Source organism: Tinamus guttatus, unplaced genomic scaffold (genome assembly GCF_059628265.1).
Source record: "Tinamus guttatus ecotype Peru unplaced genomic scaffold, ASM5962826v1 Tinamus_guttatus_pri_ptg000313l, whole genome shotgun sequence".
Classification (NCBI taxonomy): Eukaryota; Metazoa; Chordata; class Aves; order Tinamiformes; family Tinamidae; genus Tinamus; species Tinamus guttatus.
The window spans coordinates 14,931-87,019 of NW_028288847.1; positions in this window are offsets into that span (position 1 = coordinate 14,931).

Genomic DNA, 72,089 nt, shown 5'->3' on the forward strand with positions numbered 1-72,089 from the left:
GTTTCAGTGGAATAAAAAGATTTAACGTTGCATTAGAAAAATAACCCAAAACAACAACCCACAGAACCATAGAAACAGTTGAACATTTTAGCCATTGTCCAAATAGGATGTTAGAATTTGGCTATCAATTTAATCTGTTTAATATGGTTTGAGTTTATGAGGTAAGTCATGGTGGTTAATGCTTAGTGAGCTGAAACAAGAATGGAAGAAAATGATAATGGAAAAGCTTGGTTTAAAAAACAACTTTTCATAGATGGCTATAAGGGAGACGATTGGACTTGTGGTATGTATCACATATTTTGGCTAAGCTGGCCTTTGAAAGCCTTTAAGCTGAGATAAGCATGATCATCGGAGCAAAGCTTTTTAACTCAAAACACTCCTAATGTTGGACTATTGGCATGAGGTGATGACAGCTGCAGAACGCAGAGGGAGAGAAAAACTGTAGCGTTGTCTTTGTTATGGAAAACAGCAGCACAGGAGAGGCAGTATCACCTAAATTGGCCTTATGTGGTGTGGTGGGGTTAGGGGGACTCTGTGATCCTACCCTGGTGGTGACTCCATACCTTCCGCTGCCTTGCACAGGCTTGCACCCAATGCCTTCTAGCAGAAGCAGAAATTACATTTTTCCTTCTTATTCCCTTACTGCTTTAGAGCTGGGACAGCCAGGGTTTTGTTTCTACCATGCATCGATATGAGCTTTGGGCACACAAAGTGAGACAGTTAAAGTGCTATCGTGATAAGTGCAGACTGATTAACCTCAGGGCACTAATTAGTGCATGTGCAACTGTTGATCCTGGAGCTAGTTTGGTTACTCTCTGTACCGTGCTCCAAAGGGCCCATGTGTACACAGGCCCCAGAAAGCAGTGAAACGGGTTTTGTCATGCACATGGAAGTCTCTAAGAGAATTAGTCCTTATTACATTTCCCCTGGGTCCCCACAGAGGCTTTCACTCTAGTCCTAATGGAGAAATAACATGGTTTTATAGATTCTGGTACTGAGAAAAATGCCATCTGCCCCTGTGTTAAAATTGCAGAGGACAAGAAATGTGGCCAATGGTGAGAAACATGCCTGCAAACCAGACTGCGCTGGCTCTCCAAAGTCCTCATGTGCCTCCCTGTCACTGCACCAAGCATGCTGATCTCTCATCTTCAGAGATGCTTTCTCATCTTCAGATAAATGACCGATGATTTGTTCCCAGTTTCTGCCTTGAGTTTTGCTCCTGTCTCCAGGGGCTCTCCAAGGGGTCATACAGTGGGCAAGGTGCTGCACACCAAGGGTGGGAGCAACCCCAACACTGAGGCGGCTCCAGGGCCGGGTCTGAGCAGGGACAAACTCTCATCAGTTCTCAGATTCAAAAATAAGTAGGGAGAGGCTGCAAAAAAAGAGTCCTGTGCATTCAGCACACAAAAATTCAGAAGGACCAGTGAACATGAAATCCTATTTTGCCATTTCAGGTCACTTTCAGAGCAAAAGTAGCTACCAAAGAATGGTCTTTTATTCTGACCTCATCTCCATGCAGAGGCTGGTTTCTGCTGGGGGAAGGATGTCAGAGGACGACACTGATAAAATGGAAGAATGGCTTCCTCTGATCTCCAACAGTAGCACTCAGAGCACAGATTCGCTCCAAGCACAGCAGAATTCGGGTTTCTCAATTTCTGTGTTTTCAATGCTCTGGAGAAGAGTGTTATTTTTAACACAGCCAGGGCCTATTCACCACAGCCTATTCAAATGTGCTTTTTGTCTGGTGCCTGGAACACCTAATGGGGAGATGGCTGATTTTGAATAATATCCTTCGTTAGTGGCCTAATAAAGAGCCAACATGCTACACCTGAGCTAACACCTCAGGACCTGATTCTTTTTTGAGACGGAGATGCATGTTGAGTCCTGCAGGTCTATAGTCTCTTTTTAGCAAGCATTACCCTCCTCTTGGCATGGTGCAAGTATGTCCTGGCCTCTCTTCCCTAGGTTGCTATGAGGTCTGCTCCCATTTTGGAAAGCACTCAGAGAGCTGCTATTAAATATCAGTGCCCTAACCAGCAGTGAAAGGATCCAGCTCCTACCTCCTCCAATCCCCGCTCCACCTTCTCTTCCTTATTCACTCTGACAGGGTTTGACTACGTCAAAAAGCCCGAGTTTTAGCTACACAATTTTCTTTCCACTTGAATATTTCTGTACATGAAAAGCTTTGCTTTTATAAAGACATGCATTTTAGTCTTCAAGTCATTGAGGGATGTCATCAGCATCTAAAATACGGCATCATCCCCCCTCCAAGCCTGCAACACTGCGCTCAAGCAGCTGCTCGTCTGCCACGTGTCCCTTGATGTTCTGGATTCGCTCTCTCGGGGGAACCCATTACCATCCACACTGGCAGGCAGTTCTTTCTTCCCCCATTAATAATTATCTAGGGAAGGGATAATTAAAATAGGTTCTGAGGCAATGAAGGACCTCTGTCCATTCTTCCTGCTTATGGAGCCAAATGGAAACTTTAATGTAGATTTGGAGATTACTCCTGAAGGGTTTTGCACCTTTGCCATGTTCTTGTTGTCATTAACCATGATCTAATCCTCCATTTCATTTCATTAACCTGAACAGGGGGAAATTCTGAAACATGACTCCAGCATAGCACCAGTAAAATTTCCCTAGACACCCGATAAAGTTCTATCAGTATAAAATGGATAATTTCACAGGGCTGGACAGGAACTCAGGAAATTAGAATCCAGTTATCGTATATTTCCCACGTGATCTTACCCACATGTCTGAATCTCAGTATCTTACTCATGTAGAATTTTAAAGGTCAGAGGCTTTGCTACAGGCGCTGAATTAGTGAGACATTCAGAAAGGCCTTTGTATCTTCCAGTGCATGCACCTGGTGCCTAGTAAGGCCCATCCTCATGGCTGCAAACAGCCATGACAGCACCTAGAAGCACATCTCTATAACCAAGATCTCTTGATTGTCTGCTTCTAAATTCGACTCGATATCATTGCCCTGGTTTTATATTTGCAGTGGTGCTGCCGCATAGTGCCTGGAACCATGATGGGAACCATGGGGCTCATGCAATGCTGTGTGCATGACTTGGCCCCTGGGTTCGAGATCTTTCACTGTCTCCTTTAACAACTGTGGTTCAATTTGCTTTTGAAAAAAAAAAAAAAAAAAAAAAAAGAATAAATGAAGCAATGGAAAATAAATATGCCTCCAATTTTTCAAAACTTGATGTTTTTTAACTAAACCCTATATTATTCATACACCGTATATTTTATTGCTGTTAGTTTCAAAGCTGTTGGAAATCATAGATCAGTCTCTCAACCACAATGTCTTTATTATGCATACATAAATCATGCATGGAAAGGCCCTGACAGTTGACGATGTAAACTCTCAGGAAGCAAAGCCCCTAAGCCATGTAAAAAATGTATGTCACAGGCAAAGATGTATGTCATCTCTATTTCCTTTTTATGGATGTTCTTGTCTTGTCATTATCGAGGGAGATTTTTTCGCTTTTATTTCCTATTTAAAAGTAGTTAGCACAGGGGTAATTTGAAATGGTATTTCAATGAGACAAATGGAGTATACTTCCCCACATCTGCTTGCATCTTCAAGGAAGAGCATGTTGTAATTATACTGTTCCAGTTTCATTAACAGCTCTGCCATGCCCAATATGGTTCGTAAGCATTCTGGTGCAATGTAGTAGGACAAAAGTTCAGCAAATTTTCAGGAGCATTTGGGTGATCCAGGACTTATGCAAACTGCCTTGCAATGGGGTTGTTTTGAAGCCATAGGTTGGTTGTGAGAGTTGTCAAAACTTTTTTGTGTAGACTAGTCTGAAAACCAAAGATTTCTCATTGCTCCAGAGTTGAAAACAAAAATTAGCTAAAAGCTGAGAATTATTTTTCTGAGAATGATGAAATTTAAAGGTGGTGACTTTGCAGTTGACAAAACAAATTTGTTTTGATTTTCAATTCTTTGATTGTTTGTTTCTCTGGTGTGGGGAGGGGAGCAGTTCATTGAATTTGTTTCTGTGAGAAGAAACACCTTTTTGATGGAATTCTGTGTTAGTCATAAAAAGCAAATTACAGAAGATAAAAACCAACCAGGATCTTTTGGCCGGTCCTCTGGAATGAAAAAAGGAGAAAGTAAAAAATAACCATTCACATGGGAAGTTTGAGAAACCATGTCTAATACAGGCCTGCACTATGAGCTTGTTTGTATATCATGGACTAAGGGACAACTCCGTGATTTCCTTCATTGACTTCATTGACTGAAGAAATCGATTAAGAGCTTCTATAAATACATCAGCAGCAAGAGAAAGACCAGGGAAAACTTTTCTCTGCTGCTGAATGGGGAGGGTGCCTTGCTGACGGAGGATGCAGAGAAGGCAGAGCTACTAAATGCCTTCTTTGCTTCTGGCCTTACCTCTAAGGCTAGTCCCCAAGAACTACAGAGCCCAGAGACAAGAGAGAACCAGGAGAGAGGAGGACTTTCAGCTCTCTGGTCGAGGAGGATTGGGTTAGGGATTATTTAGGCAAAACAGACACACATAAATCCATGGGGCTGGTTAGGATACACCCAAGAGTGCTGAGGGAACTGGCAGAGGTCATCGCTCAGCCACTTTCCATCATCTTTGAGAGGTCATGGAGAGTGGGCGAGGTACTGGAAGACTGGAAGAAACCAATGTCACTTCAGTCTTCAAAAAAGGCTAGAGGGAGGAGCCGGGAAACTACAGGCTGATCAGCCTCACCTCCATCCCTGGAAAGGTGATAGAGCAGCTCATCCTAGAGACCATCCCTAGACATGTGAAGGAAAAGAAGGTGATCAAGCTTGGATTGATCCATAGGTGATCCATAGCTTGGATTCACCAAGTGGCGTCTGATGAACCTGATAGCCTCCTACAATGCGATGACTGTCTGGACGGACAATGGGAGAGACATGCACTTTGACTACCTTGACTTCAGCAAGACTTTCAACACCATCTCCCATAACAGCCTCATGGGGAAGCTCAGGAAGTGTGGGTTAGATGAGTGGACAGTCAGGTGGATTGAAAACTAGCTGGATGGCAGAGCTCAGAGGGTCATGAAAAATGGGGCCAATTCTGGTTGGAGGCATGTGGCCAGTGGTGTCCCTCAGGGATCAGTACGGGGCCTAGAACTGTTCAGCTTGTTCATCAGTGACTTGGATGAGGGGACAGATTGCACCCTGAGCGAGTTTACGGACAATACCAAACTGGGTGGGAGTGGCTGACACTCCAGAAGGCTGTGCTGCCATTCAGAGAGACCTAGACAGGATGGAGAGTTGGGCAGAGAGGCATCTCTTGAGGTTCAACAAGGACAAGTGCAGGATCCTGCACCCGAGGAGGAATAATCATAATCCCGGACACCAGTACAAATTAGGGGTTGACCTGCTGGAAAGTGGCTCCTCAGAGAGGGTTTTGGGAGTTCTGGCTGACAACAGGTTAACCATGAGGCACAGTGTGCCCTCATGGCCAAGAAGGCCAATGGGATCCTGGCCGGCTTATGGAGGAGTGTTGCCAGCAGGGCGAGGAAGGACTTCTACTCAACTCTGGTGAGGCCGCACCTGGAGTATTGGGTGCAGTTCTGGGCTCCCCAGGACAAGAGGGACGTGGAGCTTCTGAAGATGGTGCAGCACAGAGCGACAAAGATGGCTAAGAGCCTGGAGCATCCATCTTATGAGGAAAGACTAAGTGAGCTGGGCCTGTTTAGCCTAGAGAAGAGAAGACTGACAGGGGATCTGATCAATTTGTATAAGTACCTGAGGGGAGCATGTAGGGAGGACGGGGCCATACTCTTCTCTGTGGTGGCCAGTGACAGGACAAGGGGTAATGGGTACAACTGAAACCCAGGCAGTTCCACCTTCATGTGAGGAAGAACTTCTTTGCTGTGAGGGTGTGAGGGTGCTGGCACAGGCTGCCCAGAGAGGCTGTGGAGGCTCCTTCTCTGGAGATCTTCAAACCCGCCTGGATGCCACCCTGTGCCCCTGCTCTGGGTGTCCCTGCTGGAGCAGGGGTTGGACTGGATGATCTGTAGAGGCCCCTTCCAACCTCAGCCTTTCTGGGATTCTGGGATTCTCAGCCTGGCTGAGCAGAACATTGCTCTGTGGCTGCCACACTGGGGGCTTCATCAAAGCACATTTCTTTGAGCTTCCTTTGACATCAGCTAAGTAGGTCATTTTAGGTCTTTTAAAGTTTAGATCTTTGCTTTTGACAAAGTCCTTATCTCTCTGCAGTGGTCAGAATGGAACTGAAGACAAGTAGCTCAGCTGCACCCCACAGAAATCCCACTCCCCATGCCCACTGTGCCAAAGCTCATTGGGGAATCCTCTTCTTTTGCCTGACACAATTTGGGATACCATTAAAAAGAAACCAAGATCAGCAAGTGAGCACTGTGATGCCTGTTTCATGAGAGAAACGTACATAAAAAGGAGCCGTGCATATAATTCTGTCTGCAGGGGAAATTCAGAACCAGCTGAGAAGTTTGCTGCTTCTTTTATCCTCTTGCCTATGCAAATTAGTGGGGTTCAGATCTAAATGCAAATGTGCTAAAAGGGTACCTGAAAGTTTTCGTATGCTATTTCTGCTTCTGCTCTCTCCTCTTTTGGAAGGACACCTGTGGATACATTTTCATTAATAATTTTACCGTATCTCTTCTCTGATGTAAATTTATAAGCAAGAGGCAGGGAAAATGCCAAATCAAATGTTGGAGCCTGACTAGTAAGATAATTAGCATATGATGCATACGAAAGAAGAATCCCAAGAAGCAAAGCTCAAAGTATGTGTATCTATTCGTGACAGTATTTCTGGGAAGTTTCAATTCACTGAGGATCAGCTGTGTTTGCATTTTGTTTGCATTCCCTCACTCAGTGAATCTCCTAGGAATGCCCCCCTTTTTTTTTCCATGAGATTTCTAACTGATGAAGTAGCTGTAGGAAAGAGGGAGGAAAAGCAACTTAAAATAGATAAGCTGCTTATCTCTTTAGCAGAGTTGAATTTGCTGCTGTGTGGAGGAGGATGCTATCAAAAACAGAAGTATAGAAGTTGGCAATGCTGGAAATGTTTCTAGATGTGCATCTCTGGGACATAGCTCATGCTGCATTTTATTCCATAAATTGCTTATAAATCTCTGTTAGAGATTTGATAAACCTAGGCACATTTAATTTTGCTTTTCTAAAGTCAATCATGGTTGGTTTTTAGCCTGAGAAAACAGTGTCTGTGTGATGCTTTGTGCCTGTCCAGCCATCTGTCAGTCTCTTTCAATAACATGCAGACCCACTGATCAACTTTGACAGAAGGGTAGAGGTCTCAAAGATATTATGTTCCAATGCTTTCCATGAAAATCAGTAGCTTTTCTGCTCCGTTTTAGCTGCCAGCTGGCCTTTAAGCATACGGCTACTGGTCGCTAATCAGCACATGTATAGCTGAGAAGCAGCCACCATGAGAGCTGCTTCTGGCTAATTAGGGCTCAGAGGAAGGAGCAGAGAGTGTTGAGGAGGGCAGGAATTGCAGACAAACATGGGAAATGAGTTCTCCCGTGTGCCAAAGACGGGCACATCTCACAAAGCTCAGGTCGTCACTATGAGTGGAAGAAAAACAGGACTCAGATCCGTAAGAAACTGAACTGTATCAGATGCTCACCTAATCCAGAGACTTTTTTTTTTTTTCATAGCATTTAATTCAACACTGCTGATAGTAAAGGAAAAATACCCATTGACTCTCAAAGGCATTAGACCTGACCCAGGGCTGGGGAGAGATTTATGGAAGCAGCAAACATCACAAATTCATAAAAGAAGGGTTTTGAGAGATGTTCACTGCTGATGTTTTGATTTGGTTTATTGCACAAATAGGGAGCTATTTGGAAAAGAAGGCTGTCTTTGCATTTGAACAGAAAGCAAAATACTGCATTTGGAAACGATTCGGTAGATACCAGCTTATTGCCACAGTCAAAATTAAATAGAAAATATTGCATTTTAATGAGACATACTTTAAATAGCATGTTTGATCTGGTGGACTTTTTATTTTACTTTGGTTTTAAAAAAGAAAAATGGCCTTGAAGACAGAAGACCACTTATTATGATTTGACTGGAGACGATATCCAATACTAACCGATTGCCTTCCAAGAATGATTATATTGTTTGTATAAACAGTAACACAGTGTTAGCCCAAATTCTCCTCTTCTACTTGGCCATCTCAGTGGTTTCCTTGGAGGAATCCAATTTCTTCTGCTCTTAACAGGACATCCAGCTCCTTTCATACACTGTTGGAAGTGAACTGAACCTACCTGTCTCTTTGAGATCGTGAATCTTGAATTCTTTCCTACACTACCTTGCAGATTAGTGTTTATGGCAGTTTCCTGAGAGGTGAAAACTAGGGATTTGACATCCTCATCCAGGGAAAGTATTGGGTGTGGATATCCTGTTTTGTGTGTGCATGCTGTTACATGAAAGAAGAGCATCTATTCTCGTGTTTTAAAAAACGGCAGAAGCCAACTCTGTCCAGCAGTAATCTGAGATGGTCTATTGGCTCACACATCTCAGGGGATAAAATCAAAGTTATTACTGATTTCTGGGAAGTTATGAGGAGTGAAAAAGAACTTCAGGCATCTGGCAAAATTAAACATAAAAGCTTGAGGTGTCTTTGCAACCTACCTGTCCATGGGGCTAAATAACAGCTGAATCAGCATAGTAGCTTTGGATTCAGGCACTTAAATATCACACTTGAAGCATCTCCAGCTCTTCTCAGGCTCTGGCGTTTCCATGCTGTGACAGCAGAGGTAGCTACAGCCCATCTGGTGTGCACAGCCTATCTGGTGTGCAAGAAGCCTAGTGTGAAGGATCTCATGTGCTCTAACATCTGCTCCCAGGTTTGCTGTGTGTTACCTCCCCTGTGCAAAAGGTGTTTGACCAGAGACAGTTCCTGTGCAGGTTCCCAAACCCTCACACTGCTCCATTATTATCTTTGTCCCAGGTCTGGACTCTGGCTTTTATCTGAGCACCGTTCATCACTGTGTTTTGATTCATGGATCTTAGAGTTAGAAGACGCCAGCAGGATCACCTAGTTTGACCTACCATATAATGCAAGCCATACATTTCACCCAGGAATTCCTGCATCTAGCTTAACAAATCAAGGCTAAGAATCCGTGCAATATTTATTGCATGGGAAGGGTGTCAGATTGATTGTCTTGGCTGTTGAAAATCTCTTCTTGGCCACTCAGCAGGTATATCACAATGGAGAAAGTTTTCTCTAGCACTTCCTCTCATTCCAGTTATCTCAGATATTTAGTTGCTGTCATCTTGATCTGTCTTCAAAACAAAAGGTTTTGTCATCCCCTCATTAATCACCTAAGCCATAAATTTCTCATCTAGTCATTATTTTATTTTTACATTTTGTGCCATTTGTGGTGGGCTAGAGGTTATTGTTGGCAAATCCACGCTTTAAAATAATATCAGCACTGCTTCTCTCATGCCAACTTTACTTGCTCATATTGAAATTTCAGAAATATTTTGGTTCTTTAAATTATGATTACTCCTTTCAAGACAATGAACTTACTTCTCAAGATATGCTCAAATGTGTTTTTCTCTCTTTATAATTTAAATACTCCAGTTCTCCAATACAGTTTGAATCTTATCCTAAAATATTTTCATGTCTCTCTGTTGAAATTCTGTCTTTAAAGAATCCTTGTTCTCACTACTCTGCAGAGGGACTAGATTTTCCACAATATGTGTATTTTTAACCTATCGGTGCAGACTCATATGCTGTTGGGTTAGAGCCCACAGTTGGTGCACCCTTGTGAGTTTAGGATTGCTCCAGACCACTGTAACTAGCATAACTTAGAAAATCTTGTGGTTTTTATGTTTGAAAGAATTCTCATTAAGTTCAAGGAAGCAGCCATTCTGCTACCATCACCTTTGCTGATCCTTCATAAATATCTCTCCCACCTGTGGCTGATGCTTCCCTGGTCCATACAAATCATTTTTGACTTAGGAAAGATAACCACTGTATGTAAATGGGAGCCAAAAGGTCCCAAAGGTGCCACCTTTACTAGACTTTCTGCCTAGCAGAATCAAATGCATATAGTCATTCCTATAATTTTTATATCAGGCAGTAGACATGCTGGTCCCACCCCTTATTTCCTGCAACGAAGCATCTTTGTCTCATCTGTGTGTTTTTGTGCTCTTGCACAAACTCCGTGCTATGGGAGATGTCAGTCCTGTTCTGACCTCAAAACCCTGCCCACCTCTGCAAAGCTCTTGCAAGCAGTGACCAGCAGACTGGGCAGACAATTTGCTGCTCCCTGGGAGGGTTTTCTGGGTGCAGAATCACCAGGCAAGAAATTTTGGGTGCTGCTGGGAGCTTTTTCCAGCTCTTGAGCAGATGAGTCAGTATCGAGCAGCCTCCTACAATGCTGTAACTGTATTGCATGTAAGTGGGATGTATTTTTTACAGTAAGCTTGCAGGCCTGGGCTGGGCCACCTGGCAATTGGATATTTGCCAGTGAGCCACATTCCCCAAGGGCCAGCACTGCTCTGCTTAGTCCTGTGTATGTGTTTCCAGAGAGCATCCTTTGCACTGTGAGCTCCCCACAGACCGTCACTGTTCCCAGGGGAGTGAGCAGAAACTGGCAGGGAGAGGAGAAAAGGGCAGAAAAAAAGCAGCAGGAGAGGAAATAAAGGAGGGGGAAAAAAAAGAAAAGTTATAAAGAAATCAGAACTGCACTGGATGCAGAAATAGAACAAAAGGATACAAATACGGAGGCGGGAGGGGGGAAAAGCAAGAAGAGGTGGCAAATAGAGCAAAGAGAAAACTGGAGGAACATAAAACAAATGGGGAAAAAAAAGAAGGAAAGACAAACACAGCTGGGTGGGGTTTTTATGGTTTCATAGCAAAACTGTGCAAACAAAGCCACAAAACTGCTGCCGTGTTATTTAAATCCCAAATGGTGGCAGCTGCAGGAAGGACTCAGGTGCTCGCCTGGAATGACGGTGCAATGCAGCTTTGCACCCCTCGAGGAACACGTCACCTATAGAAACTCAACATACACAGCGGTATTAGCTTGAGCAGGTGAGGTATTTTCAGACCCGATTCCTATGTTTCTGCCTAGCTGAGCAGCAGTCAAAACAGCTCCAAAAACTGACCTGAAAAAAATATCCTGCAAGGCGAAAGAGCCCAAGCCAGAGCTCAGTCCTGCAGCTTGGAGAGACCCTGTATTTAACAAGCAGCTGTCTGCCCTTAACTTGTGAGGGGCACAGCCCTAGGGTAGTTTTGATTTTGGCGAAATGTAGGAAAAATTGAGAAGGAGACCCAGAATTTCACACTGGAAATTTTGGAATTTTCATTCTATTTTTGGAATGAAAAAAAAAAAAAAAGTGCCCTGGTTTGGATACTAAAGGATCTGCTTGGACTTCTTCATCTTGTTGCAAATGAAATTCAGAGTATTGTGGGTAGACAAGGTTTTTTTCAGTACTGATAAAACACACATGAACACACACACACGCACATATATACATACACATATGTATGTGTGTGTGTTTGTGAACATATATATATATTCATATATATATATATATATACACATATGTGTGTGTGCATGTGCTTCTGTGAGTATATATATGCATATACTTATATATATACACACATGTGTGTGAATTAGTGGATTTCTCTTTTTTTTAACCAACTCCTTTTTCCTTCCACCATCTGTCTTTCCTTCTACTCTTTGGAAATAGCTTATCTGGAAAAATAAATTCAGATTTACTTGTGAAACTAGAATTCTTTGCATGAGATTTTCTAGATTTTTATAGTTCACTCTGAAACTGCCACCTCTTCACATCAGATCTCAAAAGCGAAGAAGTTAACTGCATATTTCTTGGACATTCTAGTGCAATATGTCTGTCCTCTCTTCAGCAACTTCCGCAATAAACCAATTCTGAACTGTGCAGTGGAGAATTGTACTCTGCTTTGGGGTAATGTACCATTCTCCACTAGTTTTGACAGATCTCAAGGTGACCAAGATTGAAGCTTGATGCTGCAAAGTCTGTTTCAGGAGCAGCTGATGGGGATGTTGCTCGATGAAATGTTGCTCATCTACCTGCACAGTCTTCCTGCAGTACCGCTTGTTAACGGGAAGGAAATTGCAATCATTACTTTTTCAATGCTACCTTGGGGATTTTATCAGCTTTGAACCCTGAAACCAGAAGCATATAGCAAGTTACCAGCACAATTGCAAGCGTAGTGTTGCCCCTGGTGAAGGCACCATTTCCGACTGTGTTTGCTTGAGGTGGCTAGCACCACCCCTGCATCTAGGGCCTAATTTAATGGATGTTGAGCAGCACTTTTGCAAAATATATGACAATTTGCTATGCTACTGCATAGCAACTATGTTGTAGGCAACATCTTTCCAGATTCAGTGGGCCTTTCTTGGCACAAGGAGGCATGCAAGCACTGCCAAAATATAGAGCACCTCTGCCCTTTCTTAAAGTAAAAGCCAATGTATTTGGAGGACTGCCACTGATTTAACTAGACTCTCTGATTGCATCATTAATTGCAATTTACGGTATTCATTTATAGCCAGGAGACAGAGGCAATAAGCTCTCACATTTGGTCTGTAGTACACTATCACCCCAATCTGTAACTCTAAGTAAAAAGTGTCTCCAGAGAAGAGAGTAATAGTCTATCCTGTGCTTAACAAAGAAAAGGAAGCTTAAAGAGGCATGGGAACTGAACAGGAAACTACTGCTTCTGTAATGTAGTAGGGATTTCAACCATTATGCCAGTGTTTTGGTCTTGAAAAATGTCATCTTCCCGAGGTTCAGGGAATGAGCCCTTGATGACCACACCATGCTGAGCAGGCACCCATCAGAGCTCCCCAGCTACGTCTGGATAAACCTTGCTCATTTGTAGGTGGCAGATGCTGGTACTGGTGATTCAGTCACTGGATCTCTTCTATCTGACTCGGTATTGAACCCGTGTCCAAGCAAACATTGCTGGAGGTGTCATCCTCCTATAGGGCAGCAGAAAGCCTAGTGTGCTAAGGCCTCGGAGCTGTCAGAGGTTTCCTAGGCTTTTTTTTCTTCCTTTTTTTTTTTTTAGCATCTTTAGAGGTGTTTATGGGTATCTGTGCAAAGTATAAGCTGGTCATGGTGTGCTTTCTTTAAATAGAGATCACAGGATGATGCTGGTTCTGAAGCCAGGACAAGGAATTCAGCTCTGAGAGGACTCAAAGCTCAGAGAAGCAAAAAGTCTGTTTTGTTCCAAGCTTTCCTAATCACATCCTAAGTGAATTCCGCCTCCACAATACGCACTGCCCACAGGATTGCAGAGTGCAACCTATAGCCCACACCAGCCTCTGCTCCACACCTGGATTTATTCTTGATTTGCTTTAAACAGGAGCAACCAGCGCTGGGGCCAGAAAATCACTCTGAACAACATTTTAAAGGTCGTGAGTCTTGCTGCAGCTTGGATTTTGTGTTAGCTCGTACCCAACCAGCGGAATTACTGACAACAACTAGGTTGTGGTGGTTCGGGAGCAGAGTGGTGGCAAAATGACGCGCTGGTATCTCAACCTCCTCCTTTCAAGGTTATTTCTTTGTTAGGTGACTCAGCGGTTAGCAGTGTTTTTATGGCTAGGGTCACGATGTGATTACCATGCTACCTGGCAGCCTGGCTATGCATTAAGCTGATTTTTAATCAAACTCCTAACACAACTCAGCTCTGCTCTTTCCAACAGGCCAGATATCTCTTGGAGGAAGACAGTGTCTCAAGTGCTAATTTTATGACTTCAGGTGTAATATTTATGAGTTGCACTGAGAAAGGGAAGAGAGTGTTTAGGCTAAAATTTAGCTGGAATCTTTTCTCTCTCTCACCAAGGCTCTAAAACAGTTTGTCTACTTACCTGGAACTGCAGATGTATTTAAAGGGTGCTTTAGGGCTCAGGCTTAGCCCTGGGCTAGTGTGATAAGGCAGTCCCCAGACTCTAGCAAGTTCCTGCCCTGACAGTCTCTGAACTGAACCTTTTTTCAGATCTGGGGTAGCACATGAAGGAGACTTCAGTCTGTCTGCATGCCTTGAGATTCTCCATGGAAATTTCCCTCCTATGTACCCTAGGTACACAGTTCTTTCTTTCATTGTTCTCCTTTGTGCTTTTCTTCCTTTCTTTCTGCTGATATCACTTGTGCTGGGCAAAGAATTGATTCTTCAGGCAAAGAATTGATTCTTCAGTTCAGCTGACAAAGCAGAAAACACAGACTAAGAGAAGCAGCAAAGCTATACTCAAAGTTGTTGACTTTTTCTCAACAAAACAAAAAAATCCCCCAAAGATGCCATTTCAACCGAACTTTGTTTTCAGAGAAAAGTGCCAAACTCACAAAAAAGCATCAGCATCTGCTCCTGGTTCCCTTCCTCCCCAGCAGCCATCACATGAGAGATATAAATTTAGTTCCTTTCTTTCTCCAGAGATCTTCGGGCACTTACTTGGAGACATCCTATCTCAGATCCCTTCTGTCTATCTAACAGGAGAGATTTGGATTAAAAATTTTCATCCTTTCATGACAGGTTTCTCACCAGCAGCTGTGCAGCATTCGGGGGCATGAGGAAAATGGGGAGATGGCAGAAAGGTTGTCACCGTGTCTGGCTGGCAGTTGAGAATAGATTCTGCTGCATTGACAACTAGACTTTGTCTTATATCTATTTCTGGATTTTGTATATGCCACAGAAACTGCCTCTGTAATATTACTATTCAAATAGGGATTAACGTGTCCTGCCTGCTAGGGATTGTCCTGCTTCTCCCTGGATTAATCCCAAAGTGAATACCTAATTTTCTGGAAAAAAAAGAAAACACATTCTTCTTACAAAAATAGGAGGGTTTCTTTTGAGAGTGTTCTTAAAGCTTATGGCGTGGATATTACAGAAGCTGTAGGGCAATTTCTAAACTTGACTACAGTATGCTTATCCATCTCTAATTGTTATTTTAAAAAAATTAGGGTCCGTGACAAGTTAATAAAACATACCAAGAACATGTCCTACTAGCTATTTACCAGATTTTGTAGATAAGCTGGTGGCCAATACAGACTGCCCATTTCAGGGACATCTTGGGATGTCAAAGCTTTTGCTAATTTGATAATGAAGCCTTCAGGGTTCCTGGCTAGATTTTGAGCTGCCTGGAAGAAGGCAGCTTGTCCCACAGGTTGTAAAGCTATGTTAATAGCTGAATTGAGACTGAGTGTATTCTTTTGCATTGCTTTTGACTACTGCAATCATATAGCGTTCTTTTTACCTAATAAAGCATGAAGCAGCATGGACTCAGAGTTACATTACTGCATCTTAAATTCCTTTGGGATGTGTTCATCTTACTAATTTTAGACATCAGTAATAGAGATGCCTACATCTGTATTAGTTCTCCATGCTCCTCAAAAGAAGGGTTGGAAAGAGAAATAGCACATTTAGGATGTGAGTCATCTTATCTATGTTGGGCACCTAAAGCATGTCAGATGAATTCTGCCTTACAAGTGTCTATACGTATGTACTATAGAAGGACTAAAGAGCTACTTCTGTGTAGGGGTGTGTTGTAAATGGCAGCAAGAGGTGAGATATCAGCCTTCCCCACCTGGGATGGGGCAACTCACCCAGGTGTGTGCACATAGCCCCAGCCAAACAGGAAGAGTCGTTTTAAGCCTCAGTGAACTTCACATACATTGAGATCTTCACTATAACTAGAAGGTGGGCTAGGTTGCTGCAGTCAGTGCAAGGTAAACATGGTAACAGACATTACTTTACACCTCAAGTACCCATCAGAAAGCCTTTCACGACCAGTGAAGAGAATATCCAGCAGAGATGGCAGCGTAAACTGTGGCAAAGCAACGCCCTCCTTTCTCTCCTAGTTCCATCTGAAAAACACATGCATTTAACACTTCTAAGAATCGCAGCTCACCCTGCTGTGTTTCATGTGGCATGTTCAAATCAGGAAACACTTTCCTTGTGGATTAATCCTTGCTGAAAGTTATTTTTTTCTCTTAAGACATTTAGATATATTTAAAGTTGACTTTACTGTCGCTCATTTGAGCAAGCTTACACAAAGAAGATTGGATGACCATATTTAAGACAGCTCACACCCACTAGGGTTGACAACTAACTCTTAAATATTGTCTTGCTACAGCATGAAGCACTTTCAGGAAATAGGTGAAAAATACCATCCCAGTTTCATATCTGGAGCTTCTCCTATGGCCTTCCCAATGAGAGGGCTTCAATTACCAAAATAATCACTGGAAGGTCCATGCAGCAAAAAGCTGTTCACCCCTGGAGGTCTATATGAGTATGTCAGCTAGTGCCAACTCTTTCATATGCCTTTATGGGAAAAAGCAGCTTTTTGGCAGCTTTTTGAGAGACCCATTAGAAGTCTTCTCCCCAAAATGTACTCAGGGTAGTTCATTGGTTGAATGATCCTGCTTCATATTATTTGCCAAAGAATTTAAAATCCAGCATGTTTCACGTTTTCAGGTAGTTATTATAGATGGATTTGCACAACTGGATCTCTGCTACTCTGTAGCCCAGTAGCTTTTCACCTTGTTTTTGGCATTCTCTGATAACGCCACGCCGCATTACTGCTAGCTGACATTTCACAAAACCATTCTTCACACTTTGGATTCAGCTCCCCTCTGTGATCAGCTAGTGTTCAGAGATGTTCATCTGCTGTTTGGCAATGCAGTACAATATACAAAATCTGCCCTGATCCTTTGTTGAGTCTTACATTGATTTAACCTTGCTCTTAAAAAAGACACTGAGGCGGTTATTCTAATATAAAATGGAGTGCTCTTTTATTCTCCTAATATGCTCTCAGTTGAATTGCATTTCTGTACAACAAAAAGAGAAAGGCAATTTTTTTCTTGACTGAAGGGTAAAAGCTGAGGAAACGGTTTTAAATCTACTGTTGAGAGGCGGACGCGTGGTCCTTCCCAAGGAGAGGCTGTAGCAGAGCAACCTAAATAGTTTCCGAAAGACTATCCTTACATATTCCTACTATTTGTGATCAAAAGGCAACACTTCTGAGTGGGGCATGAAAAGGCCAACAGGAATCTGGGCCCCAGTGAGGAAATATCCAAGAGTGTATCATAACTGGCTTAAGGGTTTCATCTGCATGCTTGTACACAGGGTTAATATCAGAGGACCTTTTGTCAATCAGTCAAACATTCTCCTTCTGAAATGCTGCCAAATAGAGATATCTACTGGATGGACTGGCAGATTGTCAGGCATTTTGTGCACAATCACACTAGCTGAAATCTCTAGGAAGGGTTGCCAGTTACCTGTGAGCAGACTTCAATAGGAGGCTTCAATAACCTGATTATCAGGTAGTCTCTTTCTTTCTTTTTTTTTTTTTTTTTTTTTTTTTTTGTGCTCAATTCTGCTCTAGTTTAGGCACAAAGCAGCTGTTTTTTCCTTCACCACTACAAAATAAGTTGTTAGAAACTCCACTGACATATCATGTCACGTTGCATCAACATCACCATGTAATCAGGGGATTACACAGTCTGAGAGAAAAACCTGGTGAGACCAGCTAGGAAATTTGGAAATGGTTTTCCACGCAGAGCTCAGCCATACTAATTGCAGAGGGGAAGGCTCTGTGATCTTTAAGCAGGCGGATCTGGAACTGTTTTCAAGTCATGGCTTTTCAGTCAAGGGCTCCAAAAAGGTTAGGCAAACTTACTGAATTCTTATAATCAGAGTTGGAAAGGAATTTTTGGAACAAAATATTTTGTTCATCAGAAAATGTTACTTTCATAGGAATGAAATTGTTCAGAGGAGAACATATGTTTTAGATTTTTTCTTGAAAGGAGTTTCCAAGCAGTGTGACAGTCAAAGAAAAGAAAATTCTTCACAAGCACCTAAAAGCCCCATTCCTGGGCTTTGAAATGCTGGGAGTCCCACATTTTATCCTAGGAGCTGGGTAGACGGCTGTGCTGAGCTTAGGTCCTTTTCCCATGAACTTTTCCAAAGATCCCCATTTGGAGTGTAGTGAGATTCTTTTCTAATATCAATTTCTTAGCTGCGGAGAAAAATGCTTCCCACACAACTCTGGTTATATCATCCCAACCAACAGGATTCTCCCATGCCAAGGAGAGACATTTGTGTCATGGGAGGGCTAGACACTTCAGAGGAAGGGACAAAAATATAGCCCACCACTGTAGTGCCCTCTGCACCCTGTCTGCCTGTCTGTCTGCTATATCATCTGAAAAGCAAGGGAGGGTTAGAAATCCCATTGCAGCAGCAGGTTCAAGTCCAGAGCATCCTGGGAAAAAAAAATCTCCTTTTTCAGTAGACAGTTTAAAACAGATTTTGATCTTCACCTGGCATAAATCAGTTCAGCTGCATTGACCTCATCAGACCTATGCTAATGTACACTGATTGTGGATCACAAGAGTATCCCAGTATCCCATGATCAACTATAATCCTCGGGTTTTAGTGAAAGAGCTGCTGTTAATCTCATACCATGCAGGTATTCTCCATTTAGGAAGCACTCAGAAAAGTTAAAAAACCCGAAGGCAATGTGAATCTCGTGCCTGAGCTGCAGCCCTCCAGCATGTAGGGACTCCAGCATGTTGTTTCCAAGCTGTCATTCGAGACAGGTTGCACATGCATTTCACTGGGTCCAACTCCATATGCCTTTTGCAGATCCTCCACCAACACTGTCCGTCCAACAGAGCCTGTCCATCACTCCCATCCATCACTCACAGGCTCTCCTTGCACGCTTTTCAATTTCACATGACTCCCGTGAGTTGTTTCTAGGCCACGAGGCATCTTGTTTCCACCCAGGCTGGCACTGCACGGAGTTGTGGAGAGAAGCAGAAGTTCCCTTCCCTCTTACAGACACTTCCATCATGACACCCAAATGAAAATCACGTGATTGACTCTTTCCCAATCTGCATATTTTTTTCCCCCGCCATACAGGATCACCATGTGTCTTATTACAGAGAGATGATCTTTGTGAGAAACAACATTTCCCAGTCATAATATCTTTGAAACAGGCTGTTCTTCCTTGGGTTTGGCCCATTCTCTCCTAGACTTTAAGTAAACAGAAAAAGTATATTACACCCTGTCAATCCCCCACAGTTTACGCAGAACTGTCCAAGTCAGCACAATCTCACACATCATATTTTTGGGAAGAGCCATCTGTCATAAACAAAACATGGCCGTGTGTGGCTCACTACTATGTGCTACATACAACGTAGAGCCCTAGAGTGGGATTTCTCACGGCTCCAGTGCTTCAGCCACAGGGCTCGGGGTGATCACAGCTAGGGGAGGAGCAGCCCATCTCCAACCTTAAGCTCCTGGATTCACTTTGGCTTTGGTTTCTGGTCATTATTCATATCTATTCATCACATCTTGGCAATTTGGTGTGCTTTTTCTAAAATTCAACCAGCTATCATAAAAGTTTAAATTGTAATTGAAATTGCAAGATGGAAATGAATTAGGCTCAAGTGGGCATATGCCTGGCAAAGGCACATGTAGGTCAAGTTTGTAACTGGGTGTCACTCCATTTGTATATTCCCAGCTGAGCATCTGCACCAAATTTACGTGAATTTGACTGACAGCGGCTTTTTTTGTGACTGTTTCAATCAGCAGATGCACACAACAGAGTTTGTACTAGAAGTGGCTAGAAAATAAAACTTTTGTGTGTTCTGTTAGCATGCTGAAATCACATTTTCTGGAGTAAAACTTTGAAACTTCCAAAAAAAATTCAGAGAACAGAAATACTGAAATGCCTCATTTAAAAATATTGATGTAATATTTTGGAGAAGTAGAAATGTTACACTGTTGTAATGTTGAAAGACACTGTAATAAAAAAATGAATATAATATGCTTTATTAAATTACATGATGAAATTAGTAATTGCTAAAGTCAAAACAAAACAATACGATAAACTCAAAATTGCATTTTTTGTTTGTCAAAACAAATCATTTCTACATTAGTGGCACAAATAAGAAAACCAAAGCAATTTCCTGAAACATTTTTCCCATTGAAAATGTCATTGAAATAGTCATGTTTCTCCAAAATATTCCAGTTTCAATGAGCTTTCATTTTAAACATAAAATTGTTCTATGAAAAATGTTTTGATTGGCTTTGCTCCATATATCTCATAACTTATGAACAGTTTATATTTGTATTTGATTTTGCTTTCATCAGAAGTTCTGAGACAGGTTAGTTAAAAAAAAAAAACAACTCACACTAGCAAGCTGTTATGAAGCCAAGGGACAGATTTTTGAGTGGTATAAATACATAAGCCCATACCAGCAGAGTAACTGACTCTGTGTTTTCAATTATTTTCATACAAAATTGAGCATTGACACATCTGATATAGATGAAATCCACATTATTACAAATATGATGGTTACTATTCCGGGAGGCTCGCTTTGTGTTAAACACCAGGAATCTGCAAGGGAGTTAAGCACATCCTTACTTTCAATACCAATCAGTTTGCTGAAGGCCCAGTGAGGATGCCCGTCCTGAAAGGTAGTCGGCAGTTGAACTGGAGAATGGTCACACGCTTTGGGAAGACACGGTGATTGCCCTAAAGGGATTGACCCAAAGCTTATTGAATTCAATGAAAGTTTCCCACTTAGTTCAGAGGTCTTTGGATCACACCCAAAGAAGACAAGCTATGCATGAAAAAAAAAAAAAAAAAAAAGATGAAGGTGAAAGTTGATATGCATCGCACTTGTTTATTTTACCCTCGGAAATAGTTACAGCTGGGATCTATAGATATAACCTTCCAATATTTCTTCACATCTAGCAGCTTTTGTTGCTAGTTGCTTGCAAGCTTTGTTGCAGAAGAGTGGTGTTGACTTTCAGGAATTTAACCATTCCTTTGAATGTAGCCATCAAGTGCTGGAAGGTTAAACAAAGTTGAGAGTAACTTAAATCAGCCACGAGGATGACTGTGTGGATTCAAGTAGCAAAGTCAGTAAACTGGGAGCTGAACACTCGGTTCAAAGGTGGATGAACACAGCACAGATTTATCACAAGGTAAAGGGCAACGGGTTTAAGGCAGTCATTCCCAAGAAAGAGTCACTCTCTAGCAACATGAAAAGTAAAATTTAGCCTGAAACTCACACTGAGATCTACCAGGTAATAAAACAGCCTCTCAAGGGAGGTGACTGGAGCCTCGCTGTTTTGAGGCATTAAATGCTTGACCGGACAGAGCACCAGAAAGTATGTGGAGGAGAATGATTTTACACTTACAAAGAGAAGTAAGGACTTCATAACAGATCTATTTTACTTCTAGTATCTGAGATTTAGAGATATCTATATCTCTACTCTAGAAATGTCTGACCTTATCAAGAGTCTGGAGGAAGAGGATGGTTTCACTGTTACCTGGTGAACCAATTCCCCAGTCTTCACTTTTTCATTTTTTTTTTTTAGTTAGCTAGATTTGTGAGGAAAATGAACTTACAAAATCTTCTTGGACAATTTCTAGTTAATCTTTTCTCTTACTTTTTTTCCCTGGATACAGCTTTTTATAGCCTCTAAGAAGCTACTCTGATCATTTATATCGGAGCAGAAGCTTTGACCACATAGTGTTTTAGCAAGCTGACTTTTAGTATGTGTATATGTATACTTAATTGTGGGGTGGAGGTTTATGGGAAAATAGTAAGAGAAGCACATGTTTCATTTTGAAACTTAATAATTGATTAGAGCGATAAGTTTTCTTAAGTGCAGTAACTCTCAGAGCACTGAGTGATAACATAAAATGTGCATTTATCTGTCTCACTTTCCAGCCAAAATTTGTCATGCAAATTTAACTTACCAAGCTTTCCTGAGAGAACAAAAATGAACACACATGATTTCTTTTTCCACCCAACCATTCTTTATTTTTTGTTGTTTTTGTAAGAGCAGGATCATGTGTTCCTTCTGGTCATTAGAGGACACTATGTAGAGGAGAAATTCTGGGTTCTGCAACTATGATTGATTGACTGGTGAGTCATTTATGGTTTTGAAGGAAGCCCATTTGAATATATTTACTGAAAGCAAATGACACTGTGAATTTTAATGCAAAGTAGAGAAGCCCAGAGCTTTGGGCAGACGCCTGTTATTGTTAAAAATTCAATGAGTGAAAGGAAAGAAATAAGCAACCAAGACTGATGTGACCTTTCCTTCAATAGGAAAAGAGTGCACAAAGTCTGGCTGCAAAAATGCACCCAAAACTGGCATGCAGCAAACTCTTATATTTACCAACTAGGAAACCAGACATTGTGTTTGAATGCATAAGTCAGACACTAAGTCAGACGCTAAGTTAGAGAGAGTACCAGGGAAAAATATATGTTCAAATTATGTTCATCCCCCGTACAGTATAATTAGGGTCACCAACATATGAACATAGGAGCTAGGAAGAAATCTCTCATGTTGGGGGTTGCTCAGCTCCTAGCTCCAATGTGAAGGAATGTTTTCTCCTGCCTTTCTATTAAAGGTGGAAATTCAAATCAAACGCCACTGGGCTTTCCTGACAAAACCACCCATATACTAGTGTTCCAGGTAGGGAGAAGGTGTCGTTGGGAAGGATATAGCTCTGATCCAGCTCATCACATCATGTAGCTGGTGACCCTCGGCTATACCAGAATGCTTACAATGCCTGTACTACACTACAGGCCATGTTGGTGTTAGATGAATTACCTCCCTTGTCTATTGCTCATAGAGACCTGTATAAAACTGAGATCTTTTGAGTGTCCCTATGCCTGCAATTCTGAAACACTCTCATGCTCAACCAGGTGGTGATGAGGAGATGAGCTTGCCAGGTGATAGGGAGTTAACTTAAAGCTACTATCTGATTGCATATTGAGGCTTGATAACTTTGGGATGCTGTGTTGTACTTTGGTATAAAGAAGGGCTTAAATCATTCTAGGGCGTTCTCTAGTGCTTAGGAGACATTATTATATTCCACAGAGTGCTATAAAACTACAAATCACGAAACTAGGAAGAGTTTCCCAGCACTGTGTAGATCATCTTCGGCAACCTGCTACTACATGTGCTTTTCATATTGGCTTCCAGTCGTTCAGCCACTGTAGTCAACACACGCAGTTACGTAACCCCCTGACCAAACGCTCTCCTTGCCAACGCTGGCCTTGACAACAACGTGCAACACGACAACACGCGGAGAGCCCAGCCGGGCTCGTGCTGCAGCCAGAAGCATTTCTGCTGCATCAGCTCCGCGATAATTAATCCCACTGGAAGGCCAAGCTAATTAGCAGGCTGCTCTGCCCAGGCCGCCGCGTGCAGGACCTGAGATGCTGCCTCTGCATGGCAGGAGCTGCGCAGGCCAGATGTGCCTCACGGCAAGAGCTGGACCAGGTTCTTCAGTGCAGGTGAGCCCTGAGGACCTGCACCTGGGAGGGTTTGATCTAGTTCTCCCCACTCCTCCCTCTGGTGCGTACTAGTGCCAAGGAGTCTCTATGAACTTTGCCTTTCTGATTCTTTGAGCATAAAGTACAAGCTTGTTTTATTGAATGGCCACCACAGCAGAGCCCAGAGAAGCAACACTGGAAGGGGACAGCAACATGAAACAGAAATGGGACAGAAACATCTATTTGCTGCTCTGCAACTGATAGATCACAGTCACCTCCCTGACTTCTGCTTTCTTCTCCTTGAAGGCATTTTATTAGGGGCTTAATCTAGCTATGGGCTAACATTCAAGTTATCCTTGCAGGGCTGGCAGGTATGAAGGGGACGCTTATGGGACACTCATTATGACATCTGGAGACCAGACAGGAGACCCCTCAGTTAATGTTACAACACTATGTGCTTGTGTTTAAGCAACTGAATCCCATCACAGATGTCCACCCCAGCTACCAGCGGGCCAATTCTTTGTTTTGTGTTTTCAGGCGAAATGGCAGTGATTAGCTAAAGGTAGAAAAGCCTAACAAAACAAAAAAGCATTTTGCTGTCAAAATAGAAATGCTGACAGCCTTTGAAACTTTGAATTCGGTGAATCAGTAGTCAGTGATTCTCAGTGCACAATAGGATTCATCTCCTCCATTTTAGATATCTACAATTTATAGTCTTGTTTAAGCTTTTTTTCTAGGTTTCCTAAATGGAGAGAGAGGGAGAGAAGCACCTCCAGGAAATGATTCATCTTCTCCTAAGATAGATGTCTGTAATATGTGGGATGAATCACAGTTGAAAGGGGATTATCTTTCTTCTTTGGCAAAAAGGGGGACTAGATGACCCTCCAAATCCTGCTGAATGCACAGACCCACCATTAGGGACCTCAGCTGTGTTTTCGTGCTAAAACCTGTAAATGATGGGACTGCAAAAACTGGTAAAGGACCAATCGTGCCTTAATTCTCCTTTCCAAGAAAATAACTCTCAAGCAGACACTGGCTTCAGGGAGCAGAGATAGACCAACAAGGGCTACTTTTGAAAAATCCCCTTCATAATGGCCTGACCTTGGTGAAGAAAATACTCACTGAAACCTGTGGGACCTACTAAGAGTTTAGTGCTTTTAAAAAAAGTAAGCATTTGTCTACATGGCTAAATACATGGCTTAGAAGTACTACTTTCACCACCACGGTTTGCAAAACTTAGCCAGAATTGTGAGGTCTGTAGAGAAAATAGAACAGCACTCTGTCCACTTCAGAGGGAGTGAGAGAAAGATGCCCACCTCTGGAGCAGTAGTAGATGCCAAACTGGAAGGCATCCAGCTTGGTGGCATGCAAGAAATATAGCACATTATTTCTGTACAAGCAGTTGGGTTTATTTGGGGAATCAATTAACAATAAGTGCATACATCCATTTACAAAATGGCACTGTGCTAGACACACACACACACAAGTTGTAATTGCAAACTGAAATAACACCAGGAGGAATAATCATTAAAACAAAACAAAATCTCCAAAAAGCCAAGAATAATATTTAATAAAACAAAATAATTCACCCATCTGCACTTATATCCTTAGGGGAAGGCCACAGACTAACAAGCAAACAAATCTAGATAGAAATGAAAATAATGTTGTGAAGGCACTGGAAGGAACAAGGGAGAAATTTCTTTGCAGATTGGCTGCTTATGAACCAAAAGTATTTCAATTTGATGACTTGTTTGTAGATGCGCTTATCAGAGGATGAGCAATTCCTAACATCCTGAAATTCCTAGCATCCTGAAGAAAAAATCTTCTCTTCAGACATTTTGCTATCACTATTTATAGGTATGGCCACAGGATTTAGGAGTTCAAGTCAAAAATACTAGCTGAGGTCTCAAGCATCTACTTTATTTCCTTAAGCATAAGAAGCACAAAGATTAATCAAATGTAGTCTTTCCATCTTTTTTTGTAGAGGTGTACCATCTGAGGCACCTAGAAGACTGAAGGTACCTACCTACCCCTTGACAGCATCTAATAGTCACCTAACACGCTCAGTGGAGTCAGATGCCTGTAAATCTTGAGACACCTAGGACTCTACTTCATTTTTCTTAGTATTGCAATATGTGCAGGAATTTACAGTCTTTACAGATAGATTTCCAAAATTAAAAAATGGAAAGGAAGCTCTTTCTTCTGTACGTTTGGGTATATGTTACATGGCCTAGTAGTCCTCAGCATAGAAAGTCTCAGGAGCCATACAATAAAGGCAGTATATTTGTAAGAGATGTCCAGTGAGTGTCTGCCACTGCACTTCCATTAACTGCATGCAGGTAGACCAGCCTGCAAACCAGTCAGTCTGTTATGGTTTTATGTTTTCATTTGGATCTCTTTTTTTTCTTCTTCTTCTTCTTTTTTTTTTTTTTTTTTTCCCAAGAATGCCAGTCATAGAAATTAAACCGTTTCTTATTGAAATTCGCAGAATCTACAGGAGAAATTAACTGTTTTCCATAGCCTACAAATCACAAACAGAAAAGATTTAGCAGGATATGGGGACGCTGGAGCTAGATCAGATTAGCATTGCTTTTAATCCAGTATCCTTCCTGTAAGGGCTCCTCTGAGGAAGACACCAGAATCCCCCTTGAGAAACCATGGACTAATTTTGCCACATAAGCCTGTCAGCAGTTAATGATTGCATACTCTAAAGTATGAGTTTACATTACATTACATTTCTATTACGTTTCTATCCTCTGTGAGATAAGTGAGAGTATTCCCAGCTATATCTTCTTCCTGCTAAATAACATGCCCGGCAATACTTTATAGCCATGAGTTTCAGGGATGAGTTAAGCACTATGGGAGAAAAAAAGCAGAATCCCCTGTTTGCAATTCATCTACAGCAACAACAAAAAAAGATTTTTCCAAGTCTGACTTTCTCCCTGTTGCCCAATATCTGATTCATCCTGTCCTTATCAGGCCTTTGTCATGGTCTCCACTCTAGTTCTGCATCTCAGACACACCAGGGTGCCTCTCCGAAGCATCTTCAAATGGTACCTCTTTCCCATCCCACACTGCACTGCCTTCAGAGATGGACTAAATTAGTGTTTTACCAAGCCCATTTTGAATCATTCAACTCACTGAAAACCAACCATTCGTCTTGCTCTTTCTTTTGGGTCCCAGTGGCAGCCGTCATCAGCAAGGGAAGCCCTGGGGCAGTCTGTCTATCTGCTATTCCACCACATCATCCTTTGGGCAACCTAAGCAAAAAGCTCTAGCAGAGTGGACAACTGGGTTTTCCTTCGCAAAGGAAGGTATATGGAGTGTTTCAAACTGTTTTGCCTGTTTCTTTTAAGCAGATTATTTAACCGTTAACGAGTTTCTACAAGTAGAGCTTTCACTTTGCTGTAATGAGCTATGTCAGGTATTAAATAGCCCTGCCTTTCTTCCAGCTTGAAATAACATCTTCTGGTGGCTTAGTTCTTGTGGCTTATCCCTCAAATTCCTTGTTTCTTTCATCTTTCAGACCTTTCTGTGATTTCTGTTCTATCTCTTCAGTCTGTCCTGGCCAGCAGCTGCTGTCCTGATGGCTTCTCTGGTCATGCAGCATTCAGGTTCCTCTCCAATTCGCAGAAGAATAAAGTAGGAAAGGACAAAAAGAGAAGGGGAAAAGCCAAGCTATGGGACATGGCACTGTCTCTTGACTGAGCCTGCCTTGCTTGCTTGTTTTTCCTTCCCACCCCATCCTACAGGTTGCTCTGGCCCAGCGGTCAATATCTGGTGGCCAACAGCTTGTGGCAGCAAGGGTGCCTGAGCTGCTAAATTCCATTAGGGATTTCCAAACAGGCTCTATTTTTCATTCTATTTTTCATTCTATTTTCATTCACTGGTTTATTTGAAGTTCACTCTTGCACCAGCAAGCCCTTCAAGAGGCCAGCTGGCCAAATCCCTTCCATCTTTGCTGATATAGCCACCACTCCCAGACTATCTTCACAGCCTGGCTTTGCACCTACCACAGGTAGAAATCAGGACATCATTCATTTTTGTTTCATATCGAAAAAAACACTGAATTACCGCAGGATCATACTTTCCTCTTTGGCTTCTTTGTTTTTTTTCTTTTTTTTCCCCTCATCCTGTAGTCACAGATCAGAGGTCTCCATGCCTTAACAGCACAAGCCATCCTTCATCTTCCCTCCTCCATGGATGAACAACAGCCTATGGAAATGTTATTTGCCTCTAACACTGTGTGAGACTCATTTGCCTGTACCTAGATGAGTATATCTAGACATCTGCAGCCAACCTGGACAACTTATGGTGTTCATATAATCAGGAGGGAGCGGAAGCTACTTTTGGGATACAATTCTTTAGCCTTATGTTAGATAGTATATCAGGTTGACATGGGCACACCTTTGGAGTGTTAATTTCTCTGTTAACACTAGGAAGAGCTCATGCTGCATAACTCCTCCGTAGACAGTTACATTTAGTCGGGTGACTATCACCATTCATGAAAAGCATGCATTTTTACTACTGAATCTTGCCACATTTCTACAACTCATGAATCTTTCTGCAAATCACCATTTCCCATTGCCTTGGTAATGTTCTGGAACTTCATGTCTCCAGCAGGTTTCATCAGTGTATCCCATTTTGTGTGTGTGTATTAAGTCAGTTCCATGGCATGATTAAACCCTAAGAAATCCCACCAGTAACTTCCCTCCATGCTAATGCTGCAGTTACTCCTGTAGCCAGTTTTTTATCATTAGTCAGTTCTTGCATCTCTTCTTTAATGACTAAATTGCAAAATGCTTGTCTACAGTAAAGATTTTCATTTTTAGGGACTTTATTCTAAGACAAGATGATAACAACTCACTGTTCCTCCAGGTAGCTACACTGCAGCAATATTCATTGTCTGCAGAGCTGTTTCATATAAATGGGCAATTGATTGTGTTTAACAGATGCCTTGCAATATTAATCCCATTCATGCATGTGTTTTATCTTTATTTTTTTTCTCCTGTTGCATGAGCCTTTGCTCTATTTCACCACACTGTAAGCATGCTCAGATCGCTGCAAACAAAAATGGTATCAGCATGAGTGACAATTGCACCTTGAGATCATCCAAACCGAAGCACATACCACTGAGGCCACCTGGTGTACAGAGTCGAGCTGCAGTCCACCATGTCTGCTCCTTCAGCACAGGATAGCAGATATAATTAAACAAACCAACAAAAACACATTATCCTTAGTAAGGGCCTTGCTTGACTCTGCAAGAGGCAGAGTTGAAGCTGAATGTCCTTGCTCTACAGAGGGATATTTATGGTTGCACCAATAAGCCTTATTAGTGAGAGCAGTTTAGTAATATAAGAGGGAGTAAACCTATAAAGCACACAGGCATCAGAGTAGAAAATGGTCGTGTTTATATACGATAATGTCTGCTTATCTCTGCCTACATCACTCCATCCCATCATTAAAGGGAGAAAGGCTGTCATGCCTTCCTAATGACTATGGTAGCTCCCACTGCTGACCTAGGCTCAGTCTGCATGACTCCCCTTCCCTTGCATCATGACTTTGCTCCGCCCTTGTATAATTTTATACATATATTTTTTTTTCTCCACCCATCTTGAAAAGCATTTCATCTGGCCACTTGGCTGTGAGAACAGCCTGAGCAAAGAGAACAAATTTAGCCATAAAATTAGGATTTGGAACGATCCCATGTAACCTGAGCTTGAAAGGGCTGACTTGCCCTTAGCTTATACATATCCCATAGCCATTTGTGACTGAATTGCAGGGGCTGGGACAGATGATTCCTCAGAGAGAAGTGGCTGGCAGGACTCCATGCGTCTCACACTGGTGTGCATGTAAAACACTGGGTCACATCCTGGATGACAGCAAGAGCTCAACATGTTACTACTACACCACTGTTCTGTGTGAGTGTCCTAGTCACAGGACGGGTGCATCCCTGTTTGTGCTGGTGCCCTCCCTGGGTAAGAAAGTGAATTATAGGGTCATCCTGAGAGCTGCAGCTCATCAGGATGAGTATTTGGGGCCGACAGTCAACCCTTCATGCGTGGTAGGTCCAATGTATAGACTCTACTCCATGTGTGAGCACAAACCCCTTGGTGAAGCAATTATTTGGGCTGTTTCAAGACTTTCTTGCATGGCTGCTGGCCCATGGAATGTGCCCTCAGACAAGACCCTGCTGTGCCATGGCTTTTATTTGGCTTTAAGACTCTGGTGCTGCCTTGAAAATACATGAAATGCCATAGGGCTGACCTAGGGAGAGGAAATAGGGATCAAATGTACAAGGTTCTCCCTGTCAGAATAAAAATCAACAAAACTGAGATATAAAATATCTGAAATATAACCAGAGCCCTTAGAGGAGTAATCCTGCGTGGAAACTTCTTGGAAAAGCTATGCCATCTCTGTGAATGTGAAGGAGATTATTTTTGCTAAATCAAAGCAGAATGCTGTATTTGTCACCCATCTGCTGCAGTCTGGCTTGTACAAAAAATCTTGTCCATACATCTTCCATATGTTAAGAGGTAATTTGGATGTCTGAAAGTTAGTCATAGAGATATGAGGGAGGAACAATGTCATCTTTCCCCAATGGTTGTTCCCTGCAATAGATTCCACAGAAGGGCTGAAGTTCTTTTTTTCTTTTTTTCCTGCTCAGTGATTATTAAAAAAAAAAGAAAGAAAAAAGAAAAAAAAGAAGAAAGAAAAAAAAAAAAAAGGAGAAAATCCACTTGAATAGTGCCAAAATGAAAAATGTTCAGGATTGTCAGCAAGGAAAAAAAAGCATAATAACCAAAATAAAAGGATTTTGTTTGTTTGTTTCAAAAATATTTTCTTATGTTCTAATAATATTTAGGGGTTTTTTTTATTTAACCTTTTTCATTTTTGTTCTGATCAATTTTTAACTGAAAAATGCATTGTCTTTAAACAAAAGTCAAAATAGTTCTTAAAAAAACAACAATACTAATATGAAATGTTTTGAGATTTCCTGAATTGAAACATTTCATTTGGAAAAGTCAACATGAAATGAAGGGGAAAAAATATTTTTCCGTATTGGACACAGATTAATGAACAGCCTGGGTCTCCTCACGATTTCTTTTCCAGATAAATTTACTATTCATCCCAAAAATACACATATTCCAAGCCTTCATTCCAGATAGTGTTAAAAAGAGGACACTAGAAAGTCCTCCATTCATACGGCAACTGCTTGGCAGAAAATTCCATTGTTAAGAACTACATTTCTCCTAAATCTCTGTGCTCTGATTTTTCTCATTCCCTGAGAACATCTTAACCAATTTCTCATTAGAGAAGTTCTGCTGATACAACCATCTTAAAGCATCCCATGTGCCTACTAGCACAAGAGACACACAAATAGCTTCTCCTTTTCAGGAGCCAAATCCTCAGCAAGTGCACAGCATGTCGACAGCTTTTGCTCCCTGATGATCAAATAATAGGAAAAGAAAAGAAAAAAAGAACATTGAAGAGAGTCTCACATGCAGTGCCTTGTCTGCATATAACCCAGGTATCATTTTAGCCTGGACATCAACCAGGTCTGGAGATAATGTTGAGTCAAGATGGACTGGTATTGCAGCCGCACAATGTGGAAAAGTGGTAACTGATCCATCAGAAATAAATGAACGGCAATATGCTTGGCATTGCTAAAGGGGATTATAGTGTAGAAGTCATCATGCATAGGGAAACGGAATATCAAATCACAGAATGTAGAAAGAGGAGAAACTTGTTAGGCAACCAGGACATTTCCCTGCTCATTTGAGAGTTACCTCCAGAATATTTGCTGATGCTCTGTTTTGCCAGGCTTAAATTCTGGCTTTTGGGGGGATTTCAAATTATTCCATGCCCCCATAGGTCTGTCAGAAAATTTTCCTGTAAGATCTGCCCAAGTTTCACATTTTCTCTGTCTTAATTGAATCCTTTTGCTGCTAGCTTTGCCCTGGGTATCACACCAAGTAATTGGTGCTCGCCTTCAATGTTAACGATATCTTGAAGTTTGGCTTTTTGCAACTCCCCTTAATTGCTTCTTCCACCGTATGCATATAGATATGATTCTTTTAATTCTCCCTAAAAATCCATGCCTTCACCCTTCTGATCAGAAGAGAGCAACTAAAATGAAGCAATCCCACTACTCAACAACTTGCTGGCAATATAGAGCTATTAATAAAACACACTTTTCTTGCTGCAGTTGGATCATATATAAATGCAGATAGACTGTGCAGGACTGAAGAGATTTATTTTTCCATGCTCACCTATCTTTACACTTCTAGAAATGAGACCTCTCATCTACATTAGGCATCTACATTAGGCATGGGGGCTTCCTTTGAAGACATGTGAGAGGGGGGAAATTTTGGATGGCCCACGGCAGCTTAAAACTCCAGGTAGATGCATGGGAAGGTGAGTTCCATGGGACTGAGACTAGAGGCAGGATTCAACTCACACCAACACTTAGGTGAGTGCATGGAGGTGCTCGCACATTGACTGGATGTCTATGCTCCCATTATGGAGACCTTCATTTCCTCATGATGTCAGAAGAAGAATTTAGCTGACCCAGCATAGATATTTATTATAGGATGAGCAGAATTGTCCTCTCCCACCATTCACTGCCCTAACCAAATGGCCACTGACTGCAACGGAAGCTGAGATATATGTAGGTGAATTCCTAAGGTTAGGTGTCTTACTGTGCAAGCTGTGCAACCCTGCTTGTAAGTGTTTAATTTTAATCCAGCCAATACTGGGAGATCATTATCCTCTAATGGCTTTTTAAACTTCAGAGCTAAGGAAGGGTCTCTCTCTTTCTCTTTCTGCTGAAAAGTGTTTTATTCCAAATGGCAAATAGACTAGATTTTCATGTTTATTTCCTCTTTTATACTTCAAGTTCTATTTTGGTAATTCCCATGTTAACAAAGATTGACTTGAGTTCATTCAGATTCAATTCAATTATTTGTATATTTCACAGAGTTTTAATTTAGGTTTATTTGGGTGTAAGAACTAAACTTGCTGAGTGTCCTCTCTCTTGGGCAGACCATAACAATGCTGTTCCCAGAATGCAAAAAAGTATGTTCTTCTAAATAAGAGATGTACACAGAGAATAAGAAGCTCTTTCTGCTTCTCTACTGCTACATAAGCCTCACAGAACAGAGAGGTTCATTTTAATGAAGATTGATGGTGTCCTTCCTTGTGTGCTCAGTCTGAAACATTTAAATGGTACCCGATTTCTACTGAAAATTAGGCTGCTCTAATGAAAGCTTCAACAGAAGTATATCCTTGTTAGAATCAATTGGTATATACAGCATTATTTTGTGGAGTCAGTCAAACTTTATCCTGACATCATCCCTGAAGAACACATTCTTTTCTTCCTCAACCATACCAGCATTCCTGTTACACATAAGACAAGAGAATGAAGCTCTTCTCATCTGAAATGGTTACAGTGGAGTTACAGAGCCCTAAGAAACACACAGCCTTACCTGGGGGATGAGGAAATGGAAGCTGAAGGTTGAAATGGAAATTTTCACTGAAAGAAAAAAAAAAGTTTCTTCTAAACTGAGATTTAAACAAATAATAATAATTTATTGCTAAAAGCAGTTTCTTTTAACTTGGGCTAGGAATTGTCATTATATGTTAGGACTTCTCAGCTGGAATGAAAGGGAGTTAGGTAGTTACACTCCTGTGAACTAAGAACCCATTTATTCAAATAAAATCCTTACATTTTGTGCAGGGAAGTGTGCTAAGTGCAACCTCAAGAAGTAGACAGGAAAGATTTTTCTTTAGGTAGCTAGTTGTTTCTGTATTGATTTGGGGCTTTTAAGTTCCTGGCTGGCTCTTCTGATCATGGTGCCAGGTCTGTGCTGGTCATTCGCTGCAGTGACCCAGCTCCATAAAGGCTCCCATCCAAGACAGGATCATCAGACGCAACTTCATCAAATTGGCATATGATGCTCTTTTGTCTTTCACTCAAACAACACACTTGCTTTGTGACTGAATTATCAGCAACACATCAGACACTTCACGGGCATAGGAATTATCTGACCAGCAAATTCACAGCCAGTCATCACACTCATCTGTCCCAGTTGTATTTCAAAATAGAAACACTCCACAGAAGGCAAAGCCATCAGTGCCTAAAAGACTCTGCTGTTCAAGAAGACCTTTGTGGGTCTTCAGACATTTTCATAGTCCAGGAAAAAAAAGAGAGAAACTCAGGGGAGCTATCAGGGTGCATTTATCTCAATAAAGAGTCCTCTAAATGCTCATTAAAAATAATTATTTTATTTACCCTAAGGTCACTCCAACCCCGCGTTAGACTACAGAGGGGTGGGCAATTTTCTTGGGTTCCTATCTCAGATGATCCCTCCACAGCAGCACATGTGAAGGCATGCTGAGAGAGAATTGTCTGTTTTGGAGAATGGAATTAAAGCTCTCCAAAGTTTTCCTAACCAGAGCATCTTGTAAAAAAATAATAGCCCTAAAGACCCTATTAGCATTGGGTCTTACTGCTAAACAACACACAAAAAGAAACAATGAAACTTCTTACAATTTCTGAGAAACTCCATCTAGAGGGAAGCTTGTCTGTGTTTGCATGTTCTCTGCTGGCAGCACTTTCTCCTTCATATCACTGATTCCTATTGCATCAGGAATTATTTTGAAAACCTGGCAATGCTGCAGATTTGCCTTAGGAAAGTAGTTTTGAATTGCTTCCCAGATCCTAATAATCCATCAGGATTGTGTGCTGTCCCCTGGGTCACCTGTTCACTTTTTTAAAACAATTTTGTATAGTTAGAATTCAAAACGTACTGTCTTCCAACTACAGCAACCACATCAGTATCTGTAACCTACATCAGAGATGCTCATCTGGGCACATACAGAGCTCAGCAATTTGGTTTCGCAGGGTGTTGAGAGAAGCTGCTGTGCTGTTTCGTTGTCTTCTTTGCCTGGCACTCAATCCCAGGCATTTCTCTTGGAGCATCTAACTGCGATGCCCTGGTTTGAAATCACAGGCCTTCTGAGGCACAGAAGTTGTTAAATTCCAAACAGAGCCCAGCAAGGGTCAACAAATAGATCCTCAGAGCCCCACAGTCCCAGGACCATGGATAAGACCATCTGCTTGTACTCCCTGAAATGTGTCTCTTGAAGCCAACACATTGCTGCAAGAAAACTCCCAAACAAAGCGAAAATTAGCGGATTGGGCTGATTTCAGGCAAAGGCTACAAAACTTCCTGGTTTTTAACACCCCACAAGAGCTTCTCTTTTGTCAGGATTGCTAAGAGATTCTCAGAGCTGGTATCTACTTTTGAAATAATTGTCTTGGATTTTGACTGTGTTAATTGCATCAAACTCCCTATCGATAATATCTTTTCAGTGCTTTGCTTTCCTGCCTCATGTGAGAACACATTCCCCGCACTATTTTCCAATACTCCAGATAGACAGTAGCTAAGAATATCATTCTCATTATCAGTGAAAAAGTAATAGGTACAGAGCTCAGGATTTGGCAGGACCATTGCAATCATCTATTTTGACTTCCTCTGTAAGAGATCGGTGGTGACTCCTTTCAATTATTCTTGAATCAAGACCCCAACCTTTACTTGAACAATATCTCCCTTCTTGATCGAAAGATTTTTAAGGAGGTAGAAACCACTGCAGTTTCACATAAGATTTACCAGCCTTCATGGCTATATATTTGTCCATTTTGCTTCCTCACCTAAATCAGCCTAATTTCAGCTTCTGATCTGACTTAAAGATTGAACTAGATGATTGAAGATTACACTACCAGGTGATTCCTCTGGTCAGGCATCTCTTAGACAACTCATAGATAAAACAAATGGCTGGATTTTCCTAAAGTTATTATGGTACAAATGATAAATATGAATCCAGCTACTGTAATTCTAATTTACCACTGTTTTGATTTTCCTGGGAGTCTAAAAACCTGTGAACATCCAAAGTAGAATACCAAAAATAGAATATGACCCTGTATTAAATAGAAAACCAAATAACCTAAATTTTCAGAGGACTTTTCATTAAAATTTAAAGCAGTATCTGAAATGAGACCATTTATTTGCATACTTAGTTTTAATGTACAAGTTCCAACCTTTAGGTGATGATATTCCTTAAATTAAGACCAATACTAGCCATTTCATTTAATGTCAGAGGAGGACCAAAACAAAAGGTCTGTCTGATGCCTAGACATTAAACAACCACTGTCAAGACACACAGGATTTTATAAGAAATACAGGGTTTTATAGACAGTGATAGACACGTGTCATAACTGGACACCTCTGATTCCATAACCAGACACTCAATTAAAAACATATTGGCAATCCTTAATAAAAGCTCTGTATCCATAGACAAGCGTCCTCAGTGCTCTGCCACCACACCCAACTGTGATTCAAATCCATTGATGCTGGACATGGGAAGGCATTTGGATGGATGCCTTTTCCTAAATGTCATTAGATGGGAATGTTCTTGGTCGGTGTTTTGTTTTGTTTATTTCTTTTGGAGACAAATAGGTCAGAGCATTCAGTCTGGGAAAAACAAGCCCATCCTGCAATGTCAGTGAACAAGTATTGGAGATTGATGCTGATGTTCTCCAAGTGCTGGAATTCATTTTGCAGAGTTTGTCACTTTTCTAATTGAAAAAGCTGTCTCTGCAACATTTAGCAACTAAAAATATCGAGTGATGAAGCACAAAGAGGGGAAAAAAAAATAAAAAGCCAAGTACTCAGCAGCAGACATCTGCCACCCTGAGTTCCAGGCCTTACAGCAAGGACACTGAGAAATGGAGTGCTGAGATGTACCGATCAGCACATCTCCGGGAGCGATGAGTCCTGGAGCAGGGCACATATTTTTCTCACTGCAGAAAAACAAGCAAAAGCTTGCAATCAGCAGCTGGCTATGGGCATATGAATAAAGGTTTGCTTAACACAGATATTAATTCTGCATACAAATGATAGGCAGTTATAGCCAAGACTAAGGAACATTAAATATGTCATAAGTGATAAAGATAGGTTCTGGCTGAAAAATTGAATTCTGCTTCGGTGCCGCCTCCCTCCTGCTTCATCCCTTGTTCCCTGGCAGAATCTGTGAGCAATCAGCTCTGGGAATCAGGTGCTCGATCCACCTCTACCAAATAAGCAAAACAAGTTCCAAATCCCCCAAAGTCATCCTGAAAAACAGCCAAGGTCACAAAACAGAGCTAGTGATGAATTTTTCAGTAGAATATTTGGGTTTTTTTGTTTGTTTGTGAAAAATGTATCTGAGTGAAAGCTTCAGCCACAAGATTTCTCACAGGGAAAAAATATTTCTGATTTACAATGTGGGACTGAACCCAGGTTTCCTAGATATCAGGACTAAGTGCTGTTTAGGTGTTATGAGCTTCTTTTGCACTCATTACTGTTATGACAAATTTGGAAATCTGTCCCCCTTCATTCTGAAGTAGAATTGTTAAAAATCTCTGGTAGACAATATTTTTCATGACATAAATTTCATACTTTCCAGCAATGGCAATAGTCAAGAAATGACTGAGTTTCTATTTTTCCTCCCTGAGAAAACCCAAAAACTTAGCAGTTAAAGTTATATTTAAAGAATCTTAAATGCTGAGATGCCTGCAAAAATATTCCTGGCATGTAACAGCAACAACAATTGTGTTTGCTTCTTTTTGAGCTAGTTGTCCACTGTTCCTTGCAAGCAGAATAAAAATTAAAAAATGCCAGAACAAAAAATACTTCTGCATTAACCAACTTTTAATGCTGCCTTAATTTTAACCATCAAAAAGCCAGTGATTAATATAAAGCAGCCAAGCTCTTCTTCAAGTGACTTTAGAGAGGCTTCCCAGAGAATCGCTGAGACCAAATGAATAATACAATTAACCAGAAGATGCCTCTCTGCTACCTATAAAAGGGGTGAGGAGGCATTAGAACACTGCAACATCTATATTTTGCATGACTAAACTTAAGCCAGAAGAATCCTACTGTTTGGATCTCAGATTGCTGTTAGCAGTTTTGTAAGCTGGCACTGTATTTCAATGGGTTTAGTAGTGAGAAATGTAACTGAGATGCTTCCCCAGAACCAACACCAAAGGATAAAATGCTGACTATGAAGAAGACCTTGGCAACTTTCCTGTAAACAGGAACTTGAGTGCCTAGAGTAGCAAAGGAAATTGAAATCCAAATGGAGCCATGATGCATCTCCTGACATGAATAACGTCAGGATGCCCCCAAAATTTCCAGATAAATCTGTGGTGGATAAAAAATTTAAAGATCTCATAGACAGTAAGAAGCATCATTCCCTACATACAGGTAGAAACCAGAGTTGAGGACATTGCATCCAATGGAAAAAATAAAATAGCTGAAACACGCTGATGGGATCTTCTTGCTAGGACAAAATGGATGGCACTGAAGTATCAGGCATAGTTCAGGAAAAACATCAATTCTATAGGAATTTAGGAAAAAGCATTATCCCCTCCAGGCTTTACTGAACACTTGCCTCCATCCCAGTTCAGGGACTCCAAACATCTTATTCCTCATCTCTGTTCTTGCTCTATAAAATTTCATCCAAACACGTCTCAGGGTCACCTCACAAAAAAAAAGCTATCTTTGCAAAAAAAAACATCTGAGAGGATAAAGTCATCATTAATCATGAGGACATACAAGCTCTGCAATATTAAAAAAAAAAAAAAAAACACCTTTCTATCTCTACTAGCTTTGGCTCCTTTAGCCAAATTCCAGTGACACCTCTTCGCATTATTGCCAGTAATGACAGTAAGTCTTCCTTGCTCCTCAACTATCTCCATCCAACCCGACCCATCACACTGTTCCAATCATGCCTGGCCTGTTCCCCACCAGATCGCATGCTATGGGACGATGCCCTCAACAGCATCTCCCCCCCCAGAAGATTGCCTCTGTGCTCACAAGGGATATGCGGACCATCGATCTGAGTTAAGGACAGTCTTCATACCACAGGATAGCCCCCACTCTAGAAAGTCAACACCAAAGCTGAATTCAGCAAAATCCAACCTAAATATACAGTGATTCGTTCTGGATTTGTGTTATGCAGCAGAAAGTCAGATGCAAGCTGAGCAGCCTCAAAGCATCTTGATACACAGGAGAAATCACTTGCCAGTCAGGCACGGTACCAAGACGTGGCTTTGCCCTGCACCCACTGCCCAATATAAGGGGTTCGGTGCTGTTCCAGGATGGGCCTTGCTCTGAGGCATCACAACAAGGCTGGGTGGGCACGTCTCTGATCAGGAGCCAGCGCTAGCCTGAGGATCCGTGCTGGAAATGAGCAGGAGAGTTGTCAGTCTGGATCAATGCAGTGGTCCATCCAGGCAGCGCTGCACTTCTGGAAGCAGCTGTTAGCAGATGCTCCGGAGCAACCGTAACGGACTGCCACGGGATTGCCTGCCCGCAGGGGATGGTTTCCCATCACAGGTCCTGGCTAGCTTGTGTCCTGAAAAGTGGAAGAGGAACATCTTGTTTCCAAGAGGGAAAAGGGTCGGCCTGGCCGCCCAGTCCCTCTGGATCCAAGGGGTTTGCCTCCAAAGTAAGAGCGTGCCCTCTCATCCGGCACTCAACACTCCCACCATCCACGTAGTTCCTAAACTTTCGTTGTCTGATGTGCAGAAAGAAAAAGCATGTAGTATGTTGCATACAAGGCATTGATGTCACTTGAAGCTTCAGTTTGTTTAATTCCAGCAGCCGCAAGACTTGCTGTACATTTCCCCATTTCCTGGCAGCAACAACAGGTTGTATTTCCCAGGTTAGTCGTGTGCCAGGTACAACATGCTCCTCACATATACTGGAAAACAGGCCATTGACTTTCCCCGCTCTTTCTGACTCCAAGAAACAAGTTGCTCCAACACTGCTATGAGAAAGAACAGCAAAAGCAACAGGACCCCAAATTTCTCAAACCTCATAAAAAGACTCAGCCCCCAGATTTAGCTCACTGTTGGGGATAAAATTGTGGAGGGAAAAGGAGTATTTTCTCTTCTTTACTTTCTCTAATCCACGACTGAAATGCCATCACAGGGCTTGGTTTATATTTTATTTTAGCTTGGTCCACGGCCTCGGCCCCTGAAGTTCATGACGACATCCTAGCACAGCGAACGTCTCTGCTGTTTCTGGAAATCAATGACACTGCCATTAAAATACATAATAGCAAAAAAAAAAAATCAAGAAACCTGCAGACTTGGCAACACTGCCACTGCTGCAGAGAGCCCCCAAAGCCAACAATGGCCACGGCTTTGAAATACTGCTGATTCCTCCATTTCCTATTTCCCCCTGTCCCAGCGGTGTCATTTGGAAATACATTACTGCTGAAAGACTTTGGGATGTTTTAATTACATGTGACTAAAACTTGCTGCTGCTAGAATTAGTGCGCCTGTGTTTACGATTTATAGGTCTCTGTTCCGACACTAGTGAGGCCATAAATAACATGAAATGGGCCCTTTAGTATTAGAAAATTCAGCGCTCCTCTCTAAGCCTTGACACACACAGACTCAGAAACCCTCGTAAGGCTTGTGGCAAGCATGGTATGAAATACAGTATGATGCCAAAAGTGAGGGGTGCGGGGAGAGGAGTGTGGTAGTAAATTATTTATCTACAGTGCATGAATGTTGAATCTTCAGCCAGGATTTGCTTTGCTGGGGAAGGAGGATCCATGGCACAGAGGGTTGATAGGGATCCAAGGGGATATTTATTCCTGTAGCACATGGACCCCACTTGCATATATATCTCAGGGAGCTGCATTACGGGGATGACCTCTCTCATATGGGTTGATGCTTGAGAGTTTTGCTTTGTCATGCTCCTATTCCCTTGTAAAAGACACCATGTCTGGTTGGAATACATTTTCTCTGTGCCTTTTTTGCTCCCATTGTGCTGAAACATGTATCAGAGCTGTCCTTGGCCAAGTTGAAAGGTGGGATAGCGGGTAACGGAGCAAAATGAGAACATAAGGAAACAGAACTACAATTCTGCCACAAATGATTATGGAAGAATATTTACTCTCAACATTTCTGGGATCCTGCATTGAATTTTTGATTTAAAAATCCAATGTTTTTCTGCAGAAAACAAATTTCAGAGAAAGAAACAATAACTTTTCACAACATAAACTGGTTAGAAAAACATGGAATAGCACTCAGGCCTGTGTTTGAACCCTATTTGATTCTGAAGAAGCAACATACAATATACAATACATCAAGTAGCATCAACCGATAGTGATTCCTGCCATATGATGTTTTATTAACCTTTGAAAACTTTAAACTACATTCTACAGTTTCTTCCTTGGCCTGTGTCACAGTTTCTTTCTGATACTCTTGTCTGCGGTATCCCTATTTCCAGGATTACAAATTCCTTTGAGACCATCTATATCTGGCTAATTTTGTCGTCTACAATCCCGTTGTACTTGCAGCTAGCATCAGCTGTATTTATTTAAGATTCTCTTTTATAAACTCTCTAATAAAAACCCATGGCAGCATCAAAGAGAAGTTTCACACTGTAAAAACAATCCCTGGTGAATTATAATTTATATTTTTAAACTGAAAGCCATTGTCTATGCAATAATGTTCTATGGAAATCTGTGCAGTTTTGTGATTACAGATGTTATCCTTGACTTAATTTTTTCCTCTTTTTTCATTAAAAATGCTACATTTTCAAGTAAAATTAAAAGAGGAGGAATAGCTCAGCAATATTTGTGAGTGTTCTCACACCAAGAGTGAATAATTTACTGAGTTTATTAAAATATAAGCAAGGGGAAGAGAAATAATAAATTAGAAGTGGTGTTGGAGGTGATACACTTTATGTCACTAGAGATATGGACTAAATTCATGACTCAGCCACATAGCCCTTGGGTTACGTACCTTAGATAATTCACTTAGCTGTCAGTCAAGGAAGCACTTAAGTAAGTTTTACGTATATGCCAAAGTTCCACAAAACCTAACAGAACTTAAGCAAGTATTCATCCACTTTCTGAGATATAAGTTGTTTCCTGAAGTTCCTTATCTCAATTGGGAATGTAATAATATTGATTCCTTTCATCCTTTTATTTATCTTATTTGTCAACATTAAAAACCTGCAGGAAAGGATGTTTCTTAGATCCACTTGCACAATACCCAAAATAACAGGACATGTAATACTAATAATGAGTTCAGAATTATTAAATGTTTCTTGAAGATGAGTTGTGAAACACCTTCCGTGGGCCTGAAATTTGCAGAGGGAGATTCTTGCTGAAACCAGCACATGGATTTGGGCATTGACAAGAGATCACAGCAGTGTTAGGGGAAGGCAGAGTACAGGAAGGAAGGAAAGAAGGGGTTTTATAGAGTCGGAATCAACAAATGCACAGACAACTTTGAATTAGGGGGGTAGGAGTGTTGAACACTCATTTCAGGTGAAAGCTGTAGACTTGACTGAGTTCATTTGCCCCTGCAAAAAGTATACTGCTCTTGAGAAGACAAGGAAGGCCTCAGTTAGTCAAAACTGCTTTCCAGCCATGCCTCTTCCAGGTTGCTCCCTCACCTCTAGCAGACCCCCTAATTCCACCATGCCTCACTTTCCACTTCCATCCAGCCCACAGCTATTGCACAGGGTGATGCTTCAGCCTTTGGCCCTGATTTTGGCAGAAGCCTAAACATGGGACTTAAAAGGGTCACAGCTGAAAGAAAAGAATGCTATACTAAAAACCATACCCCAGCAGTAACATGGGAGAGCATCTGTGCATAAGAAGAGCCACGGTGCAGAGGGCGTGATGAGGGAACCTATCATCAGCTGACTTTTAATTTTATATATATATATATATATATATATATATATATATGTATATATAGCTGACACAGAACACTTGGCAAAAAAGTCCCAATTCTCAGTGGCAACAGTACCATCCCATCAGAAAAAAAAATTAAAGTTTGGGTAAAGACCCAACCCAAGTCTGACTTTGATACCCTTAAGGTCACATGAAAGACATTACTCAAGGCTACAAAACATTTCTAAATTCAAAACAGACCCCACTTACCATGGTAGGCAATTGAAACTGCTTATCCACTTTGAGCAGATAGAGTTACCTAATCCTTCCACGATTAGAGGCTAGCAGAGCTAACGTAATTCTATTTCTGCGGGTGCTGCTGCCTTTGATGGAGGCAGCTCGTCTCGAGGAATGGCCTGCTGGTGTGCTGGCGAAACAAATAGTTTTGTCCTTTTGAGCTACAAAAAAATATATATATTGATTTTGGCTTAAGAGGGCTAAGTGCTTTCTTTACAATTCTCATCATGTCTGGAGAGCTATTATTTTGGACATGAGCCTCCCATACATTGCTGGGGAAGAGTTGGTGTTGCAATATGCCGTCCTGCCGGAATTTACTGGAGAGGGTTCCCTCAGTGTCTTTTTTGGTTTTTCAACAAGGAGAAGAGTGTTCAGTGTACAAAACAGCCTCTCTACTGGCACAGAGTTTAATAGGCTCGACAGCCTCCAGATATTGATCGTTTGGGGAGAAAGGTCAAGAGAAAACACAGCAGCCCCACTGCTTTTTCCCTTGTGACAGGAGGTTGGGTTTGTCATGAAAGACCACACAACCATCATCCAACCCCCCACTTTAAAGCCACCAGCCTCAGAGGGCCTTGGGATCGATTACAGAGAGGAACAGTTGGAAGGGACAGAGGCAGCGAGCACGGGGAGGCCGCACAGATGAGGAAGCCCCGTGCAAGGTGGCAGCCAGCAATGCTGGAACACAGTCAGGAAGGGAAGCACGGGAGGTAGCAAGGAGCTTTGAAGATCCATCTCATAACAGCCAGGTCCTCAGAACGGTCCTTCCCCTCCCAAAGGCCTCCCACACGCTGCAAAAACAAAGAGTGCTTCAGCAAGTAATAAATCTAGGACTGGCTCTTGTGGATGTCCAAGGGGCTCAAAGACTGTATGTGAATGGAGAGCGGCAATTTTTTCTCTTCTCTGGCAGCCTTTTGGGTAATTGGAACCAAATCATTTAACTTGCCCTTGTTAGGTGGGTGTAAAATGTAACACTCCCTCTATAGCCATTAGTTGCATTAATGGAATAGAAGATATGAGGAAATACTCTACAGAAAAGAGCTGCTCTATAGAAGCATAGCACTTGCTATACTATATAAGCAGATCCTCATGATCAGGTCAAATTAAATAAAAAATAATTTTAGATGCAATTTTTCTTTTAAAAATTCACTGTTCATGAGCACTTTCCAAGAAAGTAAAATTAAAAAAAAAAAAAAACTCAGGATGATGCTTCAAAAAATGATATTGTCTTTTAAAAATATGGGGGAGTTTTGCTGAAAAAAAAATGACAGTTTAGGTTGCAGTGTAACACAATATTTCATCTTGTTTTGAAATGATCACTCAAAACAATATTTTTTTTCTTTTGGATTCCTTGCAGGCAAACTTTTGCGTGTGCATATCTGTATAGCTGACATTTTCTTGCCAAAAATTAGATTTGACAAAACTGTATTTTTTGGCAGAAGTACTTTTCCTCCTGAAATTTCAATAAGCCTTAACTTTAAGAAATAGATATGTTTAAACAAAAGGTCAGAGTAGAAAAACCAACAGACTCTGGGCGAGACACCCAGATAGCACAGGCAGTGGGTCAGACAGAGAGTAAAGTGAAAAAAAAAATCCATCATCAGAAATACTCGCTGCTGAAAGGAATCGTTGATGAATTGTACATCAGTGGGTGTCTTCGGCTGTGAACCATAGACATGTGTGAATGTCTGGGTGTGGGAGGGTTGTGAATGAAGGATTGTTCACGAAGACACCATAAATTAATGCTGTTGATGAATTTTTACCACGGAGCACATGCAGACTCCGTAATAGCAAAACTTTAAAACAAAAGATCGTTAATCCTTTTCCCATCCGCAGCTACAAAGGCTTTCCTACCTACCAAGACTTTTTTTTTTTTTTTTTTGTATACCAAGTGGCAAAACTGCTTCTAAAAGCCTGATAGCCACAGAAGCATGAGGACCAGCAGTGCCACCTTTGCACATTGTTCGTGTACAACCAAAGGACCAGCGTGGACCAGTGGGCTGTCTGGTGAATGACCTCCACCTACTACAAGACTTCACAGTTGCATTGTGATACCAGCAATGTTACTCCTGCTTGTCATACAGAGAGGATGTTACTTTTGTTGCAGGGCTCACAATAAGGTCTATCAGCAAGTCAATGGAAAGACCCTTGTTCATCTTACTGGGCTCCAAGTTGGGCATCCAGTCATGATCAATGACAGCTGTGGCTGGAGAAGCCATCCCCTTTAATATCAGGGCCAGCAAACAGGAGATGCTCAGCCTGCCCTCTCCCAGGTATCCATACCTGGTGTTCCCAGATAACTCCTTGGGGGTTCCTCCTTTTCTTTCCCATGTGGGAAACTTATCATGGGATTTAGGCGTTCAACATTAAAGGTCTAAGATGTAGATATCACCCTAACTAGTCAGCCAAGTCACCGGAAACACTCCAAAAGGCAATTCCTGTAATCCTAAAACAGATGATTCAGATCCTCACTTTCTTCACTGACTATAAAATGAACCAGGGATAAATAGCTCAGGTGGAGACATCTACCCTTCGGACTCTCTAGTTAGGTCGTATGAACTCCATTGGCGTTCTGCAGTGCAGTACTTGAAAAATGATACAGATATCCCTCCACAAAATGAACCAAAGCCTGTAGGCACAAATGCATGGACATAAAATACCAGCAGAGGGGTTACTGTGGCGTTTTAACAACATGTTAGTCCAAGGAGAGGAGGTGATTCTGAAGAAGAAATAAAAGACGGAAAGGTGGTTAGAGCAGATTCAGTGGATTGCCAAAAGACACTGTCTCAGTTCCCTTACTCTGAGGAACATTCCCACCCCGCATAAAGTATGACAATCTTGGTCTCATAAATAAATCAGAACAGGGGCTTGCAGAAGTCACGAGCTTTAGCAATGCATGGCAACTGTGCTGCAAGTCCAGAGCACAGGCAGTGTGAGATTGCATCACCCTGAAGCTCTGCATGGGAATGGCTTACCCAAAGCCAGAGATATTTGTGGAAAAAAAGAACTAAAAACAAAACAAACAAAACCTCGATTAGCTTTTTTCCTACTCTCATTAGACTGTGAAAGACCATCCGGTTGGCACCTCCTCATTTGAACTTGGCTCGCTGTCCTGAACAGAGGACAACACCATAGGCAGCACAGTTCCTCTCCTAAACCACAAAGAAAATGGAGCCAAAGTCCTTCCTCTTGGGTCACTAGATACTGTGCACATCTTATGCACACAGACACAAAAACATGTCCAGAGGGGACATCAGCCTTCAGGGTAAAGCATCTCCCTCTTAATATCCTAAAGTCTTTCATTATCATTCATATATTATATTCTAATAAGAGGGTAATTTATTAACCAAATACAAGAGCCACTTCTCTGTCACTACAAGAACAATGCCCCAAGTGCTCAAAGCACTGGAGAAACAAGTCAAAGCCTTCAAACTCAGATATCTCTGACATAAGTTCCTACCTTGACATAATTTTCAAATGTGTCTGGCACTCTAAAATTCCTGCATAGGACAGATTTTTCAGGTGCTTCAGAAAGCAGGTTGGCTTTGGTTGGGGAGTAGATGTCGATTTTCTGCACTACACAGATAGCATCTTGAGTTAGCAGAGCATCTTCCTGTTACCAGTATGTGTCTCCTTTCTAAGACAAATATCTGCCAGAGCACCCACACAGTGCAATAACATGTGGGAAAGGTATGGCCAAGGATTGACCACAATGTCCAGGTCATTGCTCCATTTCTCATTAGCATGAGGTGATGACCCTACAACGCAGAGCATTTCTAGAGATTACTTTCTAGAACAGAGCTACAGCTGCACTAAACCTGCAAACCAGTTGGGGCGCAACTGAAGTGGAAGGTGTGGTTGGAAGTGTGACGCTAGATTTCCAATCTCTAGGAATTGGGGCCATGGTAAAGTTCACACGGAGTGCAGGGTAGTCTACACAGAGTGTTAGCAGTGGTTGTTTATTGGAACTAGAGGCATGTGAGTACTGGAGCACAGTGTTACATGATAGGTTTTTAAATTCAGTTCTTCTAATGTCACTTTTTTCAGGGGAGATTGCGCTAGATAGAGCATTTGCTATACTTGTTAGGATGTTGTTTTTCAGTTTGAGGCTGCAAGTGATGTTTTCTGCCTGTCTTCCTGCAGAAAACTGTATCTCAGCCAAGAATCATAGGGATGTGTGAGTAAAAAGGGAGAAAACTGCACTGGAACTATATAAACACCTATTTAAAAACTATGTTGCTAAAATAACAAAAATACAGGACCAAATTCAGTCTAGCAGTATGTACATATCTCTTCTGCTATCAATGAAATTGAGGCCATTAACACCAGAAGAACACGTGATCCATAACTATAAGCTCTGGTCACACCAGAAGAGTTCCAGGAGGCAAACATTTTACCTGGTAAAAGAATATACGGTGTCTGACTATGCATACAAATTCAATATATGGGATTGCCATATCCATGATATATATTTGCAAAGCAATCATGGAGCATTCAGACACAGAATTTACAGAAATTAACATTATCCAACAAACAGGTACTCAATATTACTCAAAAACAAGCCAACAGATTAATTTACAAAGATTGCATTTCTTTGTCACTTTCTTGACCTTTAAAGTAAAGCCTAATTCCAATTAGTTCAGTTATAAAGTCCATAAGTCTTGTAGGTACTGCAGTGTGCAACACATTATCATTTTACAATGTTCTCCCTGATTTGCAGCACAAAACATGCACTCCTTATGGGAATTTGTTGGCAGGCATTTAGGGCAGCTGGAAGTGATCATGAAGTGCAATTACTGTCTGTGCATATCCACATCTGGAAAACAGTTCTTTGCAGATTTTAAAATAGCCCTAATGAAGAATGGAACCTTGTCCTTGAATAGATGGAAAGGGTGAAGGGGTCTCAACGCCAAATTTGTTAGAGAGCTAGAATGAAAAGAACACACTGTACAGAAATAGAAAATAATTAACGGAAAATTAATTATTGTCAGAAATGTTTGCAATCATTCTTCATGGAAGGAGAACTATCATTCTTTGGCAGGGGTGAAGGGAAGTTCTCCATTAAATAAAATATTTAACATTTGTCATTAAAGATTTAACAGTGACGATATTGACTGAATGAAGTATGTTAGGTGATACTATCTTTAACACATAATCTCATGAAGTCTTTTGGCCAGGAAGACGTTGGTTGTGTGAGACATGCTAGGAGGTTTATTGGAAAAGGTCTAGGGGCAAAATGGAGGCAGCCCAAGAAATACCAGCATTAACATTTATGAGTTGCAGCAATGGTTTCCTTGTGATGGAAACCGCTTCACGATGTGGCTCAGTCCTTCCATTGCCTACGGGAGTCTCCTGGATGCACACTCAGATGAACTTCATAGTAATTATCACTATGCCATTGTCATCTTGGCCAGGCTGGCCAAATTTGAGTCTCTTAAGAGTGACAGAGAACTGAGGGTGGTCACCCCATAGCATACTGCTAAATTAACATGCACAAAACCCTTACCCTGGAGATCTTCCCATATTTTAGTCCCCAGTTCAGTCACACTGGGCTCATTTATTCTGACAGTATTAATATCCTACAGCTTGAGTTCAAAAGAGTGGATGCTGCTGCTGCTGCTCAGCACCTCCAAATAATTGGAAAAATTAAACTCAAATTACGCAGAACACGCAGTAATTAAGACACACATTTTCCTCGCAACTAGACACATTACAAAAACTGTGTAAAATTGGTCTACTTTATGGAATTATCTAATTTGTTCCTTCCCAGAAGAAGTAATCCATTTTTCTGCTCTATGTGATCTATATTCATTTTTTAATCCTCCCCCATGCATATTTTGGGATAAGGCATAAAGCTTCAGCTCTGACCACTCAAGATCACTAAATATCTCCAAATGCTGTGCTCTTCCCACAGTCTCACTTGTGTGAAATCATTCTGCCAGCCTTAAATCTCCCCTTATGTTTTTCTGCATCCCTCCCTCCCCATGCTTAGTTGTTGATGCCACTAAATAGCTTTCCCTTTCTGCCCTGGAGGTAGGCACACCATTTTGTCTGAGTCTACTAAACTGGATGTGCAATTTGCATTTTTTTCGGCATCCTTCTGGTTGCAATGATCTTTAATGAATATATCCGGGCACTTCAGTCCTCCCCCTTTTTCTTCCCCAAAGACCTATCTAAATCACTGTATTTCACTCATTTCAACAGAAGCTGGATCATGTCCTGTGCAAGCTCTTTAGCTCTTAATGAATATTAATTATTTTTCACAGGCCAAAGCTAAACAATACAAGTAGCTAAAACAAATATAATCAAACAGAGCTGTATGATTATAGAAGACCACAATGTCAAAGATGACTAAATATTTTGCAGCAATGTTAAGAGGGGTTTTTGTTTGTTTGTTTGTTTGTTTGTTTGTTTGTTTCCCTGAGGAAGGAAAGAGAGGATAACATAGGCATAAAGTTTTGGGGGAGAAAAAAAAAATAAGGTTAGTGAAGCCAGATTGGCTCAGGTGATAATAATGAAGTACTGCTAACTTGAACTGATGCTGCTACTGCACTAGAACAGGTTGGCCAGGTCATCAAGTAGGATGGTCCCCACCACAGCCAACATGCTGCCCAGAGCAGGACATGATGCCCCTGGGTTTCCTCACCAAGCTTGACCTCCAACTAGATGCTCTACACAGTGGGGAAAAAATAAAAATGATAACTTATTGCTTGGGGAACATCCCGAGCCTCCTGGGTTGGTTCCTCCCTGTGCCCAAGAAGTGTTCCTGATGCATGGGAAGGACTAGGTGTTACAACTTTGCTTGTAAAGCAGAGTCTCAGGGTGCAGCCAGATTTCATCAAAACAAAGCCAATGTTAATGCAAGCATCATCAAAATACATGGATTTTGCATTTCCTAATGCAGAAGTAACCGCTGGGAGGATCTGCCTCTAAGTTAGTATCATAGTCAGCACAAGATTTCACCCCATAATTCCTGTGTCAAGGCAATAATTTGTGGCAGAGCCAGAGAATCTCAGAAAAATGCTTTCAGGATTTTGTCTGAACCCTCCTGAAGTCACTTACCAGGCTGGGAATTCCCACCTTGCCATGGTGCCACCTCCCCGTGGCCTCCTGTCTTCAGGCCTTGCACTCCCTTTGCCCCCTCACCTCTCCAACAGCTCCAAAGGATCAGGTAGGGGAATGAGAGTGGGAGAACAGTGAAAATCTCCACTCGTGCTCTGTGTATTAGCAATTCCTGCCCTCGGGTAGCCCTCAAGCAAAGGAACATTATTATTATTATCACAGTAGGGCCTAGAGTCAGTCAACAGTTACACAAATAAGAAAACATCTCCCTTGTAGCATTAAACATAATCACATAAAAAATAATAAGCAAAGCATCGCTGTCATTAGCACCATCCATGCATTTTCTCTGAATATTGCTTTACATTAGAAAATTACCTTTATTGTGAAGCTTAAGTTATAATTAACAGTATCTGTTTTCCACTGAGAGTTTTTATTATTTTTATGCTAGAAACATTACCGCTGCGCAAATCTTAGGCAAATATTTTTAGCTAGAAGAGGTGTCATGAAGTCCTCGGGAGTGAATTTTGTTGCCTGCAGGCCCGTTCTCACCTGGAAAGTTACCTCTCCAGCAATAGTCCACCTCCCAGAACACATCACAACCTGAGATTTCCCAGAAGTGCAACTTCCCTTCAATAAGAAGTGAAAACACAATGTGTTACAGGAGATTTTGTCCCACTAGCAAATGGGTGCTAGAGGAAGATATGAGAAACAAACTGCAATTTCCTTGTGGCACAATATTGATAGTATTTTGGGAACAGAGTTCATCTAAAATGAGATATTAGGCAGAAAATCATAACAACACTAATGTTTTTCGCCCCCCATGAAATTATGCAGGAAAGAAACTTCCATCCAGAGTTAATTTTCCCACTTCTCAGATGGAAAGAAAAGCACAGAGGAACTAAATGCATTTTCCAATAAATACATAGTGAGCTTGTGACAAGGTATAAACTCAACATCAACACATCATTCCTAGCACTACACAGATTTCTCTCTGCTGGAAGCAGGAATACAATTACACATAGGCCTCCAGACAGCTGGCTTGCAGTAGGAATTTTTCAACACTTTGAATTTGAGATAGATGTGAAGAAGAAAAAGCGACTATACCACAAACCTTGAGGGAGAGGTTTTGCCTACAGGAGATAATGAATATTCAAAACACAGCTTCCACGAAACACCATAGCACCTTCGTCAAGTATGGTTTGATACAAGATCATTCCTCGAACATTTTGGTTCCATAAATCAACATGTTTCAGTTCAAAACAACAAAAACATAAAATACAATTTATTTTTTCCCTAACGAAAAATCTGATGCTTGAACAATATCAATATTTTTTTTCTCAGAGCCCTTTCTTTTCCATAGCCAATGCTCTATGCAACCTGCATTCTTGCTCTTCATCCCCTGAATAAGGGTCTTTACACACATGTAAGTGAACAAATTTGCCTAAGGGCAACCTACATGCTTATTAAGTCTTAATTAAGACTTAATTAAGTCTCTTACACATGCTCACACTGTCTCCCCTTTCTTGTCCTGTGGCGGTAAGTCCTATAGTTTAATTTTACATTAAAACAGAAAGACTTCACTGAAAATTACAGCCTGACAAACATTTAAGGAGAAGATTATTTATTTCATCAAATACTTTGCCTTCCCAAATAGAAGGTGTAAACCTTTCTAAATTAACATGGTCATGAAATTAATGATGGCTGTAAATTACTGAGATACTTTGCTCCCTTTGACCAAATATATCCTAAGCAATAAATAAAAATAAAATGCATACAGGGTCAAGGAAGACAAAATTAAAAACACTAAATAAAATTAAGGAGCTCAAAGGACTCAGGAGCCACAGTGAAGACAGGGGCTGTTGGAAAGGAAACATGTCAAGCTTTAGGGCAGTCAATACCCCGCTCCTGACAGCAGCATCAGCACTCAGCACTTTGCAGGTTCAAGGTTACCTTATGGGGGCCCACGCTACACTTTGTGGATTGGGTCCTCCTGCTACCCATATTCTACAACTGGTGTAACGAAGACCTCCATGGTCCAGGTCCGTTTCGGTGAACTTCAGGTTACTCAAGTGCTTGGGATTGGCGCGATTCGCCTACACTGAGGGGACAGAGGGTCACCTGCAATCCTAATTCACACCCTGTATCATCCAATTTCCCCACTAGAAGTAGCAGTCTGTGAATTATAGAGTGTCAAAAGCTGCCATCTTAATTTAGGAGCCCTATTTATGTGCCTACAGGGCAAATCCAGATAACGCCATGTACGCAGTTAGTCAAACACTGCACAATAATCCAGTTGCAAAGGGAAGGTCTGGATTTGGGGCAAAATTATGTCAATTCAGATCTTCCATCTGTCCTCCTGGTGGACCAAATCCTGCTTTACGGGCTCCTAGGCACCTCTGAGTACCTAAGATAAGCCTGTGTAACAAATAATTTGCCCAGTTAATGGAGGTGTCAAGGGAGTGGGCAAAGAACCTGGGGTTTTAGCATGGCAAACAACTGCCCCAACGGGACATTTGAGCCAAGGCGTTCAAGTAAATGCACCGAGGCACAAAGAGGCTAATTCATTCTAGCTGTGCATCCTTCCTGGTGCCCAGACACGGGCCTGTCTGCAACCCAACCGCTAGGCAATGACATCCAGGTGCCACAAGCAGATACACATGTGCGTGCACACGGACGTGCGGTGGAAAGCTCCTTTTCCCCGGCTTGACATTGCACAGCAGAGGCAGCCTGGAGTTACACGAATAACATAGAAATCGCCTCTTTTGTACATGAAGAAGAAGGGAAGGTGAGGTGCCCTTGGGAGTGCTTTTCTCAGCCTTTCTAGACGTAGCATCTACAGGATATCCTTTCTCCTCCTTCATTTCCCTATTCCTCTTCCTGCTCACCGGGGAAGGAAACCACAGGGATATTGTAAGCAGGAATACTGCAAGCAGCACTCCTTCGTTTGAGAAGGAAACTTATTTTCCCACTGCTCCAGGATCCCTTCTTACTCCCCATGAAGGAACGAGTTTGTGGGGTCAAGGTCCCTCAGATGAGCCAAGACAGGAGCTTCCAGCAAAGCTGCCCAGCTCTCCCCAGGTGCTGCCCACTCCCTGCTCTGCTTCCAGAACACTTCGCGTACATTAGCTCTGGCTCCCTGCTCCCCACCTGCCACTCAATCAGAGCTAAATGTCAAATGTCTTTGCCATCAGCCATGCCAGGCATGCTATAAAAAGCAGCTGTCTTCCTGACAAACTGCGCTCTCTGAAAGTCACTATTTTCTCACACGGCTTACTCCCCTCTTCAACTTTAATTTGCAGGCTTTTTTTAAATTTATATTTTATTTTTAACACCTTCTTGTCCGTCACTTGGGGTGGCACTGCAGTCGGGGCATTGCCCAAGGGGCGCGCTCCCCTCTATCACCCTGGAGCAGGGATGAGTGGGAATGTCCATGGACAGCAGGATGGACGTCAGTACAATAATCCCTACAAGCAGATCCAAAATCCCTCCTCACTTTCAACACCTTCAGAGAGATGCCACCTTGGAGCACAGCCCAAGGTTCATCTACCCAAGTGTGGCCACCAAATGTAGCACCTGAGGTGGGTTCACCATGTTGCAGAGGGGTGCCAGCCCAATCCCCCTCCCCATTGCTCCAAGCCCAGGGAGGAGGAGAGGTAGGAGAGAAAAACAGGAGAGAAAAATCCTTTTTTTTCTACATCACATTCCTTTCTTTTCCTCCTATAATTACCTGGTCCCCATTTCACTCCTAACCATCACCACCCATGATATCTCCTACAAGAAATGTCTGTCAGCATCAATGATTTGCAAAGGGCAGCAAATAGGGCATTTTATTCTCTTGTGCAACTCCACCCACCCCACTTACTTACTTTAAAATTCAAATAAGGTCCTATTCTGAAAAAAAAAAAAAAAAAAAAAAAAAACTTTTGGCGTAAAATAAATAAAGACCATATTGGCTCCTATGTTTACTTGATCCCTGTGACATCAACTCATCTTTGTCGCTGGGAAGGAAAGGTATTTTTAGCCTGACTGTCAGCCCTGCAAATGGTCCAGAATTGAGACGACGTTCTTCCTGCCTCATCCATTGCTGCCGATAAAGATTTTGCAATCAGAATGCAAGTTTACAGAGTGATGCAGTGGCCACGAGAGAGCCCCGCTCTTATTCCCAGAGATGCGTCAGTTCTGCAGTGATAGGAAGCAAAATGCGGCGAACTTGCCTCTGTTCTCACAAAGGGAGATATGACTGAAATACAAAATGGTATATATAACACACAGGCAAAATGAGACTCCCAGTTAAAAGAGTCACTTTTAATTCTTGCATTACGGAATTCTGTTAAGTTTCTTCGTGTTTATGCATGTAGAAAATGTGCTGCAAATTCAGACTTGATCCAATTTTAAATTATTTCGTGCTGGTGTTTATTTTAAATATTACTGATGAAAGCCCATATTTGGGTGACATGCTCCCAGCAGATTTCTTTCCTGGCACAGGATATTAAATGTACTCACAGAGGCAAGTAGATTTACTATTAACCTAAGAGTGTGGTATACCAGACAGGCTTTGCCAATTGATTTTAGCTGAATCTCTGCTGGGTGGCCTTCACCTGCTCTCTCTTCTTCCTGCTAATTTCTGCAGTCACTTGCAGGGACTTTGCTGAAAAACCAAATGGACAGGGATATTAACAGAGTCTGCTGACATGGATGCAAAATAAATCCCATTTTAAAACTGAGACCATGCCCAAAGACTTGGGAAAGCTCAGTTCAGCAAAGTACATAGGCACATGCTTAAAACTATCACTGTTAAACACAACCTTTTCCCTAAAGACTTTGTGGATTTGAGGCTCCAGTCTGGTTAGTAAATGGTGAGTGGTTTTTAGTGCGCCAAAGGAGTTTGAAAAGCAATTTAATTTTGTAATGAGAATCTTTCCACCAACAAAAGACAAGTGTTCTAAATAGGCCTTTTGCTGCCTATTTAAATTAGATTAAATAAGATTATGGTATTATTAGCATTATTAGCATTATTATTAGCAAATTACTATTCATGGCACTTTTATTGTGGTATTCTACAATAAGGAAAGCAAATCTATTAAAATGACTGAGCATCAATACATAAGCTCTTAATAATCAAATGGTAGCAATGAGTTCATCTTTTAGATTCAGTTGCAAAAGTCATCATTTGCTAGTTAAATTCCAATTGTTCATTAGAAGAGATTCTCTGAGACTCAGCAGCTCTCTAATGATGATACATAGTCATTAGATTTCAGTCAACCTATTCTTAGCACAGCCACTGAGTGGCATTTGGTTGTTGTTATTTTATTATCATAATTGGCAAGTAATAATGATATCATGACCCAGAGCATCCCATCAGGCTTTCCTCTTGTCAGATATCTTAAACCATGTCAATGAAATATGGTCAGCACTCAAAACAGGATTTTTTAAGGCAGAGGTACATGTAGCATGAAGCAAGGTGCATGGATACATTGCTGGTACTTATTCCTCCAATGCAAGGTTGTCCAGTAAGTCCAGTAGGTCCTGGGCAGCATGGCAGTAGTGTGTACCAAGAGGTAGAACCTCTGCCTATCCTTTATGCCTATGAGCTACTTGTTGGGAAGTCTTGAATTTCCAGCTCTCAATAGCTGCAGTCTTGAACTTGAATTTGGCAGGGGGATCTCTCAAGACTACGGTGCGTTTTCTGCTCACACTGAAATCAGTGGCAGGGATTCCTTGGACTTCCGTAAGAGAAGAGCTGTTCAAAACTAATTTTGAGTTGGGGAAATCTGTTTTCAGTTTTATTATTCTTGATATTCTGACAGAATTTTGCACCTATTGAACTTTTGAACCTTTGATTAGCTGTATGATTTCATGCCTGCAAATCTCTATTTCATATATTCATTTTTCATTTTGTCTCTTGATACATAGATAAGGAAATGTAGACACACCACACTGAGCTGCTGTGCAGAGTGGCTAGTCTGGTCCCATACATTCTGATCCTCTAGTTTCAAACTACAGGTATCTCTGTTATTGCATCTAACACAATATTAGTTACATCTTTTTTTTTTTTTTTTTAATGTGCTAGCCTGCAGATTCTGTTAGATCAATTGTTAGATCAATATAAATGAAACACAGATCTTTTGAAATCACTAGGTTGATTCCTGCATAAAACTAGTCCAGTATCCTAACCGAGCCCCAGCAAATGAGGTTTCCACAATCCCAGGGGGGTGATGATTTTGCACCAGTGTCAAAAATTGGGCCATTTGAATCCTACATTTAAATTCTATTTGTTGGTGCTGTATACATTAAAACTGTGATAGTACTTTGAGCCGCAAATGGGCCCAAACCCTCAATTTTGGCAAGAACTTAGAAGCAGAGTTTCAGTTTAGAAAAAAATCGAACTCCGAGGAGAAGGATTTCAGCATACATTTAACTTGGAGCACTTGCTTCTCTGCTTTGCTGATCGGGGATGGATTTAAGCACAAGGTTAAACGCCTTGCTGAATGGCATGTAGCTAAGTGAGAATGACTGCAGCTAGATAGGTCTGGTTGTGGACCTAAGGGAGAAAGAAGGAAAGAAGCACACAACTTTGTCTCTTAAAAACCTCTGAATTGCTTCTGAACCATTTCTAGATATTACTTTTTCTCCCATTTATCCTGCAGAAGGATTTATGGTCTCAAGACTGTACTCCAGGGAAAAAACTGAGGGTGTTAAGTTATTGTCTTAGCCTCTCCTTGCAAATAAAAAAAAAAATCCACTTTTTTAAAGAAGTGAGGAATCCATGTAACCTATGTGCACAATATTTGGTGATAGACAGGGAAAGAGGGCATCTGCTCTTCAGCATGGGAGTCTTTTTCTTCAGTTTAGCCACTGGCCACATTTGGGCAGACAAGATGGCCTAGGGTCCACGTGCCAGAAATGTTGTTAGGACTGTTAGACTGCTTAAGCATGGACTGGGAAATGTTAGCACATCAGCTCACAGCCCCTGTACAACCCCAGGAGATCACTTAGAGAATAAAACCTCTCTGGTTAGAGGGAACACTGAGGTTACACCAATATTGTCCCTCTCCACCAAGACTGGGGGTGTAGGAAAGCCCTAGCAGGACCCTGGGGGGAGCAAACCCAACCAGCCAATCGTTGCCTCCTAGGAACAGAGCAGAAGGGGAGCACAAAGGTCCTGTCCCCATATAGTGCCCCTTCAAAATTGTCACTCCTCCAGCTGGTTTCATGATGAAACAATACATGATATTACAGTCTGTGGTGTGAGACACTGCTGCGGGTCAGAAAGGCTACAGCCCAATGCTGGTAGGGCACGAGAAAGCAATTAGGGAGGCAAGAGAAGCCAAGTGTCTCAAGAAGAAACAAGAAAAACTGTGGGACGCGGCTAATCCCAGAGGCAACACTTGGGTTATAACTTGATGCCAGGAGTTACAAAAATAGCAACTTGCCCACAGTAATTCTCTCAAATTGTCTGAGAACAAGCACATTGCTATCAGCAAAATTGTTGCATGCATCTGGAACAAAAGTTCTGCAAAAAAAAATGCAAGAGATACCATAGGCAGCCAAGTAGGTCACTACTCACCGATGTGCATGTCCCAGGGGAGAGCTGCATGCATGCAAGCTAGTCAGGTTGATAAGGCTGAGTCCATCTTGCTGGAATAGTGACTGCAGGACACCTCAGTCTGTGTCAGGACTGATATGGAAGCTGTTGGAACATCACGTTGGAGAAGTGGTAAAGGTTTGCCCAGCCTCATGTACTCCTTACTGGCAGGAAACTATTCCCAATGAGAAAACCACAAAGAAAACACTGGAATGTGGAGTGCACAGCTACAGTATGAGATGGCACCTATGTATGAAAAGATGTCTATACAAGAAATCCTGAATTCCCATCATTGAGCTATCAGCCAAGAATAACACCAAGAATAGAGGTTAAATGAGATCCATGTCCAAGCTATGAAGTTGAATCCTGTCCAAGATGCCCTACAGTCATTTAACTAATTAAGGAAACTTAAACAATCCCACAGAGTGAGACTTAATCCTTTGCACTCATAATACCTCAATAAGTTCCTTCTGCCATGATAAAGGCTGTCAAGAAGCAATTTCAGAACAACTAAAAGGAAGTTTTTGAGCCAGTCAGTAATCATTTGTATCCATGTTCGAACTCAGCAAGAATGTGGGATGGTAATACACGGTAATTTGCACATTTCATATGAAAAATATTAAAATCTACAAACGTCATGACCTAACTCAAGATTTTGGCAGCTACCACTCTCTCAAGGATCATCTACTTATATCAGATTCTTTACTTCACTTAAGAGACATGTTTTGAAACAACTGCCATGTGAAATTTCCTTTGTCACCTGAGATTTTAGTTCTGAAGAGGAGCCAACCATCAGAAGCCCAGTGGGGTGTACCCCACCATGAGGAACAGCTCATGGGCAACCCTACCAAATCTATTAACAAGAGCAGGAGTTATCCTAGAACATGGACAGAAGTGAAGGGAGATAGTTCCTAAGCCTGTAGCTGTGAGGAGAGCAGGATTGAGATCACTTGTAGAACTGGGTATAGCCTTAAATCCTAGCCTGTATACAGGCACTTTTAGCCAGGGCTGGTTACCGTGTGGATTTCTGCTAATATCTGAGTTAGTGTGTGCCATCATTAATAAAAAGAATGGCAATCTGAAGAGTGAAAATAGAGAGGACTGGGTAGAATGTGCTCAAGTGAGGTGAATATTTCTAATGAACAGACCTTTTTTATGCATTTGTATATTAACGGATGCTAGTTTAAGATAGACCACTGGGGTCATTCATCAGCAATCACCCTTTGAAGTTTCACATGAAAATAGTGTCTAGCAGCTTCCTGAATGGTGTTTCTATCAGAATTCCCTTGAGTGGGCTAAGCCGATCACTTGTGAACCCCTGAGTAAGATAGGGATTCCTTACTCAGAAAGACATTAAGAAAAAAATTCCTTCAAAACAAGACCAGAAAAAACAAACTCCCCTTAAAAATCTAAAAATCCATACTTAGCCTTGTTTGTGCTAACAAGTATAGCTTAATGCATCTCCCAGTCAAAAAAAAAAAATGTACATATTAGTGCTATCACAGGTGGCAATTAGAAACCCCTTGACATCCTGTTCCTCCTGCTCCTTCCTCCTCTCCAATCCTCAAAAGACTCAGGCTCCTAAAACACACACCCTCATATCCCATTCCCCTTGATGTCACCAGCAGCCAAGTTGCCCTTTTCCTTACCTTCTTTAAGTGTTCAAAGGTAATTTTAAAGAACACCTCATTTAGCTTTCATTTTACTTAGAGTCAGCCTGCCCATAAATCAGAGTTGAAGGGGAACTGGAGAGGGTCTCAGCTAATCAAAACTCCAATCTTTAAAATGTTTAAATATAAATCAAAATAGTTGAAGGCCCTCCAAAGCTTCAATTTTCTTTGAAAGCCCTAGTTCTTATTTTTTCTGTGCTTAGCTCTCAATTTTCATCCTCATCCCTTGAAGGTATTTTTCTAAGTATTTTTTTAGTCATTTTCTCCAAGACATTGAGCTGCCTGGTTCAAGAATGATATTAAATTTTGACCTGTGAGTTAGTTGCTATTGCTCCCGAGTAGAAACACTTTGTCCAAATTAAGGTTTTAGGGTTCAGATTCTAAATTGAAGTTTACTAATGACTTTTAGGCTAAAAATGTTCCTAGAATCTATTGAAAACATGACTTTGATCATTCATTCCATATTGCAGTCAGTACTACATGCTCCATATGTCAGAAATGATAAAATGTTTTTGCCTCCCTCTTTTGCCTCAGAAGTCTGGAACTCTGCTAAATTAATCTGCTTACCTGTCTTTACCACATCTTAAAGTTCTGGAATGCAATATGGGTTAGGAAAGTTAAGAATATAAGCTTATTTCTCTCTCTTCCTCCCTCCTCTCCTTCCTGTGCTAAAGTTATTGCAAGAAAGGAAAAAAATTACACATTGTAAAAGATATTTTTATCCTTGGGTTTAATCATTCAAGCATGTGAGTTTACCTAAACAGTCCACATTGAAAAGCTGATCCTTTCATTCTTGCCGGTGTGCACAGTATCAGCATGTCTTATCAGCGCATTTCCTTTCCCTAAAAAAACTCCTTCTCCCAGCATCCCTCCCTTGTCACAAGTACAAATGAACAATGTACAACGCATGAATATATGTGCGTTTGCCTGGTGCATGGTGTATGTGCCCAAACTTGTACATGTGAATGCATTTCAGGATAACAACACACTAAATATCTAGTAGTGGATGACATACTCATAGTTTGCATTTGATATATTTGAAGATTGTGGGTGAGGGTATTCAAATTGGAATTTAAGAATACGTTCTATAATGTAGCAGAACAATGCCCGACCTAAGGTGCCTTTTTTAGGAGATACTGCCATCTGCAAGTACCTATCACTCTCCAGTGTGACCTTTCCAGACCTAAACATCTCCCTTTGGATGCCTGGATTAGGGCAGATGAACCTCAGTAAAAAATAGTGAGAACAGTACAAAAGTTGGTATTTTTGCTTGCTTTCATCATGAAACAAATGTACCTGGTTTAGACTTAAATAGAATTTTAGAGCCGTTTTGACTTCAACTGCCTCACACATGATATTGTTTTGGGGAAGGTTTTTATCATTCAGAAAGCTAAGTTCCCATAAACCAAAAAAAAAAAAAAAAAAAACTGGCAGACATTTAACTGCATCTCAGTAAGGATCAACTCAAGCTCTGCTTTGTCCTTGTGTAGATAGGATAAGTATAGCAGCTAGACTGGAAATGTAGGATACTGACCAAACTAAATGGTCAGTATCTCCTGGAAAGAACAACTTCTAATTAAGCATTAAAAAAAAAAAAAAAAAAAAAAAAAAAAAAGATGGGAGAGACATTTCATTTCCATATCATAGAACGGCATGCAGCATCAAATATCCTTAGGCTGACAGTGAAGCAGCTTTATGTCTAGAAGACATTCATTACAAAGATCTCTAAATCTCTTCAAGTGATCATCTCTAAAAAGTAAAGCAAATTGTAAGAGGTGACTGTCTTCCTTCTAGCTAGAAATACCCAACAGAAAATGATGAAAAAACATGCTTTGTACTAACTCAAATGTTCTGCTTCACATCCTCTTTTCTAAAGTGTTACTGTCATTGAACAAAAAAACAGGGAAAATCAAAACAAAGAAGCATCAAAAAATAGCACAGACATTTTTGCATGTTGTTTTCATTCCTTTCTGAATCAAAATTTCACTAATATTAAACAACTTTCGTAAAGTGTTAGCACATGGACAAAACCACTTCCTCAGGTGATAAATCATTCAGCTAAGCTTTTCTGAACCAATCGAAAACGCAAAGTGGGAACCAAACACAGTTTCAAAGTGCTCCAACCCCAAGTGCAGTTCAAAGCATGTACACACATGTACAACGAATGCATATACATAAACAAAAAAAGCTTTACTTGAAAATACAGTATAAAAGACTTGTCTACTTTCATAGGAACAAGGTACAGGAGAAAATAATATATTGCTAAGAATAATATTGTGAAAATAACAATGGAGTTCAAACTCTTGGGAACTGTATTGGTTTGGGAAGCGAGGACAGCAGTCCTATGGGCCAGTGGAAATACGTCCAAAGATGCTCTTCACAGTGAAAGGATGGAGAAAGGAGACATTAGAGCTATTTTGGACATTATGCTCAACCCGAAGGTGATGCCATCTATTAGCCTCTGAACAGTGGGGTAACTCGGGACCTGCAGGGGAACTGGGCTTTAGGAGTCCAATGGTTTCTTCTGATCTAGGTTCCCATCCTTCACCCAACTGCTGGCGTGCTGTTTGAAATCTCCTTGGAAAGCTCAGTGCCGAAGGAAAGGCAGGAAAAATTGGATCCGTTTCTTCCAAAAGGAAAGGTCATCTCCTTTCTTTCATGTTGTGAGTCTGCATGACAGCTAGCCACACCCCAGGTGCCACTTGCCAAAGTGCAAATGGGTGATTATATAAATACTAACTAATCAATGGCAGGTATCAAAACTGTCATTTTCTCAGGACTTTGTAGGACTCAGGTAAGCTGCAAATCAGGCACAGAACTGCTGACAGATAGACAATACAGACCATTGTATTGCCCTTACATGAGGACCTGTGGCACAGGAATATATTAATTTTTAATGGAAAATGTTATTCTTTATGGTCAACTCCTTCAGCACAATCATTTATCAAAATTGACACCAAACAGACACACTGTGTTTTGCTAAGGACTGATGTTTGGGATGGTGTGGGGGTGGAATCCAGTGTTTACAAATGGCATGTTTAAAAAAAAACCACACTACTTAAAATCAAGTGCAATTACAGTGCATTTAAATTAGTATTAAAGTATCTGTATTGGCAGTTTGCAAATTCAGCATCTTGAGATGCCCAAATGGATTTTCATGTAATTATTGTCATTACCTCAAAGGAGTAAATGCTCAGCAGAGAGTCTGCTTAGGAAAAGCAAGTGCACAAACGTACCATTAAATGGCACCTTCGTGCTTAATTCCTCACGTGATCTTCTAAAATATGCACCTCATAAGTGTTGAGGGGCTCAGTGACATAGTACAAGCCTCCTGGGCGCATAGCATGAGCTTAAGGGAAGCTAAATTTGAGGTCTTCTGAGGAGCTTCTGCTAGGAAGGTGACATTGAGAAATTTTCTTTCCCTGCAGAAGTATTTATCTGAATTCCTCACTCATGGATCCATGCCTGCCTCTCGCTATATGCACATTCTTCCATGTCCTCGCTCTCACAGCTGTTCCAAGTTTCCCTTGCCATTCGTCCCTCGTAATAGAAATTGCAGGGGGCAGAAGCAGCTACTGTTGTGTATTTCAGAACAAATCTCTGTCTAAATTGCCCAGGGTTCTCCAGGTCTTGGAAGGCTCAAGCATACTCTAAAAGATGAGCTTTAGCTGTCGGTCATTAGCAGGGTCTAGAAACAGCTGGTAACCCTAGACTGAGAAATGGAGGCTAGTAAGAAATGAAACATCTCTGCTGTCACATCTCCAGGCTCCTGCTAAGCCTTGCAGCCATTGGGAGCACCACAGTGCTACAAAATGCTGCTGAGATACTACAGAGCTGAGCAGAACAACAACAACAAAAAAAAAATAGAGAGTTTTTGGATTGGACTCAATCAGTGGGTCAATCTAGACCCCCAGAGAGCTATCAGACTCCCTGGTTTCCAATGGCAAAAGGGTACATATGCTTATATTCTTGCTATTTTCTTATCAGTATTTAATGAAAGAGGCTAGGAAAATTCAAATCACTAATTGATTCCAACAGAAGCATGTGGTGTTTTTAATGGAAAATCCTCAGTGTGCTCCTAAAAAGTGACAGCATGAGACCATTCATGATACAGGACTGTCTTTCTTACTGCTAGATAGATGGTTTTTGAAAGAAGGTGGACATGAGATAACTTGGTAGAAAGAGGGGCCTTTTCAGCACTGGCTCTTCCAGAGGAGGCAAAATGACAGAGAAAGGGGCAAAAGAAAGGTAACAGAGTAAGCTTAGCCTAGCTTCAATGAACATCTAATTTTCAGCTAGAAATCCTATCCTGGGCATCTTTGGGGGCATAACAAACCTCTGTCCCATGGTGGTTATAGTAACATATTGAATGGCTACTAATTACAACAAGCAATATGACATTTTTAACATTGTAAACAATTGCCCAGGATGAACCTAATTATTACTTGTAGCAAACCAATAATAACTTTAGTCAATATTCTGACCAACCTACTGTTTTCACTGATCTGTCTCTGATGCCTTCACTGATATTCTGAGTACCTGCTTCAGTGCTGCAGAGGGAATATTTTCTCTCATGACCAAAACAAGCGGGTCCTTGTTCAACCCGGATGGAATATGTACTCCCAAACTGATGCATGAACTCAATTTCAACTGTTACAAGAGCAACTCCAAACTCGAAAATGTCAGTATGTCGAGCAGGGTTTTACTTTACAAACATTCCTTTGTTTGGAAAAGTTCTGGGAAGGAATTTTCCATGTGTAATCATTCGTCACATAAACAATACTTAGAAGTCACTTTCCCCAAATTTGGTTTGACAGCTGCTTGTGAAGGAAAAGCAAAAAAAAAAAAAAAAAAAAAAAAAAAAAAAAAAAAAACTAGACTTACTGTTACTTACTGTTATATCAACAGAATGAACATCTGCAGGTTCAAGCACTGGAACCCAAATTCCAGGGTCTTCATCCAAGATAGTGCCCTCTTTTACTTTAAGGTTGGGGTGTACCATGGGTTGGGACACAGACCTTGATGGTCCATTCTTTGGAGACAGTGCTTTTGGAGGGAAAGCTGAACAAAGGGGAAGCAACTAGACTCTGTGACTTCTGCTTATTTTCCTGATTGTAAAAGTCTCTTTCCTGCCATCCATGAGCTGATTGCACCTACTGCCTCTTATCTTATAAATAGATCATCATCTCTTGGGGCAAGGGGGCTGGATCTTTGTTGTTTGTTGGTACGGCACCCTGTGAAAGGGTGATGGGATCTCCAGGGATTTCTGCAGTACGTATAATGAATCTGACAGACTTTGCCATGGAGGACCTGTCAATCAACAGCGAGATATTCGCATATCCTCTGTCAGTCTCCCATCACTCCACAACGAGCTGTTGCCAGGGTTGCACGGATAGAGAAGAGGTGACTGGAAACAGCCTAGGGCCAGGAGGTGCAGCCAGGGCCAGCTCTAGGCACAGGCAAAGTAGGCAGTCGCCTGGGGCAGGATATTGCTGAAAGGGGGCTGGAGGAGAATGGAAGACAGGGACAAAAAATAGATATGGCCCTGCAGCCTTTTACCTTGGAAAGTTGCAACATATAGAGGAGCAACTCCGTGCAGCAGTTCCTGACTACATCTCCCCCCACTTCCCAGAACTCTTCCACTCTCAACCAATATCTGCTGGGTCTCCATCCTTCTCCCCCCACCAGTTGCCTGGGACAAACCCTCACCTGACTTTGGTGCTTGAAGGAACTCTGGGACTGACAGAGGCATCTTCTAATTTTATGCTTATAGCCTGAAGTCTACTGAGAATTTACAGAGTGGGTGCTGGCAGCTGTCACTGCTGCCAGGAGCTTGACATTTGACTTGTTCTGTATATCCAGCCTACCTGTCACTCCAGCCATGAGTCTAAGAACATGGGATGTTTGAAAAATAAGTAGTCAATGAAAGAGGCTGGTCCACTATCTGTAGCTTTTGGAGAGAGAGGATGGCAGTTGAGAAGGATGCCACATAGTAGAGAGAAAAACAACCAAAGGAAAAATACAGGGTTAAGGAATAATATAGAGGAAAAGTGAGCAGTGATGAATTATGATGTCCTACATGTCAGTGTGAGGTCTGCCATTTTTCTGGTAGTTCTTATATGAATGAGAATTCTTCATGTACATGGATGGGGTCCATAAGATACAAAGGGTAAAAAGGGCTGAGAAATAGCATTATGTGCCACCATCTGCACCAGAAAAGCAGTGCACTGCTGGTGTGAACCAGCAAGGCAACGGAATGTTAAAGAAGTGCTACAAATTAAAAAAAAAAAAAAAAAAGATTTATTTCCCTGAAGTACAGTCATATTATGGAGACTTTACAGGGGTATATTTTCCTAACTCTATGATTGTAGTTGCATCCCCTCATGAAAAAAAGTAAAAATGGATAAAGTGACCAAGTGATGTCATCACTGCCTTGTGCTGGCTCCTTGGACTTCACTACTGTATGTATTTTCCTTGCTGGTACCAGCCACAACCAGAACTGATTAAACTCTGCATGAAACTCAGAAAAACAGAGATGAGGAGTAGCGATGTGCCTTGTAATATATCTAGGACACACTGAAACTTGAGGTTGTTCCTAGGAGGAGCAACCTGTTTAAGAAAACAACGGTAATCTTATTCATCTTGAGTCTTGAATCTGCCTAGATGTCTGTCCCTTGAGACATAAAGAGAAACAAAATTGCACTGGACTTTGACCACACTTTGTCTTGCACAGATATATTCAAAGCTTTCCATGCTTTCTTCAGATAAGAAAGGGAACCTGTGAAAATGAAAACATAACTTATCTTTCCTATTTTCTTTGTTTCTTTCTTTCATTATTTGTCATAAAGAAATTTCCTTCTCATCCTTTTTTTAAGTGTGTATTCTTGTTTTTCATTACAGAAATACAGGTCATAGCTAGGTTGGAGGATTGTCTGATGATAGACAATCTGCTAAAATAGGGAAGAATAAGAAAAGAGAAAGTGAAGTCAAAGAGATAAGAATTCTTGAAACATCTCTATTATCTAATTTCTATAATAATTTCTATTTATTTGATTTCAGAGCTTAAATTTTGGTCTAAGAAAAATCCATGTTACACTTCCAACACTGACACTAGAATTTAAACACAAAGACATTATGGGACACCCCAGATACTCTTCAGAATGTCTGTCAGCAAAACTTAGTAAATACCAGACATGAAGTTGTAAAAACCCTTCAGTGAGCTTTTATCCAGCAAAAAGAAGCACAAAAAGAATTCTGAAAACTTGTAAGAGGAAGAGGGGCAATTGCTGAAAATCCTTGGCAGGTTACCTTTAAACACTACTTCCCCTATAGATCATAACTCATAGAGGAAAGAAGCCAAGTCACATCTCTTTATAAGACAGAAAAGATTTCCATAAATAGCCATTTTCTGCATTAAAATCTGCCTGCGGAGAATATTTCTATCCTGGTTTCCAAAGAAAATAAGAGCTTATGTGATCCAAGTTATGTGTGTATCTGTTCATCTCTTTGTATCTCCCTGACAACTTTGGAAACTGTTTGAACCAAATGTGTTAGAATTGCACAGGTTTCATGAAAATTTACAGCCTGAGGGAAGACAGAGATTTGATTAGTTGCACCAGCCAGAATAAGACAGGCTCCAGTTACCCTTTATCAGACACTGGAGAATCCATACAGGGGAGAGACATTATTCATATTGCAACTATGGGAGAAGCTTCAGTTGGCACTTTCACTTGACAAGTGAGTTCAACACCAAGACACAAATTCATAAGAAACATGGCTTCATTAATTCTGCTGCTCATGGAACAACTAACTCATTCCCATTAACATCTTTGGTTGAAGGTACTAGCGAAGATGACACTCCTTCCATTAACACAGTAGTTCCCAGTACTCAGAAATTGATGACACTATCTATAGCAAATCAAATCTTTTAAGAGCTTTTAGGCTGGTGGCTCTTCTGGACCATATATGCAAACAAGATTCTTATACGAGCATTTCTCCTATACAAAACTATTTTTGTCAAGTGGCCAGACTGGAGTCACCTACAAATCAGAGTTCCTTCTGAGTGTGGTTTGAGTGTCTCGTAGGAGCGCAGGATGGAGCAATTAAAGCTGCTACCTTTGGTGTTGATTCTGAAGGATCCTTTTCAAAAGGAGAGACCTAGTTTCTGTTCACCACCTGGGTACAGAGTGGCTAAACCATCAGTGTCCATGGCATCCCAGTTACCTGGTCAGTTCCATCATGGGCCCTTGGGACGAATCACAATTCCTTACACTTACACAAGGGCCCCTAGATCTTTGTCACCTTATATCAAACATTCTCGCTCTACAGCTCCTTGGACTTTAGGTTCCTTTTTTAGCTTCCTTAGTTTAGCTTTTGCCTAGGCCTTTCTCAGGCTGACAGGTTAAACATGCTACAGACAGCAAGGTTGTTCCCTTCATCACAGACTATGAACAGCCTAAAATATAGCTTCTTAGGAGAAAGAATTGGATGTCTCTTTGTATTGTATGGGTTGTATGGGTCAGTCTCCACAGGGTGTATATATATGGTCCCATCTAAAGGGCCTTTGGATCTGGAGATCCCAAATCAGCAGCAATAATAGTAGCCATTTCACACTCAGCTCAGGGATTTTCTGGGGAAAAGCTATGCCTAATAAAGTGTGCTTCTGATAGGGACTGTGAGTGCTAAATAGAATATAAAGACCTCCCAATCTCTGTAACTCAGAGCCCCAGTCTGTCTTCTAAATAATAAAACATCCAAAAAAATCCAGAAGATTCAACTTCAGTTGCAAAGTGTAGATACTGGCTACTTTTGAGCTAGACTTCTGAACTAAAGATCATGTTAAATTTTTCTTATAATTTGGAAAGACACTTCATTTATGCTTGCATGGTGGCAGCTACGGAAATTTTTCTCAGACTTTCCAAGGTGATTCACTCTCTGGCTTCTAACAAAAAATTCCTTCAGAAAGCATCTTGAACTAGAATAAAAGGTCCATTCTTAGTAGCAACTTTAAAAACTGTTCACACTACCAGCTTTCTATTTTAATTCTTTTTCAGGAACCCCTCACAAGAAACAAAACCTTTTGTAGATATCTTTAGTGTATTTTCAAATTCTTTGGAGAAACTTCAGTGATGCAATTTTAATTTGAAGGTCATCTTGGGACTTGAACTTCCCTCCAGCTGCTGAAGATGTCCTGTTTTTTCCTATTAATTCCTTCCAACATTGCAGCACAAGGACAATGCTTGCAATGTTTTTAATGCCTTTTAAATGATTCTTAATTGCCCTTACTTAAAACATTTTGAGCAAAGGTCTTGATTTTTGGAATATGCTAAATAGCTTATTTTGGAAAGTATAGCTGGTAATGACTTGCAAATTGGATATCTAAACACTAAGACACATAAAACCGCCAGACATATCTTGTATTTCTGATGGATCTGAAGAACAGAATCCACTAGCTTTGGCTATAAAGCAGAATTGACTGAAATAAAGCAGAAACGACTGAACTAGGTGACTCCTGGTCTGCATTGAATGCAGACTTTCACCCTCTAGAGAGAAGAGCCTCTTTGCCATTGCAGTTGCCTTCGAGTACGAGCACACCGCAGAGCTCTGCAGGCTCTCTTTATGGATTCCATGCCATGTGCACTTGGCTTATTAATTAAAACATATTCTTTACTGTTTTCAATACATTAAATGAATGCATCTAATGAATATCCAGCTGCACTTTTCCTTCTTTATACATAATAATTTAGAATCATAAATTGCACTCATTCCAACCCAGGAACATTTTGCCCATTATATGGATGCTGGTGATAATGTATCAGACAGCAATAATGATGCTTGATTTTCATAAGCTGCAGTAAATGGGAAGTGCTCAGAGCTACATGTTTTGATTAGCAGACTAAGCAAACCATGACATGAGAATCCTTATTTACATGGAATACTAAGACTTCTTTCACGAAGTGATTTATTTAGTCAGAGGTATGCTCTAAGTGTATGCAGCCTGCCCTAGCTGAGATCTAGATCATTTCAAGGTGGACATCTCTGATGCAAAAACACTTGAATATTTTTTCTCATCTAACCTAGATAGCAAAAATGCATGTTAAAATCCACCCTGAAGATAAATTACGAAGAAAAGTAAGGGGTTTTTACTACTATTTTAATGCTATACATATGGAAGTTGAACCAAATGCAAAATACACTGGGAAGAAGCACGTCGGATCTAGAAAATATAATATTTTGACCCAAATTAATATTTCAACACATCTCATTTCTTTTCTGATGCCCCTTCACCTTCTCTGCCTAAGTCTTGTGTCCTCTCTGCTCTTCCTTCACTAATGATTTCAGGAACACTCTCCCTTTCTCCAGGGTATAGGGAAAGATGCCAAGAAGTGTATATTTGCCTATCCATGTGCTCTGTGTGGTTCCTTCAGCTCCACCTATTGGCATCCTAAAAAGGATGGGTGTCTGGGGGCACTGACCCTCTACCCTGAGCGCATTGCTCAGCTTTACATGTTTACACGAGTGACCCATTCCCCTGATCAAGCTGTAGTTTAGTAGATAGGGGGATATGGCTTCGTCTCTATGTGTTCAATCAAGGAAGCCTCACTGCCAATTTAAATGGAAAGTCTTCTTTGGATTGTGGCAGAAGCCTGTGCTTCAGTTAAGAAAAGGTGAATAGGAGCCAAACCAAAGGGAGAATCATAGAATCATAGAATGCTTAAGGTTGGAAGGGACCTCTAGAGGTCATCTAGTCCAACCCCCTGCACACGCAGGGTCACCTAGAGCACGTGGCACAGGACTGCATCCAAGTGGGTTTTGAAGATCTCCAGAGAAGGAGACTCCACAACCTCTGTGGGCAGCCTGTTCCAGTGCTCTGGCACCCTCACTGCTAAGAAATTTTCCCTTAAGTTCATGTAGAACTTTTGATGCTTCGGTTTGTGGCCATTACCTCTAGTTCTGTCGGTGGCCGCCAGTGAAAAGAGGCCAGCACCATCCTCTTCACTCCCTTCCTTGAGGTACTTCTAGACACTGCTCAGGTCGCCTCTCAGCCTTCTCTTCTCCAGGCTGAACAGGCCCAGCTCCCTCAGCCTCTCCTCATAGGGCAGATGTCCCAGGCCCCTGATCATCCTTGTAGCCATGCGCTGGACTCTCTCCAGCAGCTCCACATACCTCTTGTACTGTGGAGCCCAGAACTGGACACAATACTCCAGATGCGGCCTCACCAGGGCTGAGTAGAGGGGCAGGATCCCCTCCCTCAACCTGCTGGAGACGCTCTTCTTAATGCACCCCAGGATCCCATTGGCCTTCTTGGCCATGAGGTCACACTGCTGCCTCATGGTCAACAATCACCACTGTTACTGTATTCATGACAGCCTAGGCTCAGATCTGATCTAAAGCCTACAGAGCCCACAGTGACTACCAAGGCAAACTTCAGAGAAGTGAAGCAGCAAAGGCAAAAGAGCGGCCGGGCAGTTACTTGTAGGCTTGGTGCAAAGCCTGCAAGATGAGCACTGGACTGGATTTCATTCCCTCTTCTTCTCCCTTGCTGTTGGAGTCTATTATCCCCTCTAAAGAGAGAAAGGCCTTTGTGGGCCAGCTGAGACTGATCACGCATCTGTAAAATATCGAATCGTGGAGATCATTCTAAAACAAACAAACAACAATAAATAAATAAATAAATAAATGAGCAAATGAGCAACACTGAGAACAACACTGAGACAAAGGTCTCAGTGAAGAAAGTGTATAGTGAAGGGCAGAGCCAGATTGCTGGGGAGCTTCTGGCAAACATCTAACAACAGTCTCAAAGCCCTCCTCACCTCCAGGCTGAGCTAAGGCTCATGCAAAATGCAAACACACTTCAGCTGTCCTGCACAGGATGGCTGGTGGGTCCCACAGACATTGTGCTTCTGGTACCTCCACCACCGGCCTCTTTTGGAGGTCAGGATTTGTGTCTCTGAAAGAGCTCATAGAGAACATGAAAGGGGCAGAAGAGCAGTGACCTGCAGTGCAGGGGGCACTGGGCCAGACCACATGAAATCTGAGCTCTCCTTTGGCTTAGACTTGCAACTAGTGTTTGACATTGGCTAAAAAAGCACTTCCTCTTTTCATGTCTCTCCTGACATTTCATGTGTAGCTTTTAAACTCTCTTTATGTGGGATCTCACCTGGAGCGGCAGCACTCAAATAATTGATAGTAAACAGGAACCCAAGGGAACAAGGTTTGCCTTGGTGCTACATTAAGCCTCTCCAGGCTGAGGAAGTCACCTACAGCTGAGCTGTCAGAGGTGGATTTTGGAAAGTTGCTCCAAAACCATGGAATGATTTATATTTTAAAATACCTTTTTGATCCATGCTTGGAAGGCATCGATATCATTATGAAACAGGGCCTTAAAAACTCTTCTCCAGTGATATATTTGTTTAAGGTCAGTTTGATACATAGCCCAAAGTACTGGACTGTGCCCCTGAAATTGTTGCTGGCAATGCATCCAAGTGCTGATTAAATTTGGAGATGCACTCAGGCCTCCCCAGGTCTCCAGGCCTTATAAGAACCTTCTCAGACTACAAAATGATGCTGGCAGTCCCAGAGGAATGGGACTTCTGGTAGAAATACCTTGACAGCAGCCCCTTCACATTCTGGACTTTCTGGTTTCAGAAACTATATGGAAGGGGAGGGAGGGAAATAGAAGTGTTTTATTCCCAAGGCCTTAACAGAAGGTTCGTTGAGGATATCCAACACAGTCAGCAGTGAAACAATGTATCCGTCATGGGAACGGATGTGCATCATTACAATTTTCATCTTCTCTCCTGCACAGCTCAAGTTTATAGAGGACCTTGGCAAACCTTCCTCAAGATAACCTGTCACCTGGAAAGATTACGGCCCAGTGCCTGCTCTTTGCTCTGCAATATCTCAAGAGCAAAAGAAAGGGTCAAATTCATCTCCGTGTTACTCAGCTGGACTGAGGGGAGTTAAGACAAGGAATGACTGTGGCCTGCAGTTTGCTGTTTCTGACAGAAGTTATGTGATCTGTCTGATCTGATACAGCTCAGGGCTTTGCAGTAGCATTGGCAAGACCCGAATATAGGCACCCCAGGGATGAGTGCCACGGTGCCACATAACCACTGGCAATGATGCCCACAGAGCACACTGTCCCCAGCCATCTATCCGCCTTGTATTTGGCCTCGCAGTGCCCGCAGCTTGAAGCTGTTATGTCTTTGCTCAACACATTCCAACCCTGAACAGCTCTGTCAGCAGGCAGCTGCAGGAGCCATGTTTTATGCAGGGCTAATGCAGCCAGGAAAGGAGACACGTCCACACCCAGGGCTCCTTTGTGGAGACTTTTGCTCATGCCTGCACTAGTTTGTTTTTTCGTTTGTTTGTTTTGGACATAAAAGTGGTTGCAACTGAA